We start from the raw sequence: 72,089 nt of genomic DNA on the forward strand, positions 1-72,089 counted from the left end.
ACACACCTAGAGGAACACTGACAGGGCTCTTGAATGGAACTCCAGTGCTTCTCTTTAAGTTTCAACATTCAGTTTTGGAATATTAATTTTGAGATATTTGGTATAAACCCTGCTAAGTGGGCAAGAAGCACTTTCTTCAAGTTTATATTTGGGGGAGAGGGGGTGAGTAAACTGTCCCTCTTCGCCTCAACTTTTCTAGTGGCTGTTTGCCGATGTTTCTTGTTCAACCTTTCAGATTGTGAGCCTTTTTGGGACAGGGAGCCATTTAATTATGTGGTTTTGTGAACTTTTTTGGTGTATAAATACTGTTAATAAACACACACAAACACGCACACCACCCTTGCCCAACGAAGATAACACATCATGCATTTGATGGAGTGGAGAGTAGGCCACAAAAACTTCTGATCAGATACATTCGTTCATCTTTAAGGAGCTACAAATTCCACTGATGCTCATGTCCCTTATATAAAGCCATTGGTTTGATGGTTAAAAAGCAGAATAAATTATAATCACATAGTCTCACTATTAAATGCAGTCAACCAGGCAGGGATGCGTGACCTCCCCAGTCTGGTCCCAACACACTGATAAAAGACGTTGTGATAAACAGTGCAACATCAAGAACAAAAGTCATGTTGTTCTGTGCTCTATACTATTCTCTGACTTTTGAAATATCTAGAACCAGCTATAGAACCAGCAACACTACCTCTGTGACAATCACTTCCTCTGCACCCATCTGATTCTACCATGGCCAAAAGGTGTTCTGAGGCCCAGGGAGACTGCTCATGGCCTCCCTGGGCCTCGGAACACCTTCCAGATGTGACCTGAGCACAGCTCCAGTTACATTTGGAAAGGTACAGGCCAGGGGGTCAGCCCAGATCAGGGGGGCAGCCTTGGAAGATGTGCCCCAAGGTGGCACTCCTTCCAGCTACAGAACTGAACATTCTTACACATAGGTCTAGCTTGCGATGCCTGAATCATCTCTGAATGGAAGGCAGAAGAAAAATATGAATGAAGTACGGTGTTACAGCTGTAACAAACGAAACCCCCAAGGAAGTCCAGCTGGAGGTAGATGATCGTTTTATCTGTAGAAATTTAGGAAGCCCAGAAAAATAACAGACCTGTAAAATGAGGGTTAATAGTCCTAGAACAACCTCCAATTTCTGTAGCACCTACAAGAAAGAAGAGACTTGAGTTATCTACACACTGTTCCTATGTCAAAGCATTCCCCACGGGCGGCTGCTAGAAAAGAAATAGAAAAAGTCGCACTTTATTTTCATTCTCTCCATGTCTGGGGGTTTGGGGGTTTTTTTCTTTCTCCCTTCCTCTAACCTGTCTGAATGTTTTACTGTTCCTTTTATATCAGTTGCTGACTTCCAGTCATCTCTCCTCCCCATCTCTTTTGTCTTTCTCCCCTGCTCTCAACCACAGAGAAGCTGTACTGGGCTTAAAAGGGGAGGGGGAAAAAACTCATCACCATCTTTTAGCACTCTCACCAGCTTCAAAGTGCTCTGGCAGTTTAAAAAGCTTGTAGGAGGTTAGGTTATGGCACAAGTGCAGTCATGTGCTTGAACCTCCACTATACATATAAAAAGAAAATACATACCTTGTTTCTTGGGGAATCTCAAGTTTGCTGGATGCTGTTGTTAGAAAGGGAATCACTGTTTGTCTGGGCCCAGTCCAATGAACACTCGAGACAACACACGTGGGAGAAAGGGCCACTTTATTAGCATTTTAACACAGAAAAGGAGGCTGAGACCTGCAGTTGCAGGGGTAGAGAAACCCCTGCATAGTGCGGAGGCAGGACCACTGGGCGGCCCCAGAACCAACTCTGACCCCCAGGCAGGATGTGCAGCAGACTCCAAGCTGCGCCCCGTTCTTGGGTGATGCAGCTCATCCAGGTCTGTCCCATAAGGGGAAGGCAGCCGGACTGCAGGCTGTGCCACCTGGAGCCGCTGAGCCTCTGAAGAGGACCCCGGCGATCCTGGCCAGGGCCCCAGTCAATGTCTTCGTGCCGCTGAGCCACTGAGGACTGCTATTGGGTTCTGCCCTGCCTATGCTGTCTGAAGGTACACTCCACAGTCCCAAGCACGCCTCAACTGCACCACCTGCCACAAGGAGGGGTCAGCCTAGCGCTTGAGCCCCCCACTCCCAAACAGGGGGAGAGGTGCCTTAAGGCCATCCTGCAGGTCTCTCAGAAAGATGTCCGCCCCCTGCTCAGATAAGTGCCCCCATCTCCTCTGTAGAGAGCAGGCATCAAGAAGGCAACAGCTGGATGCACAATGACCCGTCCACCAGTCTATGCCACAAACTGGCCAATCTCTTTGGCAACCTTCCTCATCCTCTCCACCTTAGCACAGCGGCTGGCACCACGCCACACCCACTGCTGTAGGAAATCCAACCAGACCGCCATGATTCTGGGCAGCCAACCCTGAAGGGTGGTGAGCTCCTTGCCTGCTCTGGGTCTGAGCAGCAGCCCGGACATCCAACACAGATCATTTTCATGCTGGTGGATCACCAATACGTCAGGCGACAAGTTTTCCTTCAATTACTCCGCCATTGCGGGCAGCAGCTGGCCCCACCGCATCCCCTGCTTGGCCAGCCAGCCAACTTTCATGGCAGGGCTGAGCTCGAGCTGCGTTCCAAATTGCCTCGCAGCTGCCCACTTGTGGGCCCAAACTACCATGGAATGGCCGCAGAAAGGTTCACGAACCAGCTTCTCACCGCATCCTGCAGAAGGGGAAAAGAGAAGTTATTGCCACAACCCCTGCCCTTTCTAAGCAGGTTGTCATCAGACTATCGCCCCTCCCTCACCAGAGCAGGAACTGCTCACATGTTAAGTGAGTTGGTGGCCTCCCCCCTCTCTACAATGAAATAGGGGCTGCGTACCTGTTAGCAGGTTGTTGACAGCACATCCCACCTCTCCCACTGGAGCAGGGACAGCACGCCCATTAAAGCGGTTGGTAACACTGCCTGTTAAGCAGGTTGGTAGCAACATTGCGGACATAACCTCACCCTTCCCCCGCTGGAGGAGGGGCCGCTCATCTCTTAAGCAGGTTGGTAACCTCACCCATCTCTCAAGGAACAGGGGTAGCATACCTGCCAGCGGGTTGTTAACAGAACGTCACCCCTTGCCCACTGGAGGAGGGGCCGCTCACCCATTAAGCGGGCTGTGTAACCTCACCTCTCTCTCAAGGAACTGGGGCAGCATACCTGCTGGCGGGGTGTTGACAGAATGTCACCCCTCTTCCACTGGGCAGGGGTAGCACACTCGTTAAGTGGGCTGGTAATAACATCGCCCCTAAAGCAGTGGGGGCCGAGCACCCATTAAGCATGCTGTTAACAGAAAAATCCTCCCTCTCAAGGAGAAGGGCCACAATCCTGTCAAGCGGGCTGGTAATTGAACATCACCCCTTTCCTAGGAGGAGGGGCAGAGCACCCATTAAATGGCTGCTAATAGAACACCCCCCCTCTTGAAGAAGAAGGGGCCACAAATCTGTAAGTGGGTTTCTAACCAAACATTGCCCCTCCCCCAGGAGCCGGGACAGCATACCCATTAAGTGGGCTGTTAACAAAACATCACCATTCCCAGGGTTCCATTCCCAGGGTTCCATTCCCAGAATTTACATGGAAGGCAAAAATTGCATTAAAGCAAATCATTTAAAAAACAATGTCCCTTTGCCTTTGCTATTTATAAACAGCCTTGCTCACCTTTGTGATGTAAGACAGAGTCATTAGGCAGACAATCCATCAATCAGTCTCTCTCCAGGTGCTTAGAAAGGTTTCACTCTGAACCAGCCACCCCTCCCTTCACCAATCCAAAGTGATTATCTTGCTTTCATGTGCTCAGGGGGAAGGGAGGGGGTCACTTGCCTTGTAGTGAAGCTGTTCTAAGTGCCTGGAGAGAGAATGATTGATGGATTGTCAGCCAGCTGCCCTCTCGCGCATTAACAAGGTTATTGTTAAACAACTTTTTCCCTGTAATTTAAAGGGCCCTTATTGTGTTGAGATAAAACCGCAGTTGAAAAATTCGTGAATAATTAGGTTATACATCTATAAATATTTTCTTACTTCTTTGCTGCATTTAAGCAGTGTTTCCCAAACTGTGGCTTGGGATCCACCAGTGGATCATGAGCCAATTTTTGGTGGGTTGCAAAATGTTTCTGAAATATTTAAAAAAAATTTAGCAAGCACTCTTGCCCAATTTGCAGAATAAAATTGCAATAGCGGCAGTCTGGATGGAGAGACCATTCTTGTGGTTGGAATACTAACCTGTGATATGAGGTAATCTTCATACTCCCAAATTAAAATGTCACATTTTCCTATTTTCTCTAGTAATTGGTGTGCTGTAGATCAAATGTGAACCCAGTTTCAGCCTTTTATCTGGCCTGGAAGTCCCCAATTGCATGTCTTGCTCTTCAGTTCAGTCTTCTGGGTACCCTGGAATGACTGTAAAGGTTTGGGAAAAGAGTCCTTCAACTCCATTTCTAGGAAGAGTGTAGCAAATGTCTATACATGCATGGTCAGGGGTCAGCAACCTTAAACACTCAAAGAGCCATTTGGACTCGTTTTCCGGAAAAAAGAAAACCTTGGAAGCCACAAAACCCTTTTGACATCTAAAATGAAGATAACACTGCATATATAGTTTGTGCTCCCCTTGTATAGGTTCCAGTTATATAATACACTCCCCTCTTAGAGGTCCCACTAAAAATCAGGTCCAGACCCACAGTTGGAGAACAACTGTTTTAGATTGTGCACAGGTGAACTGCTTGTGAAGGATACTGTCATTCTTTACAGTCATTTACTTCTGTACTTTTGTAAATGCCTTTACACACAATACTACCTCTGAACAAGACCACTTAGTACTACTTAACACTGTTCACAAAAGTGCTCCTGAACAAACAAGCTAAGAGTTCAAAACTGCATAAAATAAAAGGCATACTAACAGTGATTACTTCCCAACAATGAAATATGCTTTGGTGCTACATATACAGTATGTTACACATACAGTATACAAACATATACAGAATACCATCTGGTGCAGGGGTCTCCAAACCCCTTTCAAGTTTCCAAGTGAAGGAAATGGAGCAGTGAGAGTGTGAGTGAGTGACGGGGGAATGCTGAGTAGGGAGCTTGAAGGCTGTAATCCTGGGCACACTTTCCTGGGAGCAAGCACAATGGGACTTACTTCTGAGGAGACACACACAGGACTGTGCTCAGAGCTTGGGAGGAGGACTGAGCAGCTGCACTCAGGAAATGGGGCAGAGAGGGCGAGTAAGTGATGGGGGAATGCTGACTGGGGAGCTAATCCTGGGCACACTTTCCTGGGAGTAAGCACAATGGGACTTACTTCTGAGGAGACACACACAGGATTGTGCTCAGAGCTTGGGAGGAGGACTGAGCAGCTGCACTCAATTGCTTGCTTTTGCGACGGAGGGAACGTGCGGTGGCGGCGGGGGCTTGCCCTCAGTGGTGGTGCAGGCTCTTTGGGCAGGAGCTGCTCCGCCCGCCCGTTTGCACCCTCTCCTATGGGGCGCAGCCGCAGGACGCGTGGGAGCTGTGTGCTCAGGCTGGTGAGCGGCGGCTGCGTCGCAGGAGGGGCGAGCCCCTCCCCCCCAGACGGGTTGGCCCGGCACGGAGCCTCAGCAAAAGGCTGAAAGAGCCGCTTGCCGCTCCAGAATGGCAGGTTGCCGACCCCAGTGCATGGTAATATGTTAGGTCTCTAGCAGTCTTGGGAACACAGCACTCCAATTATTTTTAATTAATACTTTATCAATTATTGATAAAATATTATTTCTTTCTATATCTTTTTTTTTGTCTAATAGAGCTATGTGGGTCACGACAGGTTGTCATTTTAAAAAAGTGGATCCTGTGCTAAAAAGTTTGAGAAACACTGATTTAAGAGGTTTAAAGAAAAATCCAAAGGCAAATTCAGTGACAACATGCAGGTAAAAAGCGGAGATTCAGTATATCCTAGACCAATTTCCAGACAATTTTCACACTGCACAGCCTAATATTAACTCATTAGACCACCATGCTGTAGGTACGAAATGAGAAATTTTTAGGTCTGTTGAACATGGTCAGTGTTTCACAGTTGGTTAGGTTAAAGTGCTGACGTGCAGGTGTTTCTGTAAGCATGATATACTGAGAGAATCTAATGTTCAGTGGCCCTCAAACTTACACTTTCACCTGTGAGGCAGTCTGGTCTAGTGAATAATGTATAACATATAGGTGAGGTTATGACCTACTTATCTGTGTTTTCACATTCTGCGCAGCTATTTTTATTGGAACATCCAGTTGTTTCTAAAGTTTGGGATTTGATGATCCAGGGGCAAAACAGCACACTGGAGATGGGTATGTCAGTGTTCATACTATGGAGCAACCTCCTGGTAATTTAAAATGAAAATCTTTACCAACATTTTTTAATTTGTCCAGTTGAAGAACAGTTCACATTGTCCATGAAAACTGTAGTTGCTAATACAGACAATTCTCAGTATCCACTGGGATTAGAATCCTGGAAAATCCCACAGACACCAAATCCACAGATACAGAATCATTGACTTTTTGGCAGTAGTTCTCAAACTTTTAGCACAGGGATCCACTTTTTAAAATGAGAATCTGTCAGAACCCACCGGAAGTGATGTCATGACTGGAAGTAACATCATCAAGCAGGAAAATTTTTAACAATCCTAGCCTGCAATCCTACCCACACTTACCCAGGAGTAAGTCCCACTTACTATCATTGTTAAAAGTATTTACATAGTAGCCTCTTCAAAGTACAGGTCTGTAACATTTCCCCAAATGCAGTCACAGATCATGGGAGCATCAAGTTGACTATATTAAAAATAAAATATTGAAATGAATAAGAACCCACATGAAATTGGCTCATGACCCACCTAGTGGGTCCCGACCCACAATTTGAGAAACACTGCCTTATGGGATCAATGGGGCTTGTGAGAAAATTGGATTGACACAAATACTGACTGGAATGTAGATAGTTTAGAATGGCCACAGTTGACTCTAGAATGCCCTGGATGGCTCTAATGGCCATAGAAGGCTTCAGAATAGCTTGGATAGCTTTAAAATGGCCACAGTGAGACTCAAAATGGCCACTGCGAGATTCAAAATGGCAACCATGAGATTCCAAATGGCCTCCACAGAAGCTGGGATTGCTTTAGAATGGCCCAGATAGCATCAGAATGACCACGGTTAACAGACCACAAATGGTGCAAGGTAAGTCACGCTCTTCATTCCTGTGGATAAGCAAATCCATGGGAACAGAGTGCACAGATACAGAGAATTGACTGTACATTTACTGCCCAATTCTATGGGCCATTTACTGCGGCGGAACTCTTGATCTGCTGCTGAAAGTACTGATGTGGCATCATAAAAGACATGCTGTTGCCATGCACTTCAGGGTAAAAATGGCCGAAGTTCCCATACATGAAGCAGTGGCTACTAGTTCTGTGCTGATGCAGGTGTGGCAGTGGCGGCATTTTGAAGGCAGGAGGGAGACAATTGGATAGATGAGGATCAGGGTGGGCAGGGGGTGTTTCAAGGGTAGAAGGGGTGGATTCCGGTGGTGGCAGCGCATGCTGGAATGCTATCCCCCATTACCTGGCTTGATAACCCCCCTCCCCTTACACCAGCAAAATAGTAGGTGTGGGTCCTAGGAGATGCATTGGCTATCATGCAGCCTACCAAGAGGTAGGTAAAAAATATTTTTACTTGTCTCTTCCAGGCCGTCTGACCTCTCCCACCATCACAGCATGGGGAACATGATGTGCTGGTGGTACTGCATGCTATGGGCTGGTAGGGGTTAGAATTAGGTGGCCCATTTCTTTTGGTTGGGCCTAATCACCATCATAATTCAGGCAAGGCCATTCTAAATAGCTCCCAGGGAAGCTTGTTCATCTCTTCTTTACCAGTCCTATCCCCCCAGCATGTATCCCGCAGGAGACTTTTTTTTAATTGATTCTCAACTATTATGATTCATTCCTCCAAGAAACTGAGAGAGCAATGCATGGTTTCCAGGAAGTGTTCAATGCAGACAGTTTACAGGGCCAGAACGAATTGGCTTCAGGAATAAAATATACCTGCAATGCTATTCTGAGACAAAAGAGGAAAAAGCAACTAGGAAAATGCAATTAATTTGCATTTGTGACAGTGCAAGGGAGGATTGTTAAGAAGATGGGGCCATAGTTCAGTGGTAAAGCACATGCTTTGTATGGAGAAGTTCCCAGGTTCATTCTCTGGCATCCCTAGGGAGATCTTAGAGAGATTCCCTCTGAAATTCATGGAGAGCTGTCAGGTCAGACAGTGTTGAGCAAGACAGACCCATGGCATAAGACAGCTTCATAGTAACATATGAAGATCTAAATGTATGCTAAAAGGACAACAGAATAAGGAGATTCTCACCACTCCCTCAACAGAACCAAGTGCAGTTGGATGAGGCAGCATCCCACCCTGGAAACACTGCTCCCTTCCCTCGACTTGGATAATTGGATTGAACCCTAGTAATAATTACGCTAGGCCATCTTACCGTTCCAAAAATGCCTCTGCCCCAACCATTATCCATGAATACCCCTTGGTGAATGGGCTACCGTTTTGTTGCATTCATAACTGAGGAACCTTGAGAGTTATGGGAAGGAAGCTTTGGTTGAGGACGGTCAATAAAACTCGGCAGCATTTGCTGATCTCCCCATTCACAACTCTGGATTGGGACCATAGTATCGGACTCTGTATCACAACTCTGGATTGGGACCATAGAATTAGGACCACCCATTTCTGGCTTCTCTTTTATCACCCAAGTTACTGTTCCTGAACTACAGGCCACAGTTCAAGCAGTAATCAAGGAAAGGGATATTAAATCATATACTTTAATTTCCCAAATTACCCAAAACCTGTACGGTTTATAAATTACCTTCAACTTTTGCATTAACTTCAAACATTGCATTCAACATTCATTACTGTAGTAGGTTGATTTTATGCATTATCTGTACTGGAACATTTCTTCCATTTAAATTTCATTTTAACCAAGGAAGGAAGGAGCTGAAGATAGTCCCAGAGGTTTATGACTTCTACCCAGGAGCATACAGCTTGCAAATCTTGCCTTGCCTTGAGAAGTAAAAAAAATTGGATGCACTTCTTGATTCCATTACTTCACTTCCTTGAAAGAAACACAGTGATTCATCTGAACAGTGGCTTAAATTTTAAACCATATACCCTCTTGCTTTAACAGTAGTGAACATAATAGACTGAAAACAATTGTTATCAAACATAATTGTTTCAAAAGAGGATATTGCAAGCTAAAAGGAATGTACAAACCCTAGTCGTTCCTACAACTGCCCTTATCTAAAGTAGTGGCCAATCCTGAAATAAACTAGAACATAAAGTGATGTAGAACATGAAGATTTTCTCACCGCCCGATCCTATTCAGATGCTGTGCCAATGTCACATGGACACCAGTGTGATGTCCATCATACCTTACGCCTGTCCAGGCAACACCAATTCAGCACAGTCCTTCCCAGCAGTGCTGACAGTATTCATGGAAACACTGATACAGCCCGCCATCCACAGTGCAGTGTCCTGACAACAGTGTTGTCATCGGCACAATGCCCGTGTGTCTGTGTGTCATCACTGTGATGTCCAAGAACCAGTCACTTCATTTACCCAGTGCCAACACCAGCCAGCTGCCACTTTGGGCAGCCAAAGAAGCACTTCCAGGATGAGTGGATCAGGGGTAGGCACAGGTGCAGGACCAATGAATGGCCAAGGCTGGGGGAGAACCAGCCACTGGGAAGCAGCAGGACAGTAACAGGCTATCCACTATCTAAAGAGAGGTGCTCCAGGAACACTACACAAGTGCATTTGTGTGTGGGCTCTCTCACACAGACACACACACACACCCAGTCACTTTTGCATGACTGGCCTGAAACACTCGTGGCAGGGACCAAACAAGGGCAGAGGCAGGTCTAGAACTGACACCGACTACTCCACAAAGCTGCTCTCTAAGAACCCAGCCGTGACGGAAGGCAAGCAACACGCACATCATCCAGGATTTAACACTTTGCATCCATCTTGCTGGGAGACTATAGCACATGGACCTGTCAGAGGAAGCACAGCATGGACCAGTCATTGGGCTGGGATGTGACACAAAGTTCTGGCTGCAGCAATTTGCACATCTAGCCACAATCAGACACATCCCATGCAAGACCCAAGAATGCTGCACCCCAAAGCTTTCAATGCAGACCTATCCCCATGGGATAAGACCACCCGGGGGGGGGGGGGAACACACATCATAGAGGGATGAGAGGTAAACAATACAAAGTAATCCCTTTGTGTGTCGAGTGCTCTTCCACCATGGTTCCCATCACTGAATTCCCGCTTTGGGAGACCAGAGAGGTATGGTCCAGTGCTGTACATCTGAGCTGAGGTATCCCTGGCAGTGGCTTATATACCAGGGTTGGTGTGACGTGATTGGCTGCCAAATGTAGTCTGTTTTCTATGCTCCATCATGGGAGAGTGGCCAGGGGAAGGAGGTGACAGAATTTTCTGCCGTTTTTCTGTTCCCCATTTTCTCCCTTGGGTTTCCTCCTACCTATTGGCATAGCATTCTTCCAATGTTGGAGGCAAAAGAGGTGTTTCTAATCTGAAGGGGGTTATGAACTGGCATATGTTGACGCCTCATCAATTCTCTATGTGCCTCCCATGGCACACCCCATCTCCTCCCATTTTGACCTCTCTGCTGGTGGCATTGCACTTAGGAAGTGTGGGCCCAATTTCACAGGGGCCTTGTGGGGCCATGCACATTTATTTTGTGGGGGCTCCACTGCATGCCCCCCTTACTGAGTGGAAGTGGCCCAGGCCAGGCATGGCACTGGGTGCCAGCGTGGCAACCAGAAATAGATTGGCAGTGGCACACTGATGTCATCACATCACCACCAACTGCTTCCAGAGTGGCTTGATTTGGGACTGAATTAGAAGGAACTGTTTCTGGAGTGACCAAATTTCAGGCCAGTTGAAAGCAGGAGTGGGTGAATGGCTATGCAAGAGCTTAGGAAGAGGAAACCTACACCATGGCTTCCTCATGAGGAAGCTGCTTGAAATATTCACTAATGAGGCTATACTATATCTCCAAAACTAGACGTGATAGGGCAAAACGGATGCCATTTTTGGAATCAGCACCCCAAATTCATATCAAACGGCCATAAAGTTTGGGAAAAACTTTTCTGACCCTCAATTTTGTAGGCCTGTGTAATTTGTCCTAAATTATTTGTTGCATTGTTTATTAGTAAATAACTGTGAGCTTAAGCCACAAGTGCAGATTTAAGCACAATGGACAGCCCAATCTTAATGACACTCCCATGTGGTAGCGCAGTAGCACCAAGACACTTCACTGTATCCTGCAAGGGATTTTTGACCACTGAAGGGTAAGAGAAAATTAGTTCCATGGGTTGACTATGGGTCAACTTGGACCTCCACCAGCTTAATCACTTGTGCAAATCCAAGTTGATCCATGAAGTATACTAAGTCCATGGTCAGGATTCAGTATATGCTGCAGCCTCTGGCGAACTCACTCCCTTCCCGAGCCCAATCCATTCTCCCCCTGCTCAATTCACTACCCATTCCACCCTCCCCCTGCCCTGTTCAACCCCCTCCCTGCCTCCCTCCAACTCCCTGTGCCAACTTACCTGCACCAGCAGGTGTATGGCACCCTTCTTCATGCGCTGCTGGTCACTCATTGCTTGTGGGGTCCAGCCAGGCCCTGCACACTGGTGCTGTCACATTCACAACAGCTCTAAGGGCACAATCCTAACCCCTTATGTCAGTGCTTTCCAGCACTGACATAAGGGCAATGCAACTCTGAGGGAAGGGAACAAACATTCCCTTACTTTGAGGGGGACTCCGTGAGTGACACCCAACTGCAGGATGGAGCACGTCCCATTGGCACCGCTATGCTAGTGCTGGAAAGCACTGACATAAGTGGTTAGGATTGCACCCTAAAGTAGTTTATGACTGTGGAACATTTGTTCTGCTGCCATAAAGATAGGTTAGCATTGGGTGGCAAATCACTGAACTATTATTAAAGTAGTAACAGAGCTTCATTAAAAAAAATTGTTATAGAATGGCAGGGCTAAAAAAGTTTGCTACATTTGGGTACCACTTGCAAAACAGCCAAATAGATATGGGGGAACAAGCCTCAAGACCATAGATTCCAAATGTTGTATAGTAGTTGTCTTCTTAATAGGCAAAATACTCCCATGGTTTATTTTATTAAAAGAGTAAATCATCATGTTAAGAAAATGCTCACTCTCTTGATCTCTTTGAGGACGTTTACCATCTTTTCCATGAATCTGTGTGAGGAATAATTTAGAAGGATTCTATTCTCTTTCTTTTATTGAGATCATTTCTTTTATTGTGATCATTTATTTATTGGGCAGGCGGGAGGAAAATTGTTCTGAACCCTGAAGATTCATCCTTTGCACGGTATTATGAAAATGTATTGTTTAATAAGAAGGATTTATTATTCTCAAGCTAGATGTAAGATCCTAATGAAACAGTTAAAAAGCACACCGGCAAGATTGCTGGGTTTCGTTGATCCAGAGAACTGATGGCTGCATACCTACCACTGAACCCATGGAACACTTGTGACTAGGGCACAGAACCACCTCACAACCTGATAAAGTCTCAGTTAATATCTATACCACACAGTTAAACAGGTTTGATAGTCATTCTCTGTCCCCAGGAAATTACATTTTTTGAACGTTAAAACGAAACTACAATTTTCTGGATTTTTTTATTGCAAGCTATGACAGTTAAACTAGTATAAAACTAATATAAGGTTGTACATGGCCTTCTTCTCATATATGGTGGGAACAGATTGCTGCTTGGGAGATTTCTAAAGTAACTTCTTAATATTTCAGGCATGGTATGGAACTGAACACATGAAATTGCAGTATAATGAGTTCACCGCAGCTGAGTCTATGAGTCCATCTAGCTGAGTATCGGTTACATTGGGCCAGGTGAGACTGCTGGCCCCCCATATTTAAATTTGTATGTTCATGGTACCCAGCTGCCCTCATCTTCCCCTCACACATGTTTTTCAGCACATGGAACCAATCCAAACAAGTATCATCTGAACTGACCCACTGATCAGCAGTAACTCACCAGTCAGGAAAATCACTTCCTGCTTAAAGTCCCAGTCATGTGGCTGTAATTTTTCAGGTTACATCTGGAAGATGACAGAGACATGCATTTGGCCATACCCTATGGCTGTGTGCCTTTAAATCTTACAGCTATGCCATGGGATGAACCTACAGGAAAAGCACCTGAAGGGGGGTTGTAATGAGCAGAACAAAAGAGTCCATTGCATGCAAAAGTGTTTTGGGTTCCATCCTCCCTGGAAGGGTCAACTTTAAGGTGATTCAACTGAGTTGATGAAATTGGGTCCTATGCTCTGGGGCCTCTGCACTGGGGTCGTGAGCAGAGCATGCTCCTGAGGGCCCACCCTCCCTTGTGATTGGTTGGCAACCTTCAGTCTCAAAAGACTATGGTATAAGCCTACAGCACCAGGTATTCCCAGGCGGTCTCCCATCCAAGTACTAACCAGGCCAATAGGCCTCCCGGAAGCAGTTGCAGTAATGTCATCAAGTCCCTGCCAACCATTTCTGGGGGCTGCACTTCACACACAGCACCACCAGTTTGCCACTGCAGAGAGGGTGGGGGACCCTCCATGAGTGGTTTTCACTTTATTCTGAGTAAACATGCACAGGATTGTGCTATTGGTTGGCAACCTTCAGTCTCGAAAGACTATGGTATAAGCCTACAGCACCCAGTATTCCCAGGCAGTCTCCCATCCAAGTACTAACCAGGCCTGACTATGTTTAGCTTCCAAGATCAGACGAGATTGGGCATGTGCAAGGTAACAGTTGCTGTTAAGCAAACACTTTCCTAGTGAGAAATGGAGCCTCAGTGAATTACATCAAATTTAGGAAAGTGACCAAGAAAGAAACTGTAGAAGTCCGTAGCAGAGTGAAGATTGTTACCGGCCTGATTTCTGGTAGTACATCAAGGGTGTGTGTGTGAAGAATGGGCTGCTCTGGTTTGCCATTGCAGGTAGGGGGAGATGTAAGCTTTATGGGTCTGGTACTCAAACACATTTTCAGGGCTGTGCCATAGACGACGTTTTTGGAATCCCAGGACCAGAAGCAAGCTGTGCTGTTCAGAAACTGTCTAGGATCTCAGAAAGGATTGCAGCTGGGATATATAATCACTATGTGGGAGAAGATGAGCAGGGCAGAGGGTTTAATACCATGTTTCCACCAGCATCTTTCAGTTGCCCAGCCCCAAAGACAAACCAGGAGCTGCATCCCATCTGGGCTGGTATAAGGAGAGGTTTCAGCCATGAGTGACAGTTACATCTGTTTTTGCCTTGCAACAGGAGATGTTAAACCACCCAGGAAGGTTTTTGCCTTGCAACACACCCAGGTTTTTGCCTCGCTACACACCCACTCCTTCTCCTGCACTCACTACTGGCTCCTAACCACCACAGAAACCTAACAACAGCATTGTAGGGTGCAGAGAAGCTTTAATAACATGCTCCCTGGTAGCACAGCTTTTTTTCTTGTATTGTATATTGCGCTGTGAGCTGCACTAGGGATCTGTGAGACCAAAAGACTGGGTATAAATGTGCACTACACAAATAAATACGACACTTGAAAGCCTGTGAATTAAAATTCAGCAGCTGCATTTGTGCCCTTTAGCTGCAATCCTACTCAAGTACACGGGGTGAAGAGCAGGCAGGGATCCAGGATGATATTGGAGGCCAATAGTTGGTGCTGTCTCTCGGCAAAGAAATGCTTTGCTCCCCATTTTATCTTTTCGCATTTCATCTTTTCCCGTGCTCAGTGATGAAAAGAACTGGAGAGTTCCACAATGTAGTAATAACCTACTCTTGGCCCCACAGCTGGTTCTTCTAGGGTTACTTATTTTGAGGTGGGAGATGCTAGAATAAAGCCCTGGTGTCTCATTGCTTCAAGGAACATTCAGTTGCAGTTGAATCACTAGGGATGTGTGGGCCGCACCTGGTAATACCACTACTAGCCCAAATTTTTTAAATCTTGTTATTTTCAAATAACACCATAATGTTATATAACATTTGATGCGTTATCTCATGCAGAATGCAATGAAACAAACCATTTTGAAATATCTCTATTATATCAAAAGTTATAGCCAAAAACCAGCAGGGCAGGGCAATGGTACAGCACTACATGCACCACCTGGGGTGTTATCCCACCCCACTGCATCATGGGTGTGATATGCTAGCCTTCCATACCAGGTGACACAATCCCTAGCCACTGTTCAGTTGTTCCTGGTTTTTAAATGGTTCATGAAAAAAGTGGGTATATTTTGTTAGAAATTTTAGGGGTTAACCTAACTTCTCTCAGAGGAGGAACATTAGGAAAAAACATGACTCATGTTTTCTGTTAAAAACAAGGTAGAAAATGTCAAGATGACCTGCAGAGAAAAACATGTGTGTCATAGCTTTCCCAAAAGGAACATTCCAGGGTGTTGTGAAATCAAAGTTGCAGGCCAGAACTTCCATACATGGCTCCCAGTGAGGGCTAGAACCATGCACCAGTATGCCAAATAAGAAGAGGGAAGTGACATGTATATCACATGGGTCACTTGTTGTCCATAGAGTACAAGTACTGGAGTTTTGGGTGTGGTTTGGGAGAAGAAATCAAAGATCCACCATGGGGTAACTTAAAACCTGTATCCCTCCAAATCTATTCTTAATCTGTAAATAGCATGTAAATAAAATTTTCTATATGCTTATAAAGAAGTCTATGTCTGCTTAGCAATTTGACCCAGAGACCAAGTCCCAGGAATCTCTCTATCAATTTTGATGAATATTTTTGATATTCTAATACAGACAAATAACCAAGGACAATAAAGCGAGTTCATAAATTTAAGATGATTCTTATTTGCTGTGCTGTAGTGTTAATATTTTGACAAATTTCAGTGCTCTTGGCCCTATTAAATTACAACCAGTGTAAGCATTTCTTTTCGCCATTACTGATGGCCTTGTCATCTGATAAAGCTGTCACTGCCCCAATAGTCACAGGTCTTTTTTTTTTTTTAAATTCTTATTCCTTTTCATTCCAACTTGGCAGTGAATCTCACATTTCGCTTGTCACATTGAGTGTTGGGCGGGTTAGGACAGACAAAAGAAAATATTTCTTTACTCAGCGTGTGGTCGGTCTGTGGAACTCCTTGCCACAGGATGTGGTGATGGCGTCTAGCCTAGACACCTTTAAAAGGGGATTGGACAAGTTTCTGGAGGAAAAATCCATTATGGGGTACAAGCCATGATGTGTATGCGCAACCTCCTGATTTTAGAAATGGGTTATGTCAGAATGCCAGATGCAAGGGAGGGCACCAGGATGAGGTCTCTTGTTATCTGGTGTGCTCCCTGGGGCATTTGGTGGGCCGCTGTGAGATACAGGAAGCTGGACTAGATGGGCCTATGGCCTGATCCAGTGGGGCTGTTCTTATGTTCTTATGTTCCTTATCATGAGCTACCAGTTGGGGTGCACTCCAAAAGAGTAATGTCAAGGTGAGCAAACCTTTGCTTAATAAACTACTGGTCTTTAACTACATTTAAACTTAACGACATAAAAGCATAAGAAGAGCCCTGCTGGATCAGGCCCAGGGCTCATCTAGTCCAGCTTCCTGTATCTCACAGGAATGTCTCAAGGAGCACATAAGACCACAGGATACTTGCATCTCGCTGCCACTCCCCTGCATCTGGCATTCTATTTACCCTCCCAACTAAGACACCAGACTGCATTTGGGTTTAACTTGGGCCACTTATTAAACACAAGTGACCAATTTTTAATGCATGAAAGCTACTGAACACAACTTCCTTCCTTCCCTCCCTACCCAGTCTGGGGTAGGCTAAAAAAAAGGCCATCCATGGCCAACTTAAGACCTTTAAGTTAAAGGCTTGGTGCAATTATCTCAGCATGGGAGGTGAGAGTGTGAAATTCACAAACCTGGTAACATTTCAGCTCATGAAAGAGACTGTAACAGGGACTGAGGGTCAAACTAGACCTTGCTGCTGTTGTTGTTAAGAATTTTTATATACTGATTTCCAACAACGACAGCAACAACAAAAAGTTCATGAAGCGGTTTACAGAAAAAAAAATCTCAAATAACTAAATGGTTCCCTGTTCCAATGGTTGGCAACCTTCAGTCTCGAAAGACTATGGTAGAAGCCTACAGCACCCGGTATTCCCAAGCGGTCTCCCATCCAAGTACTAACCAGGCCTGACCCTGCTTAGCTTCCAAGATCTCACAATCTAAAAAAATGTTGTAGAACATTATCAAAGCTAGTGATGTTGCTAGGGGGTGTGGGGGGTGGCTGCACCAGGCGATGCACACAGGAGGAAGTGACACCACTAATGACCAAAAAATTTTAAAATCTTGATATTTTTAAAAATCTATCATGTTATATATCATTTGACATGTAATTTCATGCAGAATACGACAAAACAAACTGCGTTCAAATATCTCTGTTCTATCAAAAGTTATAGCCAAAAAACCCAGCAGGGGCAGGCATCACCATTGCCCCACCCACTGCATGGGAGGAGGTCCAACATGGGGATGACACTCTGGCCTCCTGCACAGGGTGACTCAAACCCTAGCGACTCCACTGATCAAAGCCACTAGAAAAGATGCTGAGGTGTTTTACTATGCTGTGCTTTAGAAGAGGAAGGTTTAGAAGAGGAGCAGCACGTGAAAAAGTGCCTCTTTGCCCCATTAGCAGGGATAGACATGAGGCAAGAGATTTCAGATTAGATCTCCCAGGTTATTTTGAAAGGTTCAATACATTTGCTATGGGAGGAGCAGTTTGGACAGAAATGATGGCAATGGAAGGGGGAGATCTGACCCTTTTTCTCAGTGCTGCTTTCCTTGAACAGCTTTCTCAGTTTGAATTGGAAGCTGCTGTTAGTTCCTCAGGCAAAACACACAGGGAGCAAATAGCAGGTGTAAAAGAGATTTTCACAGCACAAGCTTAACTTGTGCTGGAACAGGCAGGCCAGCGGGCCTGTGCTGAATTCAGTGCAAGTTTGAGGCCGACTATGGCTCAGCCAGGGGCAAGGGGAACTTTTCCCCTTACCCCAGAGCCGCAGTGGCCCCAATGGGTCTACTTGGATCTACGCCATCTCAGGAGGTGGTGCAGATCCAAGTAGAATGGAGCAGTCAGAGGTTGTTCCGTGCCACCTGGGAATGGGGATCAGGATCCGGCATAACTGCTGGGTCCTGGCCCCACCTCCCACTCCCCATCTGCCAGCCCCTGGGAACGCCCGCAGCCCACCTTCCCCCCTCTCCAGAATGCCTCCCTTCCATCTCCTCCTCACCCTTCCCACACACACCCCTGCATCGACCAAGCTTGGCAGATGCAACCTTACCTCTCGCTGCCGCCACGGAGGCCAAATCTGGCCTCTGTGGGTCAGTGCACCTCCATGCGCTGGCACAGCTTACACGTGAGGAGATGTTAAATTGTGGGGCTTGTGCCGACCCAAGGTGTAGTTTTGATTGCGCCTTCGCTGGAAAAATCAAAATGTCACAAGGAAAGGGTTATAGAAGAAAAGCTGCGTTGGTACCCCAGTCTTGATCCAAAATCAGTTATCTCCACAGCTACATTTAGACTTTTAAAATATGTGAGAGAGCATGCCATGGTTCTCTTGCTATCCCCAGAGAATCTAGTTGAAGGTGGAACTATGATGTCATCAAAATATATTATGGAGGAGAAGGGTGAAAAAAATTTTTGCTGAAAAAAATAAACTTTTATATTTTGTAATGCACAATTGCTACCCTGAAAATTTAAATTTTGTCTTCTCCCAGAGACAGAAGAAAAGTGACTCTGGTTAAAGCCGTAATTTTTTCCTACCTGTGATATAAGTGCTCTGGGTCGTTCCCCCCCATTTGTTATCGTTCATAATTTAAAAAAGAATTGTTTGAATTAAATATTAAGCTCTTTGGGTCACCTTTAAAGTTTTGAACCCTCAAATGAAAATTTTAAGTACACTTTCCTGGAGTCTGTACTTTTTTTTTTTTTTAAATCCCTAATACAATTAAACTTAAACAGGAGAATGATAAAAGGCTATTTTCTGCCCTCAGGCTCAAATCTAGTTTGATTAGAAAGGTCTGCACTAGAATTAAAACTAACGTATTTCACCTCCACAAGAGTCTTGTACACTATAAATCTAAGGAGTAAAATCGAGCATACTTCATTATTTTCCTTGTACAAATTAAACACATTTTATGCATAACACACCTTGAGGACAGCAACTGTTACCCTGCACATGCCCAATCGCGTCTGATCTTGGAAGCTAAGCAGGGTCAGGCCTGGTTAGTACTTGGATGGGAGACCGCCTGGGAATACTGGGTGCTGTAGGCTTATACCATAGTCTTTCGAGACTGAAGGTTGCCAACCATGCTGGGGGTGACACTGGCACCCTTTTCATTGGCTCCAACAAGAGGTGAAATGAATATTTGTAATTTGGTGATCCCCCCTCCCCTAGTTTCACCAGTGAAACATTTGAGTGTGACATTTTGATTCAAAATTCAGATTTGTAGTATGACTATAAACATTTTAGCTCTGATTGCCTGTGAATTTTAGCAGTTCAGATTTACCTGTTCCTGGGTGGGTAGTAGCATTTGCATTCCATATTTTTCTGATCTGGATTCCTGGAGTTTGTGAAAGACAACTGCACAGTGTCACTTTTCAGTTCACATGTCAATTTTGTAACATTTCAATCTCTATGCCAGGGCTTTCCAAACCCCAGCCTGGGGGCCGGACATGGGGTTTGGGGAGAGCCCTCCATTCTGTGAGTGTAGCTTACCATTCCGGCCCCATGCCATGTGTATCCGGCCCTGCTCTCTGCCGGGACTCTCTGGGCAGTCACAACCACCTGGATATCCTGTTGCACAGCCTTCTGGTATGCCAGGGAAGAGAAGCAACCACCCCAGAGCATCCTGGTGCCCAGATCCACTGAGAATACATGCAGCAATGTGGTGGGATGGTAAATTCCAGACCAAACAGGGACCGCTTTTTTGACGAACAGTGGTAGCAAGTTTGGCAACCACTGCTCTATGCTATACTTACTAACTGAACAGCCTTCCTCTACTTGTGACTGAGGTTCATAAAGCAGTTAAGAAATAGATAATGCTTCCCCACTTAAGTTCAGACAGTGCTTGTGGGACTGTGTGATCCCACTACATACAGTACCATCAGGTTCTTTGCCTTGCAATATGGATAACAGCTTAATTTTTTCTAAGAATCTCTAGGATTCAACTCCAAAATCTGTTTATAGTGTCAAGTTTTCACCAAGGGATGGGCAAATCCAACATGGTTTGACTCAAGTCGAGTCACAAGTCTTCACCCCCCACAACTCTTGATTCAAAAACGAGTCCTAATGGGAGCATTTTCTGAGTCACCCTGAGCATTTTTGCACTCAAAAAGACTCAAGTCTCAACTCATTCCCTTTAACAGGATCTTGGAGTTGCAGTGGATCACAGGATGTACATGAGTCAGCGGTGTGATGTGGCTGCCAAGAAGGCAAATGCAATTTTAGCCTGCATTAGTAGAACCACAGCTTTTGCGAAAAGTCATGGTTCTGCTTTACTTTTCACTGGTTAAACCTCACCTGGAGTACTGTGTCCAATTCTGGGCACCACACTTTAGGATAGATGCAACCAAACCAACAGGTCTAAGGAAGAGGATCATGGATTTTCAGATCATTTATCCAAACCTTCCATTGGCAGCCAATCCCTCTGGTTACCCAGTAAGCACACACATTCCAGCAGTTTACTCAAAAGGTTTATTAAAGTTATTCCATGTTAGTAAGTAAGAGGAAATCTCTCCACCCTACTTATGGGACTCTCAAAAGAGAGTTCCAAACAGTGAGTGAGATTATATACATTTTAAGGCAGCAGATCTACTTACTACGTGTCTTCAATCTTAGCATATTAATATATTACCAATCACTTTTATTTATTCTAAATTTTAGAAGCATACATTGAAGCAGGCGACTGGCAATTAGTTCATTTTAAATTGTGAAATAGTCCTAATACTTTAGACCACATTACTCTGCTATCATATACCTTTTCAAAAATCAAGGTGTGAAATGATAGGTAATTACGCAGAAGCAGTGGCGTAGCCAGAAGGGATGCAAAGCACTAAGTTTTGCAGGATACCTCACCACAGCAAGCATGTGGTCCCTCCTTTTTGGAGCCATGCCAGGCAGAGGGAGCAAAACGGAGGTGAATCCAGAATGGCACTAAAGCGGAGGAGGCTGCTTGCACACCACGGCGAAGCTCCCTGCAAAACTTACTGCTTTGCACCCCTTCTAACTACACCATTGCTGAGAAGTAAACAGTAATTTTGGAGCCTTAATAGGATGCCAGTTCTTTTCTGAAGAAGGCTTTGCCAATGGTTTCTAATCATCTTTGAAATTTGGTTTAATACGATGGTAATTTTGCAAGTTGTGGCTTTGGGGTTAGTCAACTGGGAATGGGTGTTAATTAAGCACACAGAAGAGAAGTATTAAGAAGATTTTATAGGTTTGAGGAAGCAGCAATTTTTTAAAAAAGTGCTAAATCAATTTGCATATTTTAATAAACCAAGATAATCTGATGCTGCATCTCAGCAAAGTTATGAAACACTTCTGTCATTTTCATGCAATATAGTTATTCCAGGAAACGGTCTGGGGCATGACAAATCCATGTCCAAAAACATGTAATAAGTATGTCAGTATATCTTCTGTGATTTCTGTGGAACCTTGTGCAGTATTGGCAGCAGAAATTATATTCTGAAAAGTTTTAAGTACAGGTGTGCACCACTTAATGACGGGGATATGTTCTCTAATCCTTGTTGTTATGTGGTTAGGTTGTTAAGTGAACATTCAGAAAAATGTTTCAGAAAAAAACAAAAAAGGCACCAGGGGAAAAATGGGAAAAAATGGTTTTGTTTTTTTTAAAATTTTTCTGGGTTTTTTTCCAGGCTTTCACATCTCTATGTTGAGTTCATTTTTTAAACTATGAAAAGTCATCGTAATAATATTCATATTTAACAATATTAATATTGTATTTAAAAGAAATTATCCCCACCCAGTCTTTCATAGACTGGTCTCACAAAAGAAACCTAAAAAAAATTATCTAGAAGAGAAATACAGCAGAGACAAAAAGGCTCCTTTTAAAAGGTAAGACAAGGTTGTCTCTTTCTGTTGATTAGACACCTTTAAAAGAAAGAGACCTAATTACTATGTTACAGATAACAAGTTGAGCTGTTAAATCTTTTCACAGAGTTCTTTATCCTTGATGTCCAAAGTGTGTTCTCTTGACAGGAGGAAATTGACAACTCCATTTACATTCAACATCTCCAAATTACCAGCATGCCACCTGAAAGGACCTTGTGTGCTCCCAAGTCCCCAAACCATTTATTTATATATCCATCTCTCAAGGCTTGTTATCTCACACTCATGTTTACCTCATTCCTTCTTTGTCAATCATTCTGAGATGTGTAGCACTGACTTTGCAATCAGCCTTTTTGTTTGTTTTAAATTTTGCTTCAATAGAGAGGCTATAGCTAAGGTCCGTCGTGTTATTGACCAGGAAAATATGCTCACATTTTTGGTGACCAAGCCACCTTACTAAGGTGCAACAGGTTCAGCAGTGTTTGACAGAGAAGAATACTGAACCAAAAAGCATGTTTGATGTCTAGGAATAAAATGCACACACTTTAACCTGTTACAGTCTGGAACTAATCCTTAGCATTGCTAAGAAGTAGAAAATTATACACTAAATACAACTTATTACCCAATCCAAACTGGCATTTGAGCAGGAGCAGCAGTCCCTGCACCTGCTCCCAGTGTCACAAATGTGCCTAAAGGCCTGTTAACATGGACTTGGCGCAGAGACAGAGCCCCGTACCAGCTCAACCAGGCAGGATCCGACCCCGCACGAACCAATTCAGATAGGTTTGTCTGGGGCTGGTAGCAAGAGGGTGGTTTGAAGGCAGGGAGGGGTGTTTTTGTGTGGGGGAGAGTGGAAAAGGAAAGGATCTGCCCCAGGGATGGGATTGTGTGTGATGACAGGGCCAGGCAAGGGATAACCCCACAAAGTGGTGGCAGTACAACAGTGTTCTGCAGGGCCTAGGAAAGGGGGGTAAAGGGGGTAATTTGTACCCAGGCCCAGGGTCAAAGGGGGGGCCCAGGAGCCAATGGAGGGGGCCCAGAAATTTCCTGGGATCTGACATTTTCCTATCAGACTTGTTGCCCATACGGGATGTTGGGGACACTACCATGACCGGGGATGCTAGGAACACTACTGATGCCACATAGGTGGGTGGACCTGGGCTCCAAAGACTTTTCCAGCTGTGTCTACCCTCCCCTCACCTGCTTCGCCCCTCCCTCCCATTCTGCTCACCCGTCACCACCCTCCCCCGCTCTGTTTCATCTCTCCCCCTTTGTAAAAGGGCCCAAAAGAAACTTTGTATCCCCTGATAAAATTCCTTTCAGAGGCCCTGGTGTTCTGTATATTGTGTGTTGTTGTTCAATAGTTACAAATTGCCTAGCCATTCAGTCACACCAGCAAAATTCGAAACAATCAAATTTTTCAGTATGGCATCCTTGATCTCAGTCTGTCTGAAGTTAATGGAAAGGCTGGTTTTGAGTGGAACTTGGAATGTGAACAAAGATTCCATTGTGTTTAAAATGAGGTAGATTAGTGAACTCTTACATATCTTTTGCTGTCCTTTTCTCTGACTCCATCCATTTCTGTTAACTCCCTTTGAGTGAAATCACCTCTTTTATCTTTCTTCATTAATCCTCTTTGACACTGAGTTGGCAACCTAAGCCATGAGAATCCTAGGTTTACCTCCTGGGAGACCAACTGACATGGTACCGTTGAATCTAGGATTTAATGCTGTAACGAAGATGGGTGTTTTTGATCTCTTAATATACTTTATGCAGTGACCTTTAAATAACATGCTGTCCATCCAGCGTACTGCAAAGTCATCCATGTAAGTCATTCAAGTCCATGTAAGTCATTCAAAAGAGGTTATTTAACTGGTAGCTCTTGTGCATGGGGGCCAAAAAGGGCTTTTTCAGAAAAGGTACTACTGCTAGCTAGTCATCTTGGGGCCCAATCCTATCCAGCTTTCCAGCACTGATGCAGTTGTGCCAGAGGGTGTATGCTGCATCCTGTAGTGGGGGGTGTAGTCATGGCGGCCTCCTCAAAGTAAGGGAACATTTGGTCCTTTACCTTCATTGCAGCTGCATTGGAGCTGGAAAGTTGGATAGGATTGGGTGCTTTGTTTTAAAATCTGCATGAGAAAAAACCACACATCTCACTAAATGCAGGCTTTTTTTTTTTAAAGAAAAAACATTGCCTTCCTTTTTAAGCTGTAGGAGAAGGAGGTTAATGCAACTTGCCCACAACTTACATAAGGGTTATGTTCCAAGCTTGATGTGCAAAGCCGAAATCATCCATAGTCAAAACTACCTAAAATCCAAAAAAAATACCTACTGTTTCTTTAAGAACAAAAATCACAGGACAAAATACTGAATAAGTGGAATGGTGGATTGAGGGCCCAGTTCTATCCAACTTTCTAGCACTGGCAAAACCACAATGCAGCCCTGAGGTAAGGGAACTAATGTTCCCATACCTTGAGGAGGCCTGTGTTACTGCCTCCCCACCACAGGATTGGCACGGCTGCACCAGCATGGGAAAATTGGATAGGGTTGGGCCCTGAGTCTCCTGCACTATTTAAGCCATTTCTGCCCAACGTTGCATATAAGCAACAGGGACCAAATATGTACACCTGTGGGAAAATCTTGTCTCTCCTGACAAAAGATCTTCAGATCCTCTCAGACCCACAGTTTTTGGTGGAAAACAGACTGTCTTCCAGGAGCCCCTGGAGACATGTCTGCTCAGTTGCTGTTGGCTCCTCCTCAAAAAAGGAGGAGGAAAAATTTTGTTCTTTGGGCAAAAATTTTTTCCCTCTGTCGTTTTTCTCTGCCTTTTTTGGGGGGAGGGGGGGAAAGCACATATACTTGAATTTGCACAAGTAAAATGTGCGTAAGATGCGGGCCAGTTGTACTTCATTGATTTATGTGCCTGTTGTGCCAATGCAGAAAATTCTTAGAGCAACTTCTGGTAGAATTATGATCCATCAACAATTCAAATAATTTTTTTTAAAATGTCATCAGCAGCATAAGCACATAAGCAGCATAGCAGTCTTGGTATTAAAATCAACAGAGCTAAATGACCTGGGAAAAGAAAGAGGTTTTTACCCATCATTGAAAAAGTATCAGGTTCAATGCCATATTGTCATGGGCATAGAGTTTAAACAGCTTGCCATGCAATCCTGTGCAAGTCTACTCAGAAGGAAGTTCCCCTGCATTCAGAGGCATACCGCCCATGTGGCAAAATGTAGCTTGTGCCATGGGCGCCAACTGGAGTGTGGGTACAAGAGCATGTGCTCCAATTGCTTCTCTACTTGCAAAGCAATTGGAGTGCATGCCCTCACACTCCAAGTGCAAATGTGCCCTAATGACGTCATGGCATCAAGATATTACACCATTGCCATGGGCGCCCAAAGCTCTCGGGATGCCTCTGCCTGTATTCAATGTGGCCTACTCCTAGGTGTGCTAGGACTGCAGCCTTTGATTATGATGAAATGAGTTTGATTCAGCTCTTGCTTTTGATTCGGCTGCGGCCCTTTTAGCTGTGATTACACAGGCCAAATGTTACACCAATTCCTGGGTATATTTGAGGTTCTCATTCCAAAAATGGCATCCGTTTTGCCCTATCATGTCTAGTTTTGGAGACGCGGCATAGCCCCTTTAGTGTATGGTTCAAGCAGCTTCCTCATAAGGAAGCCTACACCATGACTTCCTCATGAGGAAGCTGCTTGAACCATTCACTAATGAGGCTATACTGTATCTCCAAAACTAGTCATGATAGGGGAATATGGATGCCATTTTTGGAATCGGCACCCCAAATTCATGTCAAACCACCATAAAGTTTGGGAAAAACTTTTCTGATCCTCAGTTTTGTAGGCCTGTGTTATCCCTTGCACCTTAAAGTTTTTCTGCTCATGCGCAAAACAACACCAGAGGGCACTCACTTGCAAAACAGACTTACCTATTCTCTGTACTTTACCATATATCACTGGGATTAAACAATATTTGAGAGTCAAGATGCAGTCAAGATTAGGTATTGAAGATATTCTGGAGAACATGTATTATATAAAATAGAAAATGGTATTTAGTTAGTAAAACCTTTGTCTCTTCAGTTCTTGGTACAAATGAATTGTCATGCTGAACCTCATCCCGGAACCCAGAGGAACAGAGAGGAGCATATCTCTCATAGGAAGCCTCACACCACTTGGTTACCTGGGTAGGTATGGTTGACCTATAAATACCGGGGTTGTGAAAATCTGATCTGTAGATAATTCAGATTACAACAGTGTGAATCTCGCTGAGTGAGATTTCAAAAGCCAGGGCACCACTACTGTATATCAGTCACTTCCTGTCTGGTGTCCAATGGCACTGGAACCCAGAGACAGTCCTCCAGGGGTGTTTTTAACACAGAGACAGGCTTGTGTAGGGCAATAAATGTTTTCCAAATGAAAATGACTGGTTGCTACTCATTTTAAAACATTATTTCCATTGATCAGTGGAAGGCCATTCCATGAAAAGAGTCACTGGAGACAGTCTTTGAAGAAAGGGGTCCAATATCTTGAAACAGGGTAGCAGGCAGATTATTCAGCTCACTATATTAAGAAAATGATTACATGATATGAATAATCCAGGACTCATTCTTTCATAGGGAAGAGAAGAGATTGGCAGAGCATCCCCATAACTGCCAAGGAGTTGGATTGCGCCCTGAAAATTTGTCATTTTGCCCTGGCTTTCTCAAGCCATTGACATGGCCATGTGGTTGCCAGACCTTTTCCTGCCCTGAACTGTGGCAGCTCTAATGGTTTTATGTATGGTTCAATTCCAGGGATTTGCCATAGATGAAATAGATGTAACCCCAGCACCATCTAGTAATTGAATTAGTTATGACTGACAATTCCTAATTAAAGGCAGCCCAGCAAGGACCACTGAAATAATGTACTGGCATCGCTGTAGGTCATCATAAAATGAATTGCTAGAATAATGTGGGAAAGACATGCTGCCAGGCATAAAGTCCCCCCCCCCCCCAACTGCAATACTTGAAGCAGACATTGCTTTGCTCTGGAACCTTGACAGATTTTCATTAAAGAAAACTGGAGCTGGTTGAAATGTTTGGACCTAAGAAGACATTTTCACTTCTGTCAAAATACCACTGACTTGGGAAAACAGATTTTGTTCTCTGAGACAGAGAGAAACGCAGTTAAAGCAAATCAAAAGAACCACTGGTTGTTATACCTTCTTACTGATAGAGTTCAGGAGGCTTAGCTGCAAGTTATCTAATGAACTGCCCATTTACCTTGAGTACTTACTGAGTACTTACTCCTCTGATCTTTACCCTCTGCGTACTTACTCTCAGGTATGTGTGTACTCATTGTTCTCAGAGACAGCATCAGCAAATGCAATGACATTGCACAATGCATGCCAAGATTCAGGCACTTCTGCCTAGATCCTTGTGCTTCTTAGGTGGGATGCTTGTTCTGCCAGCTGTGCCTGGGCTGTTAACCTGTGGTCCTATCCACACTTACCTAGGAGTAAGCCCCATTGACTATAATGGGACTTCTGAGTAGACATGCATAAAATTGGGTTCTTAGGTAATTGGGAAAACTCCAACATGTCCTGGAGTTGCACAAAGCTACACAACATTTTGGTGAGTTCTCACTGGACATCTTACTGGGGGGACTTTTGCCCCAGGGCACAGGGCCGGGAAGGTCCACCACTGGCACCTCCAACATTTCTCTGGCATATTCCCATTGATTTCTTAAATCCCTAATGGTTGTGTACATGTATTCACTCTCCATCTTTAGGCAAAGATCCTTCTATAGCCCAGATGATCCTGTTTGCAATCAATGGTTACGAGAAGATAAAAGCTTAATTCCTATGACTGTAAATGCAACAAAAATGCAGTAGAAATTCCAACACTTTCAGACAGAATTGTTGCTGAGAATAAAAACAAAAACAAAAACATTTGTCCAATATACCTGGCTGATCTCAAAAGGGGCAGATGTTGACAGGCATTTGTCAAAACTACGACTCTAAAATGGAGCAGTTTTTTTGTCTCAGAAACTTAGATTTATTACAGCAATACATCAGTTTACTGAAAAGAATCAAATCAAACCATGCCCTCAAAGGAGAGATATAGCAGATTGTGTGAGCGGAGGATGCTTTGCTTGGGCTGCTATGTATAATTTTTGGTGGCACAATCATGGCCGGAACATGTGCATCTGGGAAAACAATGTAGGCTTTGGCAAGCTGTCATCATCATGGCCGGTAGAAATCAGCACATGAAAATAACAGGCATTGCTTTTCCATTTCCACAAAATATATAGACGGCATATGAGGAGAAAAGGGAGTATTATAATTTGCAGGTAAAAGTGGAAATGGCTTGGAAAGAAGCACCTCTAGAGCTATACCTCCATTTTTATCAAGGCTACCTGCTTTTCCTCTCTATACTCTTGCAATCTACACTTGAAAAGATTCAAATGCCACCAAGTACAATTTTGCAGAGGCCAGTGACCTTCCGTTTTGTCATTTGATGCATTACTTGGTACAGTAAATTTGCTTGGAAAACTGTCAGATGCCTGTCAAATTACTATAATGCTGTTAATAATTTGTTAGGGCCTGATCTAACCGAATCCATGCACACTGGATCATCTCCAGTCTACATGCAGTAATCAGCATGCAACTTTCCCTGGGGCTTTCCCTGGGGCTGATCCTTCTTTAGCGACCACTCCCACATGTAAGTCCCAACCTCATTTAGCAACAGTACGAACAAAGCTTGCATTTGCTTATTGAACAGAGGTGGCTTGACTTTTCTGTTACAAGCTCTGAGTTAAAGCAACCAAATTCATGCAGGAGAACAATGTCTGAAGAACAGTTTATTCTCTTGCATAGATTTCAGACCCCAAAGCTTAATTTCTTTTCTTTTTTCCTTTTCAGAAGGGTTTCAATTTCTACCATTCCTACCTGTCACCTTTAATACTTTTCTTAGAGTCGGCCTCTGGTATGTTCATTGTAAGTTAGGCAAACTGCTGCTTTGTTTTGTTTTTAAAAATACATTCAAAGGGAATATTAAGTCTACAGTTCAGACGCTCACCTATAACCCCGTAAAACTAGGTTAGATTCTTTGAACAAGGTGACCAATGGTGTGTGCTAGAGCCAGTGCCGATGAACCAACCAAACTTGGATATAGTGACGATTACCTTAACCCAGCTTGCAATGCCCCAATGACCATTCCCTTTGCAATCACACAGAATGCAGGTCAGTTGGTTATGGGAAATAATGGCCTGTTGACATGTCAAGCTGGCTGGTTATTGCAATCTTACACTTATTTCTTAAAAGTAGAAAGAAGGAACTTTTTCACTCTCCTCCCCCCCCCCCAGCAACATTCAAATTGGAGTTCAAGAAACTGTGGCACAACACGGGCAGCCTAATCCTAACCCACTCTGGAACAGGGAGGCCAACTAGCCTGCCCAGTATCCAGTGCAGGGTTGGGGCTGCCTGCAGCTCAGCCTGGGGCAAGATTCATTCCCCTTACTCTGGGTAATGCAGCAGCAGCCCCAATGGGTTTACTCGGATCCGCGCCACCCAAAACGTTTCAGGCCGCCCATTGCCCGCCCTCCCCCTCCCCTGGAATGTTCCCGTTCCACTCTCCTCCCACCCGTCACAAACCACTTCACCTACCTAACTTGGCTGGCATGGACTAACTTGGCTAACTTACCGGCTCTGCAGAGTAAGTGCTTTAAGAAACTTTTGTGACACCTTCAGGCCAGCACAGGGGATTTGTGCCAGACCAAGGGCCAGTTAGGATTGAGCCCTAAATCTAATAGGGGACATTGAAAAAACAGAATATACAGTATATTTGAATCCTAGTGTAGGTATATGTTTAGTGTCGTAAAGGTATATGTTTCTTTCATGTACAGATCTAGTGCAGGTATTCATTCAGTGTAGATGTAGGTACACATTAGTGTAGTGTATATGTGTAGGTACAGGTAGGTAGTGTATATGTGTAGGTGCACTACAGTTCTAGGTATATTTTTTTCTTTTCAATGAGCGTAGATTAGTAGGGCATGAAGACTAATGGCTTCAGACAAAGGCGTGTTTGAAGAAAGATTGTACGGTATGATTGTACTGTAGTATCATATAATTTTTCCCCCCCACTCAACACAAAATTGAACTAGTCTTCTTCCCCTGCCCCCCCCCCCCGGCATCATGGAGGAAGGTGTTCCATATTGAGGCGTAAAAAATGAAAACATCTACCCCATTTTCAACTTTTTCATTTTGCCTGAAGAGAGAAACCATCAGAAAAAGCAGTGACACTTTCTGCTTGCCTGGAAGGCCCTGATGAGTGACACAGTCAAGAACTAAACACTGATTTTTAAATATGCTTTAACGAGCACAGTGACCGTAAAGGCTAGGCTGTAATTAGATGCCTCCCTTAGGTGCAACCCAAGATGATGATATGCCATTCAGGTGAAACTGTGTGCTAGGATGTTGACTTGCACTTGAACAGCTATATCACAAGGATTATTACAGAGAATGAGATTTTTTTTAAAAATGAATTTTAACAGAAATAATGTTATAGTCCTATAAGTCCATATATGGGAGCTTGTGGTGAAGGGGAAAAGGGGGAAAATTTACAAGGTATAAAAGCTCACCCCGAGTGGCTTGAGGGCTCTTGTGCACGAGCTGGATAAAGTGATGAGATAACTGCATTGCTGGTGTCGTCTATGTACCCCGATGAACAATAAACCTGGGGTGACCCCCTTGATGTCAGCCTAGGGGGAGAGCTTCACATAATTGTTTTAAGCCCTCCAGACAAGACTCCCCTTGCCAACCAACTGCTTGATCCATGATCAGATAGCAATACTCTTCCATAAACCCTTGTCCACAGCTAAAATTAGACCTAAAGAGCGCCTGGCCCCCATTTGTTGCTTACCTTTTAATCCTCCCCTTGCCATCTCCCTCCCCATTGTTTTGATGTTCTTGCCATTATCTTGGTCTGTTGTTTCATTTTGCCGACACAAGATGTTGGATCTTGACCCAAAGGTCTCATTTTTGCTTGTGCTGCTCTGTGATGTGCCATGTGTTGGAAGAGTGATAGCATATGAGTGCACCTAGTGCATAAAGGCAGCTAGTGCGTTAATGTTGACCTCCACCAATACTGAGTTTGTTGTGTGTTTAAAGGCTTCTTCTACTGTTATTAGTCATCTTATTTGACATCTTTTCCTGTTTTGTTGTCTCTGCCTATGGGCAGCGATGGGTGCAATTCTTTATTTGTCCCAGTAAAGCTCTTTACAAAAGCAAAGTTTGCTGTGGGCAGGACTGCTAACAGTGAACAGCTCTCTGTTAACGGGTTATGGGCCAGGCCCAGGCCCGGTACAAGGTGCAAAGCAAAGGGCAAAGGACAAGGAAAACTGTGAGAAACTGTGGCCAAGCAGAAATGAAAGGATATGCCCAAGAATCCACAGAAGGTAAATGGCTGCCAGCATTTCAGAGACCAAGTTTGCAATAGCAACAGTGAATGTTTTCAGCTATGGATGTTTGAAGTGGAAATGTGCTTTTCCAAAGAAGATCTCCAGGATGTGTTAAACAGAGACAGACGGGCTGATAACCTTGCAGAATGGAACAGAAAGAACAGTCAGGCAGAAGCAACCATAACCTTGCTACTGGAAGATCAACAGCTCGCTCATGTGAGAAAGGAAGCAGCAGAGAAAGGGATGTGGAATGCTTTCCGGAAAGTGCCTGAAGTGTCAGGCCTTACCAGCAAACTGCTCTTGCTACGAAAGCCGTCAGGGTGAGACTTTGAAAAAGGGCAGGAGGTGCAGAAGCATGTAAAAGTATGTTTCATTACACAACTTTCAAGAATGTTCCCACAGATGTGGCACTGGGCAGTTCAGGACTAGGCAAACCAGTACTTCTCTCTGTCCCTAACAAGCTTTGTCTGCAGTGGTGTAGCTGGACGGGGGTGCAAAACTTACAGGGAGCCTCACCGCAGCATGCAAGCAGCCCCTCCCCTTCCGAGTCAGGCGTACACCTCCATTTTGCTCCCCACACCCAGAATGGCTCCAAAAGGGAGGGGCCACTTGCACACTGCAGTGAGGCTCCCTGCAAAACTTAGTGCTTTGACCCCCTCTAGCTATGCCACTGTTTGTATGTACAACGTTTTCACTGTATATGTACAAAAAGATCAGGCCTGTTCAAATGACTGTAGATGCAATCTGATATACTTCCTTTCAGTTACCAAATTCTGCTGTTCCGTGTGAAATAAGATATGCTACTCCCCCACCCCACCCTGTATGATAAACATGTCTGGGCAAAAAGGGATTTTTCTTTCTCCACCTGGGGAAAAAAATCTTATGAAAAACAAGATAACAGTCCCTGTTATTTGCATTTATTTTCTTATTGCTGAAGTAATCTGAATGTTTAATAGGAAATAGTTAATGTTATCTTTTTATCTGTCTGCTGCACTGCTCATAATATAGGCAAAACCAAACAGAAAAATAAGTTCCAAATGTATACCTGTGAAATTCAAAATTCCACAGGAGCCCATGATGATTCCCCCACCATATCATTCATTGAAATTTAGAAACTAACACCCCAATCTTAATATAAGCTTTGACAATTACAAGCTTTGTCAATTCCTTATTTATGATGGTGCTGATTGCCATAAATCAGTCAGTGCCTGTCTCAAAAGGTGCTCTGAGAACACGTGACTTAGCACACTGTCGGGAATGTCCTACCTCTCGTGTAAGATCTTACACCTAGTGTCCACATTGAGCACCTTCCCACCTGCGTCATCGTGTCTCCCGCTGATCACCAGAGCAGGTAAGTCATCAAGAGAGGTGGGAAGAGTGGAAGGAGAGCAGAACAGAGGTGGGGAGGGGCGAAATGGGGCAGGGATCAGGGGCAAAATGGAGCAGATCAGGTCTTGGGAGGGGGTAGGATCAGTGAAGTTAGCCCTCCCAATACCCTAAGCTCCTTCCAGAGTCTGATCCTGCAGTCCGGATCAGAGTCCGGTCAATATGAACCTACACCAGTAAAATAGCTGTTATAGGTCTGAATATACCCCACACCAAGAGGCTTACTTCTTACTTAATTATGATTGTTAATGTATGATTGTTCTCTTACCTTGAGGAGGACTCCTGGACTGCCCCACCACTACAGAATGCAGACAACACCATTTTGGCACTGCTGCATGACAGATGGCAGAGGGGATAGGATTGGGCCATAAGCACAGGAGAAACTCTGAGTAAATTCAATCATTGGGGTTTTACATCAAGGGACTAGTTGAGAGCATCATTCAGCAGTTTTAAGCTTTTTCTCTTTGCTAGAGATGCCTTTACTTGACTGTCTCGAGTCATTCTGTCCAGGAATCTTTCAGAGATATTTTTTTCCTTGATGGGTATAATTGATCTTCTGAAACTTTTAGACTGCACTAACCTTCCTCTTCATTTTGGAACTGATAATCAATAACTCATTTCAGTCCTATTCAAACTGGCTTTTAATGAATAGACAATTTTCTGCAGAAAAAAAATTCTACTAAAATAATATGAAGTTATTTTCATTTTCTTTTACACTGACATCTGAGATCCATGAATCCATGTATCCATGATACAGAGCTCTCCATGTATCCATAATTTAACTATATTATCTTGTTCCTACATTATATCAGATAATTTAGATTTCTCATTGACACATCTGTGAAACCGCTTAATCGCTAGACAAAGCACATATAATTTCTACAATCTCTCTGGGTTGTTTAAATTTAAAAACATGGTTTCTGCTTACTTGTGATTGACCTGCCTTTGAGGGTTTAAATTCTAAAGTGATTGGGAGCAACTGACATTTAAATGGCATGGTATCCCCTCAGTCCTACAGGAGACCTGAGTGAAGGCTGAAAGTGCATTTTGCTTCTTCTTATTCTGAAACAAAGAGGGAATGAGGGACAGTGCTAGGGTTGGCAACCTTCAGTCTCGAAAGACTATGGTATAAGCCTACAGCACCCGGTATTCCCAGGCGGTCTCCCATCCAAGTACTAACCAGGCCTGACCCTGCTTAGCTTCCAAGATCAGATGAAATTGGGCACATGCAGGGTAACAGTTGCTGCATACAGTGATTTTTGTGGAAAGAGTATGTTGTGTACTACTTCTTTAAAATGCAATGCCAGAAGGCGTCAGGTTGAGACAGGCTATGTGAGGAAGTGAAGGACACCATTTTACTTTTCCATCAAAGGTCTGTGTGAGTGGTTGGGGCCCCAATCTACGCTTCTCCTCCCTCACTGATGCAGCTGAGCCAAGAAGGCTAGTGCTGTATCCAGTAGGGAGCCACGTCATGATGGGATAGGGAAGTAAGGCAAAATTTTATTTACCCTACTCTGCTATGCCATGGCCTCCTATGAGTCTACTTGGACCTGCACCTGTAAGACCACATGGGAAGAATGGGATATTGGTGGTGACGTTGCTGATTATACCTGCTCCCTGTCCACTCCCAACACACCTCCTGGAGCCCTCCATCCCCACAGAGTTCCACCTATCCCCTGCCCCATTCCCAAGATGTGGGGACATTCAAAATGATGATTACGACCCACTTCTGGTTTCTGATCATTATTTTGAGTCATGAAAAGAATATACTCCCCAAATTTCATGTTTCTAGGTCCAGGTTTGGGCTGGCTGGTTGATGAGTCAGTCAGGACATTTGTTTTGTGTGTGTGTGTATATATATATATATATATATATATATATATATATATATATATATATATATACACACACACACACACACAAACACACACACACACATTTGTATTCCAGCTTTTCCTCTCGTGTAAGGGAGATGTTCAAGGTGGCTCACAACATTGTTTTACGTATTTCTTTCTTAGAAGAAGTCTAGTATGTGTGGCTGTTCTCACATAACTAATAGGATCAGTCAGGAATTCAATCTCAAGAATATAAGAAGAGCTCCCAAATGAAAGCATTATCTTGCTTCTGATCTCACTTTTCAGACACCACAAGCTGTCCTGTTCTAAATGAGACTGCTATGAGTATTCAATGAATGGCAACAATTCATGAAACAAGACAGCATTGCAGGGCCTGCATGCCTACCAATTACATACTCTTCTGCTAACTGTTGCCCTGCACATGCCCAATCTCGTCTGATCTCAGCAGCCAAGCAGGGTCAGGCCTGGTTAGTACTTGGATGGGAGACCGCCTGGGAATACTGGGTGCTGTAGGCTTATACCATAGTCTTTCGAGACTGAAGGTTGCCAACCATTGCACACTCAGATCATGTAATCAATGAAAAAAAATACTGTTAACTCCAGATAGCAACCTGGCAGAATTCAGCACCTACTCGTGTTTGGAAATTATTCACCCTCTATTCCTAGAGAGCCAAGTAGCAGCTGTGGCCAGGGGAGCCTTTGCTCAGCATTGGCTGGGGAGCTGGATTCAGCCATATTTGAATCGATTGACCATGGCAGTCCATGCCTTAGTGACTTCAAGACTGAATTACTGTAGCATGTTCTACATGGGGCTGCCCTGCAAGATGGTTCAGAAACTACAATTACTGAAGAATGCTGTGGCCTGGGTGGTCACTAGACGTAGGTGATTTGATTCAGTTGGACTACCGCTTCAGAGACTATATTGGTTGTCTATTCATTTCAGGTCCCAATTCAGGTGATGATACTGACCTTTAAATTCCTTCACAGATTGGGTGCAGGTTATTGGAGGGAATGCCCTCTCCCATACATTCTGGCCCACCTTCTTAGGTCATCTGTGGGGCTCTCCTACAAGTGCCACCATTGTCCCAAGTTAGAAGCATGGCAGTGTGAAGGTGAGCCTTCTGTTTAGTGCCGCCACAATTATGGAACTCCCTCCCAGGGGAATTAAGAACTATCTTCTCCCTTATGGCTTTTTGGCAAGGGCTCAAAACATTTCTGTTTCATCTGGTGTTTGAGTGACGGCTTGATGCCTGACCTCCACACTTCTATAAAAGTCTTTTTGATTCTGCTGCCTCTTTCTGGACCAAAGAGTTGCCACCCCTCCCATTGTTTTATCATTTTTATTAATGATTTTACTTATTGTTTTTATACATTGTACATTTTATTACAGAACTTTGTCAGCTGCCTTGGGCATTTGCTTCAGCGTGAGAAAGGTGGGATATAATTTTTTTAAAAAATAAAGAAATAAATAAAATCTGCTTTGCAGGTAGTTTGCAGTTCCCTTCTCTTCTCCTCTGTCTTTTGCAACCTGATAGAAAAATCCCTATAAGGGCATTGTTATTAAATCCATAAGGGTTTCATTTCTGAGCCACAGAGGTTCAGGCAAAGTCTCTGTTCTCATTACAGTAAAAGAAGACCATGTGCTTTGAGTTTCATTTTAATTTTCTTTGGCATATCCACCAATGCAGTTGTGCACGGGCAAGTCTTGTGTGTGAATAGCACAACCAGAGAGAAATTGCCTTTCTATAATTGCCAGAGAAACTCTTGCAAGAATCTTTGAAAACCAAGCTCCTCCGCCAAAACAAGTCAGATCTGGTCCTATAAATAGAAAGCTACATCCAGTGCAAATATTCAGAGTTCCCAGCTTTGAACTGACTTTCTTTGGGCACCCATGCAAGCAAAACTCAATTACTTGAAGGTTCATGGAAAGGGAGCACAAAAGTAGCATGCGCAACACATTTTTTCAGCTCTAGCAATTTTTTTCTCCCAGCCTTTGTCCCTGCCTGGCAGCAAGACCTCAGAAGTTCATAAAAGTTAATTAATACAGTTCTTGGATGGATAGTTTCTTGGATGAACCAGGAAAATCTAACATCATTAATCCTCTGTTAGTTTTCAGCACACAGAGGAACCTGTTGTGTGTAAAACCCCAGCCTGCCCCGTGTGATCTAAATCAACAGTGTGCCAACCAACTCCAGTGCCTCCCTGTCCATGACTTCACAGGTCTCCTTGTCCACCCTTTCCTACTCAGATGAGGCAAATCAGTTTCAGATGGGCCTGACTCACATTTGAGAGCTCCTGAAGAACTGGCTGCCTATTAATGACCCCTGTTCTGGTTACTTTGAAATGCATGGTGAAAGAGGGAGTGCTGAAAGGCAGACACTGAGGTTTGTTTACTGCACCGATGTGCATTCATAACAACACCAAATGCAGCAAACTGGGTTGTCCAGAAATTTTCTGCTGTGGCCAAGAATTAGAACTCTTGGTATAATTGCAATGGTGGTGTAATTGCAATGGTGAATACAAAGACCTAATACAATACTGCCAAAGTTGATACCCCTTGGTATCAAATAAGTGATTATTTGGATCTTGGATTAATTCCACCAGCTCTACCTATGTGGAAACCAAAAGAGGGTTTCACCCCCACCTTAGAATGTTCTAGATCAGTGGTTCTCAAACTTTTAGCACTGGGACCCACTTTTTAGAAGGAGAATTTGTCGGGACCCACTGGAAGTGATGTCATGACTGGAAGTAACATCATCAAGCAAGAAGATTTTTTTAACAATCCTAGACTGCAATCCTACCCACACGTACCCAGGAGAAAGTCCCATTTGCTATCATTATTTAAAAAAAAAAAAATACAGAGTGGCCTGTTAAAAGTACAGATCTGTAACATTTCCCCAAATGCAGTCACATACAATGGTAGCATCAATCTAATATAGTAAAAATAAAATATTGAAATGAATAGGGACCCACCTGAAATTGGTTTGCAACCCACCTGGTAGGTCCTGACCCACAGTTTGAGAAAAACTGTTCTAGATGGACGAACATATTAACCCCTTTCTCACCTTTTATTTATTTATTTTTTCACATTTTTATACCACCCTTCCTCCAAAGAGCTCAGGGTGGTGTAAACAGCTGCTCCCCTTCTTTTGTCCTCACAACAACCCTGTGAGGTAGGTGAGACTGAGAGAAAGTGACTGGCCCAAGGTCACCCAGGGAGCTTTGTGGCTGAGGGGGGATTCAAACCCGGATCTTCAGGTCTAGGTTCACCTCCCAAACCACTACACCACCCTGGCTTTCTTGAAACAAAAAAAAAATTCCTTTCAACATGCAAGCAACAACCTCCATGAGCTCTTCCAGCCTCATGGAGTCCACCAAGCTTTGAACTCACACTCACTTATTTGATGTAAAGGGAGAGTCGGGCCCGGGAAGGGGTGGAGGTAGACTCAGTCATCGTATATTGTGCTCCCTATCTGGCCAGGAAACCCTACATGGTTCTCCATGGTTCTGTGCCAGAGGAGACCCATTGGGGATGCAGCACAGTTACCTGGGGTAAGGGAGCAAATGCTCCCTTCCCCCAAGGAGTCTCCAGTAGTTACCCCTGCCCCATAGGATACAGCAGTAGCCATTTCGGATTGGGCTGCTTGACTCCTTCGTGGAGGCTGTTTTTGGACTACTAATTGCTTTTTAGATGAATTCAAGTTTTAATCAGTGTTCATCTTTACATAACCCAGCCTTCCTCCCCCTACTCCTGGCAGTCCCTTATTTTATAGAATTTCCATATGCTTCTGGTTGGAAGTTAAAACTGAATGCAAGTAGCTTTTATTGATTTGCTTGAAAATAATTTCCATGGAATCCTTAGTGCCTCTTGAGTGGCATGAACACTGAAGCTGCCAGAAGAAGGTGGATTCATGTTGGTAATCCTAATGAGCACGGCTGCCGAGGACCTGTGGCAAACCAGGCTTTCAGAACAGTGCGCCTTGCACAGCTGTCATACTTCAGCATTAGATTGCTCCTATCTTTTCCTTACTGTTTACATTATTGTTTTTTTTGTTTGTTTTTTTCCTAAGAAGTGATGCTGTGTTCACATTCATAAAAAGACTTATTGAAATGCCTTTCTGGCACAGCATTTGTGTATAGGTAGGAGAGCTGAAGCAAAATACCTGTTACAAATACCATTGGGATGATTCTGTGACGTCCTGGGCCATTAGCACATTTATGGAACTGGGTTTGGTTTTTTTTATGAGATGGGCCTCAATTTGGTTGGACCGTTTTAGTTGACCCCTGGGCAGATTGATTTGGGAGTTGCCCTGAAGAAAAATCCTTTGAAAGTGATTTTCAGAGCTGTGCTCCAAACTCCCATGGCACACCTATGGATCTTTAGTGGCACAACAATGTACCATGGACAGCAGTTGAAAATAACATAGGCGTACTCTTAAAAGTGCAATCCTGTTTGGACACTTTGCAGGTATAAGTCCCTTATACCAGCCCAGGAGTGTTGCAAAAGTGCTGGAAAGTATTTTTGCGCCTCTTTGCGAGCAGGATAGGCCGGGGCAAGGACACAGGTCAACTTCCCTGTGTTGGATCCCCACAGGACAGGGGTACGTTTGTACCACTCAAGGGTGGCCAGTACGGGAGATGGGCAGGGGGAGGATGGACTGAGCCCAGGAGGAGTGGGATTGACCTGGGTAACCGAGGATATATCCTAACCCTCCTCTCATCCAGCCCACATTAAACCAGGTTACTTGGATCTACACTAGGGGTCTCTAAACTGTTCAGCCAAATGGCCACATCAAATATCTGCCACAGTGTCGAGGGCCAGGAAAAAAAAATTAAATATAAAATTTAAATAAAATTTAGAGATGGAACTTAGATAAAGGAATAAATGGGCTCAAATGTCCAGAATGTCTCCAAGCACCAACACAGCCCAAGAAATAAAGCACATACTTAAATGGACCCCCATTCCCCCACCCCACAAGCACAACTCCAGTTGTGTTTGGTCAACTGGGCCAGAGCTCTCAGGGGATCAGAGGCTGGCTGCGGGCCGGATAGAGATTCACTGTGGCCCACATCTGGCCCCTGGGCCGGGATTTGAAGACCCCTGATCTACACCAATGATTTCGCTGGCACAGATCCAAGTTGCCCCATGGGGTTGCTGCAGCACTACACAGAGTAAGGGGAAATGAGTCCCCTTACTCTGAGTTGCGTAGCAGCCGCCTCCTACACTGCACTGAATGGGGTACAGACCAGTTGGCCTGATTGTTCCAGCGCAGGATAGAATTGAACTGCCCAAGATTCTAGGAGTGCACAACTAAAAAAAACTCCTAGAATGTGGGCGTGAGCCCTCGGCCCTCAGAGAAAGGGCTACATTTTTGGATCATCCTAAAAATGTATAGTGCAGACACACCACTGTCTAATCTCCCTCCTGGCATTCCCAAAAGTGCTGAAAGCAACAAGCATCACCTTGAACTTCCAATATCTTGCTTCAGAATAGCTACCAACTCACTTCTTTAGTCATTTATTTGATTGAAAAGTCCACCTTGGTCGAAAGGGTGCATTTGAATAACTCATATCAGACAACACATTTAAATAAGTGGATATTTGGGCAGGCTTCTGTATCACTAAGCTCCATGTCCTGTTGACCCAGTTTCAGTTCTACATGGGGCTTATAAATTACTTTGATTAAAATCCTATTTGGGAAATGCTTTTTCCCATTCCTGCAAGTTTTAATTGAGTTGCTGGTGACATAGCTGTTGATGGGTCATTTCCCCAGGCTCATATCTCAAGTGAAAGTATTTTTTTCTAGATTCTTTTATTTGATAACTTTTTCTCTAGCACTGGAATTGTTGAGGAAATAAAACCTGATGCGGAATCTCCAAAAATAGGACATATACCTACCGTAATGATTTAATGGGCACAACCACTGCCAGCAGAATGCATCCCAACCCACCTCCTGATGGTACTACCCCTGGCACTATTACTGAAGATTCAGAGACCTCTGATGTGCACCAGCCCTCCATTAGTGCCCAACATGGCCAAACTCTGACCACCTTCTCCATACTTGTACTGGTGCAGGTTGTCCACACAGCTAGGGAGGGTGTCAAAGGTACCCCTTTCTTGCCTGATCCTCCTTGTGACCCCTTTTCTAATCCACCCAAGCTTAAGGCAGGCTGAGATGGAGTGCTTTGCCCACGCAAAAGCTATACATGTGGGTACACACACACTTTGCTTTTGTGCACTTCTTGGTAGAATTGAATCATAGCAGGTACACAGGATTGAACCTACTGTGCACCAGAGGGTACGCCTGCCTGTTCTGCTTCATTACAGTCTATGATGTGGTTGCTATCTGACCTATCACCCCAAAGAGGCTTAGAAGGTGACAATTTGGACCCACAGCTCCCACAGAACCCACAATTTGGACAGAGCTGGACAATTTGGACCCACAGCTCCCACTGGAGCACCTGCCGGTCTAGGGCAGGATCATGGCAGCCCTAAGTCTGAAGTGGTCATCATAAGCCATTCAAGTGGGGTTGGAATACACACAGAATGTCCTGTGAATGCACTTAACTAGAGCGTTCGCTTTGGCCAGTTGCATTTGCAACACAGCTGTCATAAATGGAGACCCCACAGAGCCAGCTGGTGCAGTTCTTGTCTATTTTTCATTTGTGTACCAGCTCTTTGTCTCTAACTGGCTCACTCAGACAGGGAATGGGCTGTGGCTCAGTATGGAGGAGGCTACAGATGTCTGCAAACTCACCTCGCCAAATCTTCTCCTTAACTGATAGGGCCAAGTGGCTACCCAGGAAACCCATCCTCATAGGTTGTCTGGGGCCGTTCACTCAAGTTGTCCACAGCGGGATGGGGAGTACTCCCACGCAGAGGGTCAGGGCTGCCATATGCCAGGAGCCCATAAGTGGTACTCGTAACTGGCAAAATACCCATGAACGGTCATGCTTAGGAGCCAGCTGCAGGTAAAACGGACACTCTAGCAGTGGGGCTGTCAGTGTGGCCTGCCATTCACCCTGCCACAAAGTTGGAAGGTGAAGTGCAGTGGCGGTAATCCCATTCACTTGATGGAGCAAATGTCCTGGGCGTGGAGCCTCGCATACCTTTAGGACCCCACGGAAGCCTTTCTGAGGCTCCCAACAGGGTCAGAAACTGTGCTTCCTGTTTGCCAGAAGCAAAGTTTAAAGCATCGGGGAACCTTCAGGAGGCTTCCCCAATGCGTCCTGGACTAGTGCAAGGCACTGTGCACTCCAGGTAAGTGGGGGGGGGGCTGTAAATTTGCATGTGGGAGACAGCGGCATCCTGCGGGGGGCCACCACTGCAGACCAGTGCTCTGGGGTGCAGGGCTGAGGAGGTACACCACTGGTGAGGTGCAGGCACCAGGGCACTGCTCCCAACTTCGCCAATCCTGTAGTTAATCAGGGAAGTCAGAGCTGAAGCAGATATGATAACACCCTCCCTTTTGTCCCACACCAGAACCCAGGGTTCTTAATGCCAGCTGAGACAAAAGTCTTCATCCTACCTACTAAACATAGTATCAAAACTCAGTGGTGCCACTGGTAAAATTAATGTCATGGCATTTCCTATGGGTCTGGTGGAAGGAAGAGTGTTTCTGTTTAACTAATGCCCTCACTATGGATGTTTTCCCTTGTGATTTTTCCAGCTGGGGTCAATGCTTGGCATTAAAGATTTATTTAAAATGACACATCTCAGCGACTGTATTGATGCAGGCTCTCTGCAAGCTCATCTGATAATTCTTCATAAGCTCCTTTTTCTGAAGTGATCATAGATAGCAACTGTTACCCTGCACATGCCTGATCTCATCTGATCTCGGAAGCTAAGCAGGGTCAGGCCTGGTTAGAACTTGGAAGGGAGACCGCCTGGGAATAGTGGGTGATGTAGGCTTATACCATAGTCTTTCGAGACTGAAGGTTGCCAACCAACCATAGCAACGCTATCCTGGAGACTGACTTTTGTAAGGGAAAGCTGAGACTGGTCACAATCCCTTTCAAGAGCTGGTAGTAACTGGTTGTTAACCGATCCTGTTGATTGCATATTGTAGGAAGAATACAATTGGGCATGGCCGAAAGACCTTACATAACCACTCAACCTGATCTGGAATGGATAGCTGGCAGATCCTTGTTTCCAAAGGGCTTCAGGCTGCATCTGCCATAAATATGGGGATCCCTGCTCCTTTAAAACAGGAGTGATTCGGATTCTGAAAATGTAATTCATTGCAAATGACTTCCAGCTCTTCTTAATTTAGAAAGCAGAGTTACTGGAAGATTATTTGCAGACTTTCTCCGTTTTCCTTTTAATAACTAGGGTAGCATATCACCGTAAACCTGTTGTTCAGAACAATGAGCAGTTAGTCTGAGTATCCTCAGTCTGCCTTCCTAGGCACCTTACAACATATGGGCCCAGTCTTAAAGTGCCAGGTTTGCAGATGTGCCTCGGGAGTGGTTCATTTAACTACCAGGATATTGACGTGAATTACACAGGCTATCATGTCTAGGATGGGAAGCAGCTGGTAATTCTTTCGCTGTGATTGCCCTAATTAGAGTGCAGTAAATGACAGCTCTTTATCTTTTCTTCACACAGAATCCTCATCCCCGTGCAAACACTAGGCTCTAGTTTTCAGTGATGTGGTAAACTGTCTGTGCTGTACTATTTCATAGTATAGGTAGAGGACCACATTATTGCATACATTGTTGCGATACAAGGACATCTGCAAGAGGGATCTGAAGGCCTTAGGAATGGACCTCAACAGGTGGGAAACCCTGGCCTCTGAGCGGCCCGCTTGGAGGCAGGCTGTGCAGCATGGCCTTTCCCAGTTTGAAGAGACACTTGGCCAACAGTCTGAGTCAAAGAGGCAAAGAAGGAAGGTCCATAGCCAGGGAGACTGACCAGGACAGACTGCACTTGCTCCCGGTGTGGAAGGGATTATCACTCCCGGATTGGCCTTTTCAGCCACACTAGACGCTGTGCCAGAACCACCTTTCAGAGCGCGATACCATAGTCTTTCGAGACTGAAGGTTGCCAATACTATACATTGTTGCATGTTCCTCCATATGAAAACAAAGAAAACCTTCCATGCAGAGAACTAGATGTAAGGTTAAGGCTTCTAGCCTATTCTTCTCTCTGACATCATACTTTTGTATATGTAGGGATTTTTTAGTATTACAAGTATATGAGTCTCCACGTGTGACACAGCCCAGATACAGATTGCCTGAGTTCTAAGTGAGAACAAGTTTTGGGCACCTTTCCTGTCTCTGAATGCCACAGGCTTTGGATCATCTACATCAGGGGTGTCCAAAGTTTGGGGCAGGATGGCCACATCACTGTGTCGGGGGCCAGGGGGGGAAAAAGAATTAATTTACATTTCAAATTTGAATACATTTACATAAGTATACATAAATGAATAAATTAAAGATGAACTTTTATGAATGAATGAAGGTCTAGCAATAGCTCAAGGCCTATAAAAGGTCTTGCACAAAGCAAGCCTGGCCTTTTCTTTGCTGCCGCTACTGCATCACAGACGTGAAACAGCAAGCAGTGGAGGGAGTCCTCGTCCCACAGCTCACGCAAGAGGTCAAACAGTTGCCCCCAGGCTGAGAGCAGTTGCGTCAGGCCATTGTGGGCTCCAACAAATCTCCAGAGGGCCAGAGGCCCATTGGAGCCTGGGGACTCCCTGAGGGCCGCATTGAGAGGCCTTGAGGGCCACAAGTGGCCCCAAGGCCGGGGTTTGGACACCCCTGATCTACATCCTTTGCTAGCATGACTGGTAGTAAATATGGTAATTGACACAGCAAGAAGGTGGGGGCAATTTTCTTGAAGTTATATTTCAGCAATACACAGCAAAAACCAGGACTTCTGAACACTCACTGTACACTGGGAAAGGGAAGAACAAGATGATAATGAATCTGACTTCTTCCAGATCCCCTCCCCAGTCCCCTTCCTCTCCTCCATCTTCTCCCCTTCTCCTCCTGTTTGGCTTCCTTTTCTCTTAGCACCTTTTCCCCCCCTCCCCATCACTTCTTTTGAGCAAAACATGTGCACTTGGAGCTGTTTCAAGGTTAAAAATATTCTCCATACCAAGCCAAAATGATGCACGTATCCACTAAAAAAACATGGGGATCTTAAATATCGAATGAATCAAATATTCATTGCGTGGACACAATTCAGCCAGCTGAGATCATTTACATAGTGCTAGGCATTGACAGCACAATCGCGAGCTCTTTGGCACCAGCAGTACAAGCATACCACCAGTGCTGGGTATCGCAAACATGCCGTACGACATTCCTGTGACATGCACCACCACAGGCATAAGAACATAAGAACAGCCCCACTGGATCAGGCCATAGGCCCATCTAGTCCAGCTTCCTGTATCTCACAGCGGCCCACCAAATGCCCCAGGGAGCACACCAGATAACAAGAGACCTCATTCTGGTGCCCTTCCTTGCATCTGGCATTCTGACATAATCTGGCATGTCTGAGTCAGCACCGCCACCAGCCCAGCATCAGCTAGGCAACACCCAGAGCTACGTAAGAGCTCCAGGCAGTGGTGAGAGCCTCAGGGGTGGGGGAGGCATTCCAGAGTGGGGAAAGGCAAGGGGAAGAAACAGGGTGGGAGGGGGCAGGATTAGCAGAACTCTGAACACTGTGTTGGGCCTTCTGGCCAGACATGGAGTCTCTCAAGTCTGCGCCAGCAAAAAGCTTTGGGCTTTCCCGGGGGGAGGGGGACAAAAGTCCCCTACAGGATGCAGTAGTTGCCACTTTGGCACCACTGCACCAGGCAGTGGCGCCACCTTTAGGATTTGTCAGTGATTCTCCTAAAACTTGGCCCTACCCTGCAATGTAAAAGATGTTACCACGGACCTGAGTGTCTCAGGCCCATGGTGTGATCCTGATGCCGCTCTCCCACCTGGTTAAGAACATACCACCTCCTATCTTTTTAACCTGTGCTGCAGGATTAGGAAGTGCTACCATTTGCTTTAGGGAATCTTTTTAAGCTGCATGTTGCAAATGTTGCATTAGACCACATGAGCAGAAGATCTAGCTGGTACTGATAAAACATGTCTATTTGGAATTCTAACCAAGACATGGCGAAAGTATTATCCAAAAGAAATTTAATCATGAGACATCCGTTTCGGCTATAATGAACACCTGAGACCTCTAAATCCTGCAGAAGGAAACCAGTTATTGGTCTCCTCCTGTAACAGTGTGAAAAACAGGACTCTTTTTGCACGCGCTCTTCTCACTCTAATTTGATTATTCCTAAAGAATACTAATCCATGGAATGACAGCGCTGTGCGTCCCTCACCTTGGCCTTTTTATCCCGAGGAATATCCATCACTGATTATTAAAAGATTAATTTCTTTTGTGATGGCAAGCATCACATCTCTTCACACAGGTTGCTATTAAATTGAGCTGTAACCCTAGGGGTTGGAATTCAAGTACTTATTTTCTCTGCAGCCCAAACAGTCATATTTCTCTGCTGGTACAGTAAGATTATTCCTTTGTTCGCTGTCAAGGCATTGAATAACACAAGCCAGCAACTTCCTCCCACTTACCTGTTTTGCCCTAGTTCTGTCACTGACCCTAAAAGGCACTAAAAAGAAATCTGGACTTGTTTTTGTTAAATGTGCAGTACAGTGAAAGATTTTTTTTTTTTTTTGCTCAATTAAGGACGAGCTTTGAAATATTTAAAAACCGAATATATATTCTCATTTCACTTTCTGTTACGCTGTCACTCCCAATAGATTCTGGGAGGAGATTAACAGCTCTGATTCAGTATTAGATGACAAGTGGAACCTGGAACAAAATGTTGTAGTACATCTCCAGGCCCTAAGTGAAAAGGCTCCAGCTATCTGGGATGGGGGCTTTGTGCAGTTCGAAGACCCCGTCCTTATGTAGGAAAGCCAGTCCCAGAGCGGGGAAGGGGGAAGGGCACCTTATCTTTCCCAGGCCCTTACAGCCTTCCCCTGCTGTGTTATATCTTTAGAGCAGCAATTTTAAACTGGTGTACTAAGGCACATTGACGGTGTGTCCCCAAAGGTTTGCAGGTATGCCATGGAGTTTGGAGCACAGCATTATTATTATTATTATTAACAGTATTTATATACCGCTTTTCAACTAAAAGTTCACAAAGCGGTTTACAAAGAAAAATCAAATAACTAAATGGCTCCCTGTCCCAAAAGGGCTCACAATCTAAAAAGATGCCAAGGGATACCAGCAGACAGCCACCAGAACAGACAGTGCTGGGGTGAGGTGGGCCAGTTACTCTCCCCCTGCTAAAAAAAGGAGCACCCACTTGAAAAAGTGCCTCTTACCCAATTAGCAGGGGTTGAAAATAGCTAATTGGGTTGAATAGCAGGGGTTGAAAATCAGCATTGAAAATAGCTGAAAAACTCTTCTGGATTCCGTGGCTTTCTAGGACAATTTTCTGTAATAATAGACAAACTGACAATTTGTTACTCCCAGATTCTATGGTTCATGGTGCCCCAAAAAGAACCTTCTTCAGCATGGCTCAATGGTGGCGAAGCCTTACCATTCCACCCTGCCACCTCCCATTGTCATGCCCAATCGTCGTAGAGACTTGCACTGGAGCAGTCACTTTGCAGCCGACTGCCCCAGAAGGTTCTGTGCCCTAATTTCCAGGGGGAGGCAGCTGCCTGGCACAAATTTCTACAAAGACTGGGTGTGACAATGGAAAGCAGTGGGGCAGAAGTTAGGCTTTGCCACCACTCTGCCCAAGAGGCATTTCTTGGTGCACCACACCTGGCCTGCAAGTCATCGTTTTGGAGACCCCTGCTCTAGAGGGTCAGTTTTGAGGCTGACCAAGAGGTGTCCCCACAAGTATGTAGTGCTTCTTCCAAACCTAAAGGCATGGACAGCCCAGTCCTAACTCCCCCCCCCCGAACAGCGGCGTGATCCTAGGGATCGCATAGCCCCATTCCTCCCTTCCCCACAAGAACTTACCTCAGGAGTTTTACTCCTCAGAAGTTTGAGAACCCCTGGGGTAAGGGGATATATTTTCTCTTACTCTGAGCACTGCCCCAGCCACCACAATGGAGCTACTCAGTTCTGCACCAGTTCTGCACCACTAAATTGCTGGTGCAGATCCAAGCAGCCTGGTGTAAGACTGGGCTGCTCGGGAGGGCGGTTAGGATCCAAGCCTAAGTGCTAGAGGCTGGTCCCACCCTCTTCTGGGCATGGCCGCTTGCCACCTACCCTCCTCCCACCCCAGAACACCCCCTAAACACCCTTCCCCACCTTTCCCAAAAAACCCCACCATCACTGGTGTGAACTTACCTTTGCCGGGGTTTGATCTAACCCTGGGAGTCTGGCACTCGTGCTTTCACTGCCCTCCTGGACTCCCGTGGTGGTACAAACATGCTTTATAGCATGTTCGTGACACCCAGAAGGGACTTGCGCCAGCTTTAGCACCATTTAGGATTGCATCCTCAGCCACTTGGGTTCAGTACAAGAAGGAATTACACACTTTTCTTTCTTGCGGAAAAAAAAAATATTTCATTTTCATGTTTTAAAATATCCTGATTTAACATTTAAAATTAAATAGCACTACAAACCCATTATGTAGCAATTTTTAGTATTATATACTTGTGTGCATCTACTTACAGGAAAATCAGATAATGCTATTTCATGCTATTATTATTTCATTGTGAAAATTCACCTTTTAAACTCTTGACTAAACTCTTCTATAACAACACTGTCCAGGAAGCTCTTTTAAACCTCCACTTTCCAAGTATCAAGCCAAGGATCACTTGTGTAATGGAAAACATAGAAGTGGACAAAATAATTGTCCAAAAACAGCCCCTAGATGCGCATCGTTATGTCAAAAAGATTACACAGAAGTATGAAATATGTGATCTATGAGGATGTGGGTCTTGTATTAGCATCTGACATTTTCTGCATAACACAGTCAAATCTTTTAGTTATTTCCAGCTCTCTCTCCTGTTCTCGTTTTTATTACATTGGTAAGGAAATGTGGCATTTGCAGCATCCCGAAGGATCATTTCACTCATTCCTTTTCCCTCTATACAAAGAACCAGCAACTGTTACCCTGCACATGCCCAATCTCGTCTGATCTCAGAAGCTAAGCAGCATCAGGCCTGGTTAGTACTTAGATGGGAGACCGCCTGGGAATACCGGGTGCTGTAGGCTTATACCATAGTCTTTCGAGACTGAAGGTTGCCAGCCTGTCGATTCCTGCTGTACAAGAACTGGCATAGCCCTTCCTGGGCCATGCTCAGACCCCTGATTACATTGGAAATCACTGGAACCAGACCTCAATGGATATATCTAAAATGATTCTGTAATTACAGAGGCTTCTGAACACCAGTTGCAGGAGAGCACATGCAAAACATTGGTATACCTCAGTTCCTTGCTTGTGGGCTTCCTTGTGAGAAATGGTCCTTGGACCCTATCCAGCAAGTATCTCTGCATGTTCTTAGAGTCTGGCCCATGATTGCAGAAACTACTACTCGCTAGCATACTCCATTTCCTACAGCATTTCCCCATGGAATTAAAATGAGACCAGGATGGTGTCATGGTTTGGGAGTTAGACTTAGACCAGGACTTAGATCAACTTGATCTAGAACTTAGATCAAGTTCAACTTCCTGCTCAGCCATAAACCTTCCTGCATGACCTTTGGGCCAGGCACCATCTCTCAGCCTCACCTACGTCACAGGGTTGTTGCGAGGAAAAAAGGAGGGGAGGAAACCTGTACACCACCTTGAGCTCCTTGGAGGAAGGGTGAACGTGAAAGCATGAACAATAATAATAGGCCTGACAATATTCTCCCTACATTCATAAGAGGGGAGATGAGAATCACACCTTCTGCCTCTGTCCCCTGAGGCTTACATGCCCACCCCCCAGCATATTTGAGTTTCATGAGAAAGGGGCTATAGCAGCAAACTCCTACCTGGCAGAAATCCTGGCCATCCAGAATTGGCAGCAAAAAACAAAATGTTGTCATCCCCTCTCCTGCCCTGCAAAGGCCAAACACACACAATGAAAATAATGGGAGTGATGAAAACCAAAGACACTTTACCCTGACATGACAAGATGCTCAAATTCCCCATATGTGGGAATATATGTGCGTGAGACACATATACGTCTCTGAGCCATATAACCCTTGCTAACTGGGCAAAGAGGCACTTTTCAAAGCGGTGTCCTCTTTTATTAGCAGAGGACAAGTAACTCTTCACTCCTTGCCCCAGTATGGCATCTTTTCTAGTGGCTGTTGCTGGTGTCGCTTTTGGGTTTGTTAAAGATTGGCAGCCCTTTGGGGGACAGGGAACCAGTCCTTGATTTATTTTACTATGTAACCCGCTTTGTCAACTTCTCCTGTTAGAAAGCAATATACAAATATTCTTAACAATTATAAAACACAGAACCCTCTGCAGCAAAATCTTTCTCTTGATATTTCTCTTTTTTTCCAGGTTTGCCTCAGTAAGAAAGTGGATCTTGCAAAATGCAAAAAGAGAAAAAAAAAATCAATGCTTTTATTTAGGAACAAATTAAATTCCCACCTACAGTAATGATTTTTACCTTAAAGCTGTGATAACAATCTTGTTGTAGTGTCAGGTTCCTCACCCTCTTATCTCACAACAGTTAACCTTAATAATCCCCTCACTTTCAAGCTATTCTGGACTTCTGGCTCTTTAAGCATTTCAGTTAAACTTGATCGTTTACTTACACTCTGCCTCTAATAGACTCTGTGTCACTTTGAAGATTGTAAATGGATTTCGCTGAAGAATCAGTTCTTCAGACATGCTAGAAGGAACAGTTCCCCCTTCTTTGTAATTGATATCCGTGATTAAAAAATGTTCAGGAGTTTGGAGCTCCTGATCAGAAAGTAACAGACAACATGGCATTTTGATGAAAGATAAATAGCAGTTGGTATTCTTTTAATTTCTTCCCATTTACATCCAAACTGACACTATAGGGCAGCCATTTTCAACCACTGTGCTGTGTGGTTGAAAATGCCACACTAGTGTGTCGCAAAAGGTCCCCAGGTGTGCCACGGGAATTTGGGAGAGGGTCATTTACCAATAGGACCATTGGGGGATGTGAGTCCCCATTGACAGCACAGTGTGCTTTGTCAATTGTCAAAAAATTGATGGTGTGCCTTGACCATTTTAGTGCCTTGCCAGTATGCCACGAGATGAGAAAGGTTGAAAATCACTGCTATAGGGTGACAAGAAGGCACCATCAAGCCAGGTCTCCCCCTGCATCCCCCGGTAACATGTAGTTAAAAAAATGGTGTATATTTCCCTGCCTTCCCCTACAAAATAAAAAGTCCAGAAAGTTCTATATGCAAATTAGGATATTGTATGCGTGCTATTAACAGCCCCATCCTAAGCTGGCTACCACCAGTGGGTCGGACATGCTCACTGTCACAAACATGCCATAAGGCACACTGTAGCAGTGCAGAGGATTCCGGCATCAGCAGAAAGGTCTGAGCTGGCCTGCCCAGTACCAGTCAGAGGCCAGCACCCACCCAAACAGGTAGGTGTGTCACAGACCAGTAGAGGAGTGGAGGAAGGGCAGAATGCAGGCAGGGAGGGGGTTTACGGTGTAGGGAGGGGCAGATCAGGCCCAGGGGTGGGACTAGTGGCAGGGGGCTCCATTGTATCCTCTCCCCCCCCCCACCCCTGGGCCTGATTTCCCAACACAGCTCAGATTTGCACCAGCTATTTTGCTGGCGCAAGCCCAAATAACCCCATAGAGGCTCCTGGTGCCCCAGGGAGACACCTCCATGTTGCACCTGCAAGCTACAGTGTGGCGGGGGCCTAGAATTTTATTTTCTACCTTAGCTGTTGCAAGCCTGCCTGTTTGCCTCCGTTGTTCAGTCACCCTTTGGAACAATCCAGACTTCAGCCTGCTTCTTCTGCCTAAAACAAGCAGTCAATTTTAATTAACTCTGTGTGCAAGAGTTGTTGGCATTTGTGGAAACCAGGCACAAAGCCAATACCCACAGCATCTTTGATCAATTTGCCCAGAAAGAAGTAAAGAACGGGACAGTGTTTGCTCAGACAACCTTACAATGACAATGCCTAAAATCACAAGAACCAGAAATAAAATTAAGTGCCTGTAATGTGGCGCTGGCTCAAGTAAAGTAGCCCATAACCTTTTTCCTCTCAGGAGATCACATGAGTTGGAGCTGAATGACTGGGTCTTGTTTTATTTTTATGTACATATTTATTTATATCCTCCTTTTCTTCCCAGGAGCTCACAGACCATACATACAGTAAAGCATTTTATCATCTCAAGGACCTGAGTGCTTTACAAGCCATTCATTTATCCCCCCAAACCTAGGCCAAAGGGGTAGTGGGTCCAAAAAAACTTAGTTGCAATTCCCTGCGATCTTCATGGTTTTCAGCCAGATCTCATCACAATTCAATGCTGCATCATGCTCCGACAGTGACTGACCTAACAGTGCAATCCTAGGCATGTCTATGGAGTAATAAGCTCCATTGGATTCCATGGGACTTACTCCAGGCTAAGGGTGTATCAGCTTGCAGCCCCCCCCATCAACTTCACAGTATATCACTGGAAGCAATGATGTTCACTTCCCTTTGATCAAGCCCAATCCTATTGAAATTCCCACACACCAATGCAGCAGGGCCAGTGCAGTTTGTGTTCTCTGCCGCAGGTGAATTTTGCAATCTAGAGGTCTAATTTAGGAATGCCCCACCATCCATGGTGCAAGTCCGAGTGACTTCATGTTGGGGAATCTGGCCTGGAAAGGGGGATAGGATAAGGTGTGCAATCCTGCCCAAAATCCAATCTGCCACCCCCACCCTCTCCGGCTCCTCAGCATGGGATTTACCTGCTCTGGCATGCACTGAGTTCTGCAGTGGTGCCAGTGAGATGGCGCAGGCCTTCCTACTGGTGCTGCCAACTCCTATGCTGTGGCAGCATGCTTTATGGCACATTTGCAACAGTCTGCAGTGGCAGGGCACTCATTCTACCATCACAGAGGCACAAAGGAATTGTGCCCATCAGTACTTAAGTATTTAGAACCCAATTCAGTTGGCCCCTTCGGTGGCCCCTTAGAAGCACACAGCTATCCTGCAGGTTGCCAAAGAAAACTCCTGCGTGTGGAAAAATGTGTGCGGGCAAGATGCTAAGGGGGGGAGGGTCAAAACATCATATTAGCATTTATTCTTTGTATGGCGCACCAATGTCCTTGGTGTTTTGCACCGCATGAGAGGACAAAGACCCTCTCCCAAAGGGGCTTGCAATCTCGAAAGACACAAGAAATAATAAAACTGGATCAAAAAATGAGACTTCCTGACATGTTGGCCTGTTATGGATTAAAAATGAAAGGTGGGGAAGCACAATCATTTTGGGTTTTTTTGCTTTATTTGATTTTTCAGGTCCTCTTTTGGAGCCTTCATTAAGATTGTGGTGGATTCGACATAACAGTTCTATCGCTGTTCTTGTGGTTGATACGCACCTTCATTTTTGTAATGAATCAGAAATACCAGCTTCTCAGCAGTAATACTATTTCACCACTTGCATTAGGAAGCAGTCTATGCATGAATAAGAAATCAGCATGGGTCTGAATACAGGCAATTTATTTCCCAATTGTCAAGAAAAGAAGATGGGGGGGGGGAATCCTAGGAAGGAAAAGGAGACTTTTCTATGGGAGGCTCCTCTGAAACTGGTGTATTTATCTAAATGTTCAAAACACAACCCATTATACTTGGTTGAGTTTGAAAAATGAAAAGAAAAATGTTTTGTTTGCCTCGGAAAGAGACTAGAAGCTGGTCGGCTGAAAACGTCTCACATATTGCAGGGTTTGTTAAGTATGTTGAATCTTTTTTTGAGAGCCCAATCTTATCCTCCACCCCTCCGCTTACGCAACCATGCCGAAAATGGGTGTGCTGCATCCGGCACACGAGTGAGGGGGGGCAGGAAGCTTCAGCAGGGAAAAGGGATTTAGGGGCCGCCTTGAGGATCATTAAGAGGGGGTAGAAAGGCAGGGTATAAATCTCTTAAATTAATCAATCAATCAATCCTCTTACCCCTGCAGCAGCTTCCTGACCTGCAATGGGTCTCCTTGAACCTGTACTAGTGATTTCACTAGCACAAGTCCAAGGAAAGAAAGGGGGGCAGGGAAGCTGCTGCTAGAGGGGATAGAATCCAGTGTATGCCTTTGGCACCAGATTCACCCCTCCTGCAGCCTCCCCAACCCCATCATGTCCCCTCCCCCGCCGTGTTCCATCCCCTCCCTTGCCACTATTCTATTAGGTGTAGGCAACTCTCCCCTCCCTTACCTATTCTAGTAGGTGTAGGCAACTCTGGTGATGGGCCTGGAGCGCTGCCACTCTGTCAGAAGCCAAGTGCCTTCCACTGTTGCAAAGCACTCAGCGCACCAGCCCAAACTTCAGTAGGATTGGGCCATAGGTCTGAGTATTTCAAATCAATGCAGTAAACATTCACTAGTCATAATTTATTTCAATACTGTTGTGTTAACCAAAAAGCATGGTGATGAATGTTATTATTTAATATGATAGCTGGCATGGTGGATGAAGCTGTGGAATGGATAACACAAGTGAACAGGACACAGAGGCAGGACTGGTAATGAAGGAAAGGAGAGGCATGTGTCATATTAGGCTAGGGGTGCCCAAACCCAAGTCCTGGGGCCACATGTGGCCCTTGAGGTCTCTCAATGTGGCCCTCAGGGAGCCCCTAGTCTCCAATGAGCCTGTGGCCCTCCAGAGATTTGTTGGAGCCTGCACTGGCCCAACACAACTGCTCTCAGCGTGAGGGTGACTGTTTGACCTCTTGCGTGAGCTGTGGGATGAGAGCTTCCTACACTGCTTGCTGTTTCACATCTGTGATGCAGTAGCGGCAGCAAAGGAAAGGCCAGCCTTGCTTTGTGCAAGGCCTTTTATAGGCCTTGAGCTATTGCAAGACCTTCATTCATTTATATAAGTTCATCTTTAATATATTCATTTATGTAAACTTATGTAAATTTATTCAAATTTTAAATGTAAATTAATTCTTTTTCTCCCTGGCCCCCGACACAGTGTCAGAGAGATGATGTGGCCCTCCTGCCAAAAACTTTGGGCACCCCTGTATTAGGCAAATGAACATGCAAGAACAATGTAACAAACTCATTCTGCATCTTTGTTTTGACTTCATCAACAGCTGTGACTTATCAGGTCATGTCAATTCTCTTTTACGGGTTGGGAGTGAGATAAGAAATAATGGCCCCAGTCCTGAGAAAAGTTAGCTGTGGATACATTCTACTGAAATCAAAGAGACAAATTGGTTGTTGCCAACTTGAGTCCTGCTGATTGCACAAGGTCTCCATTTTCTGAATGGTGATCAGTGCTTATACAGCTACCAACTGAGCCAATGACTAACAACCCGATCTTACCCAGGGCTGACTCAGAGCATGCAGTGGTGCTGAAACACTCCACTGCATGCTATGGGCTGGTCAGGGACTAAGCAACAACAGTGCAGTAAATAAAACACTTTTCTACTTAACTTACTTCTCTGCTGCCTACTCCCCAATTGGCTCACTTGGATCTTTGCTTGCTGCTTGGTGGGCATAAATCCTAATGAGTCCAAGGGGGCATGCTGCGGCCAGACCGGGGGCACAGGATATTGGTGCCACCGCTGCCAAAGATCACCACCCCAGCCTGCCTTCTACATGCCCCTGGCCTGTCCCAATTGCCACCCTGATCATCCCTCAGAGCTCCCCCCTCTACTGACCTACCAGCCCTGGCGGGGGATTGGCATTCCATTAAGTTAGCATGTGGGGCTACCAGCCATTTGTGCTAGTGGCCATAGCTTGAGCACGGTCACAGCAGTTGCTGCACCAGGAACCCAGGCCTTGCACTGAAGACGTGTGAGTTCCATTAGTGTAAGGCCCAGTTAAGCTTGGGCCATGTGTTGCAATTTGAACCCTGATCTCCCTGACCCAGGTAAACTCCTGCCATTTTAAAGCCACATTCTGGCTTTATCAGATTCCCAATCTGAATATTATTTATTTGATTTTCTCTATAAAGTGCTTTGGGAACTGCTGTGCCCTTGTGTACACTTTATTGTGTACGTGTGTGTGTGTGTGTGTGTGTGTGTGTGTGTGTGTGTGTAAAGGGTTTCTAAAGGGCAACATTAAAATTGAATAAAGTAATACTATCAAGTCTTAGACAACACTTCATTTCATAACGCTCTCATACTGTACCTAAGGGGAAAAAATCCAAACGTTTACAAAATTCAGAAGTTTATTTTGTACACTTCAGATAGAAGTTAGTAGATAATTATAGCCTTGGGGTTCAATCCAGTGAAAGTTAGGTATCTCTCAGTCTCATAGAAATCAATGGGACTTAAGGCTTCAGTTAAATGCTTAAGTCCCATTGATTTCCACACCTAACCTTTTCTGCATTGTGTCCTCAGCTTAGACCTCTACTGAACAGCTAAAACCAAGAATCAAGGAAATATATCATTCTCTGTCAAAATGTACAGGTTTTTAGTCTGCATTTTTCTACTGCCATATTAAATATTCATCAGATCCTACTGGTTTGATCAGCATTAAATTCTATATAACTCTCCAATAAATCTCTGCTGTCCTTTTCTCTTTGGCACTCTTCCTTCCACTGTGAAACCATACTTCATAAACTTCTGCAGAATTCTTTACACACCTAATATACTTTCCTTGGAAGAAATGGAGGAACTACTATATTTCACAAAAAATTGGGATATCTTGAATGTAAAAAAAACGATGCAGAACAAAAGGAAATACTTTAGGAATCATAAAAGGGGCCAGTTAGTCCAGGCTCAATCCTATCAGGGCCTTGTGGTGGTGGATTGCAAGATATGCGACCTCAAGTCCTGGAATGAGGGTGCAAAAATTACTCTGTCATTCTGTGAGAGTTCAATCCTAAGCTTGCATCCCTGGTTACCTGTTTAAGCAGAAACTGATGAGACATGCAGAAACCCATGAAGCTTTGAGAGAGGCATATGCTGACACATGCGCTATACAGAAAACTATGATGTCATAAATTTGTCTTTATGTTCCAACTGTGGTTGGAACTTATAATTCTATCGGTTCTCTAAGAATTGCCCTTAGGGCCCAATTCTATCAAATTTTCCAGTGCTGGTGCCCCAGTGGGGTGTGCGCTGCATCCTGTGGTGGAGAGAAAGTCACTGGGACCTTCTCAAGCTACTATCTCAAGGTATGGGAACATGGGAACCCCCTTACCATGGGACTGCATTGTGGCTACATCAGAGTTGGAAAGTTGGATAGAATTGAGCCTTATGGACTATGAATTTATGCTTGCAGCTCCTTTATATGTATCACTGTTTTTTCACGAATGTTTCACCCAAATTGATTTGAGACAAGAGAGCCTCTACTCCATTGAAGGTCCATCCACAGACATAAACCTTTCTAACAGATTCTAACACTGATAGCATCTTTAGAGCTCATGGCAAAATATCAGGACAAACATCACCTAATTGGAAGGTAGTCTACCTGAATCATGTCTATAAACAGCAGGAGGTGATCTGAAAGAGAAAAAGCATGAGTTTGTTTACTACATGAATTGTTGCACATACTGCAACTGCCTGAAACCTGAAAATTCACATATAAAATCATGAAGCATCCTTTGTTCTATGCCTCGCCATATTTTGCATCCTCGTTCAATATACAAAACTCCATTTATTCTGAACAGGCCTAATAGCTATGGGAAAATATCATCATAGTTATGTGATCAAGGTTGGTTTGTGGTTTCTGTGAACACACACAAATACATGGTGGATTATTTCTATATTCATTACAGCTATGTTCTCATGGGTAGTTAATGGCCCAGTTCTAACTCACTCCCCCACTAGCGGCAGAGGCTGTTTTATGACTGCCATAAAGCAGTCTCCGCCGATGAGCTCAGTGGCGGGGAGTCTACAACAGCTTCCCATGCATCAGCAGGCCACAGATACCCACTGGAGCAGGTGAAACCTCACAGGGGGTTGGAAAGAGAGGGAGGGGTGAACAGGGTGGGGTGGGTGGAACATGGAAGGAAGTGCGCGGAATGGAACCAAAATAGGGGCGGGGATGAGGGAGATACTTTGTTGTTAGTGAGGACAAAACCTACTCCCCCAGCACTGCTTCTGTTTGAAGAAACACTTAGAGGTGATGGCAAGCTTGCATTGCCTTGAAGTGTTTCTTTGCCTTCTTTACTCGGACCTGCAGATTGTTCACTGTGCACTGTTAGCACAGCAAAAAGGCAGCTGAGTTAGCAGCTGCTTACCTGGAAGTAATTGTTGGTAATATGGTGACATCATCACGTCACCACCAATTACATCTGCACCTGCGCCAGGAGACAACAGGTGACACCAGGAGTCACTGACTAGGGTGGCAGGGGAGGCAGCTATGCTCCTGCGACCACACAGGAGACAGGACAGGGCTTAGCAGGAGGTATGCCTGAGCAGAAGGCTGCTGGAAGAATGCTAAGCAGGAGCGGTGGTCGTTGACTTCTGCATGGGAGACTGCAAGCTGATAAAGCTGTCGTGAGACAACAGAGCCAGGAAGAGTTGCTGTTTGCAGCTGTGGCATAAGATTGGGCTGTTAATTTATGGCATATTACTGACGCTAGCAACCACACACCTCTCCTCAGCAAGAGAGAGAATGCCTCAGTAGAAAGGCTCACTTTGTACCCTGATTCTAAATTCTCCTTGGGCTTAACCATATCTTCCTTTATGTCACTTACGGCCCAATCCTAACAAGGCCTGCGCCAGCAAAGCACATATTCCAGCAGTGCATATAAAGAACTTTGCAACAGGGCAAGGTCCAGGGGTGCAGGTGGAAAGGACAAAGCCTTCCCATATACACCAGCGGAGTATCAGAAACCCTCCAGATCAGGTAAGTCCAGCACAGGAACTTGGGAGGCGGGGATGACAGGTAGGGCAGGGAGGGGATTGAATAGGGTGGGAGAGGACAGAACAAGGTAGTGACAAGATCGGGGTGGATCAGGACCAGGAAGAGGCAGGTTCAGTGACACCAGTAGGCACTGTATCCAAACCCCTTTCTCAGACCTGATCCTCCTGCAGACATCAATGGGGACTTTGCTGGCACAGGTCCAAGTTGACCCATTGCAGTTACCAGGAGCAAGAGGGACAAATGTCCCCTAACCTCCAGTAGCCAAAGAGACCTCCAGTAGTCAAAAATCCCCTGCAGTATGCAGCATAGCCCGTATTGGCACTACTGTGTCGTTGCATGAGAATTCACATAGGATTGGGCTATTAGTTATTAATCAAGCACACTTTTAGCCTTTTATCTGGTGTGCTCCCTGGGGCATTTGGTGGGCCGCTGTGAGATACAGGAAGCAGAAGTAGATGGGCCTATGGCCTGATCCAGTGGGGCTGTTCTTATGTTAGCCCAATTCTAAGATGTCCCAGAACCGTGTGAAATAGTGGTGCTGAAATGTCCACCGCTGTATCCTGTGGGGCCAGGGTAGCTGCCAGAATCTTCTAGGGGTAAGGCAAAAGCTTTTCCCTTACCCCATGTGGAGCTCCGCAGTCAGCAATGGGTCTCCCCAGAGCTGTACCATTCCCTCCCCCTCCCAGGTCCAATCTGCCCCTTGGTCTCCCCTCCCTCCACCCTGTTCCACCCTCCTTCACTCTCCTCCACCTCAAAATGCCACTCGGTAAGTGGGAACACTTACCGACCAGAGCTCCAGGAGCATGTCTTCCTGGTGCTGAGGCACAGCGCCGACTGGTGTAGCCTCTGCACAAGTGCTGTGGCCTTACCACCAGCAGCAATGTACTGCTGGCAGCAACATGCATGACAACAGTTGCCAGTGCAGTGTGCCGGCCACTGACATTTCCCTGGCTTAGGATTGGGTTCCTAAAGTCCTTATGCTGTATACTAAGGGATGAGACTTTCTGGTAAGGCATATGGTTATGGTATGGTAGCTATCCACAGTTTCACTGAACTACAAGGTGCTTCCAAAGTGCAGCAAACTTGAAGAATGGAAAAAGATCAGCTTAATATTCAGGCCCAATAAGCACTGAATTAATGATGAATAACTGAGCAGGCATGTTCCAAGCTGAAATGCGTTCAGTTCACAAAAGTTTTACGACTAATTTTATGACTTCTGATACAGTGTGTAAATAAGAGTGACAGTAAATTGGCCAAGGAAAATGATGTCAGAAGCTCCAAAAAAAAAAAAAAAAAAAAAAAAATCTGGAAAAACTTATTAGCAATCAAAAGAGGAATGAGAACAGGACTCCAATTAATCATATTAGAATTATAAAAATGAGTTGTAACATGAGCTATAAAGAGTCAGTGAAGAAAGGATTTCAGTCTCTTAGGCAGAGCTTCAAAATTTTCATTAAGCACTGAAATCTATTTCAGCGGACTGATGATAGCTTCAATTGATTCAGCGCTGAAAGATTTAACAGGGAATCAGGCCACTATGATTAATACAGAAGGCTCAAAAAGAATCTCTGAGCAGACACAATAAAATCCGAGAAGATATCTGAAGTTATAAAGAATCATTACTAGATAGACTTTAAAATCAGAATGATAATTAAGTTGCAGGTCTATAATCAAATATACCTCATACTACTTTTATTAAAGAAAGATTTTCAGTTATTGTAAAAGCAGTGGTGGGCTTTCAGTGAAGAAGCCCATCCATATTAAGTACATAAGGAAAAAAAAGTATAGGACTAAAAATTGGAATGAACTTTGCAACTAAAGCAGCACTTAGAATGCCTCATCTAACAGTAATCCTCCCCCCCCCCCCCCCGCAGGGAACCATGGACCACATCCAAAGATGTAATTGATTAAAAGTGCTGACTCAATAAGCATAGGTGCATTGCATCAGCAGGGTTTAAAATGTGTTGAACTCCTAAAGGATTTATTGAAGTCAGTGCAGATCTTTCCATCGACTTGAAAGGGCCTTGGTTCATGCCTACGCGCAGGAAAACACTGCCTCTCCAGTTTTATTAAACTAAGTAATACTTTCACCATGGATCCACTGGGAACTCTTTGAGGGATTTCCATGCTGAAATTGAATGATTAATTATTTTGAGTTCTGCCTAGTCAGAGATGCCCTGAATGTGGGTCAGAAAAATGGGGGAAGGGGGAGTGAAGAGTCTTCTTAAACTCCTTTGTGATTATGCTTGTAATTGTTCTATGCTGGAATACATTCTCCAACACACATATACATATACACACACACTGTTACCCAGTGGTTAACCTGCCCCCGTGGCACCCTGGGGCAAAGGTCTGCGATGGCACCCCCGCATGAAGCCGCCCCCCCCCCTCACCTACCTGGGTTGCTATGGAGCCTTGCATGGCTCCAGGACCAACTGGGGAAGTGTTCAGAGGTTTCCCCATGGTCTGAAACTGTGCCTCCGGAAAACCGGAAGCACGTTGGGAACCTCGGGAGGCTTCTTGTGTGATCCTAGAGGTGCACGAGACTCGGTGCCAGGGCATTTGCCCCTTTGGTTCAGTGGCAGGTTTGCTGCTGCTGTCACCAACTATGCCAATGTGTTTTTGGGTGGCCTTTCATGCACTTAGTGCATGCCACATAGTACTCATGTTCAATCATGAAGGACCATGAGCAGCAAAAGAATCCATGCAGGCCGAAGGAGGGCTTTTGTGCAAAAAATTTTCAGGCCCCAAGCTACTTAAAATTAGTTGAGGCAAAGTTCCACTGAAAGTGGGATTCAAGTTATTTGTAAGATCAGTTCTCACTAATTGTGAACATTCTGAAATGTTGTTGGTTCTTGAAAGAGAGAACCTTTATGATTGTAAAAATCTCCTTGAGGGATTTAGAAGTGCCTGCCTATGTAAACCACCTTGAATAAAGTCAGAGGAGTAATCCAATGATTAGAAAGGTGGTATATAAATACCCAGTTATTAATTATTATTATTATTGCTACCCACAGATTCACTTATGATTCAAGCATATCATGATTTCCACCTCCCATACTTTTCACTTTGATCATACCCTCTTCAATGTTCTTCAACTGGGAAAGAAAATAGAAGTAGCAGATAACAGTAGGAGAATCAGCTGTTGACTTTTAATACTTCTATGAAAATGAACTGAGCCCAGTTCTAATGGAACTTGCATTCTAATAGTGCGGTGGCCTTTCTGGCATTGTAAACTGTGGCACACTACCATGCGCAACCAGGCCACTGCAGGAAACAGGAAATGGCAGCAGCTGTGTGATAGCAGCCTTCCAGGATGCCCCAGCACCAGTAAGTTGGCATGGGGAGGCAGTGAGTAGAATAAGAGTGGAATGGAGCAAGAATCGGAGTGGAGTGGTGATGTGTTGAGGGCAGGAAGGGGGTGATTATCAGTAGCAGTGGCACTGCTAATATTCTATCCCCCTTTTTGGCCTTGATCCACCTCCGCAGGTCCATTCAGAGCTGTACCAGCCAAAGAGCTGGCACAGGTACAACTAGACCTATCAGGAAAACGAAGGGTTACCCCAGTGTAAAGTAACAAACATTCCCTTTCCTCAAGGACGCCCCCGGGATGCCCCCCTGTGCAGGATACAGCATGTACTCCATTGGCACAACTGCATTGGCACAGGGGGATTTAGTTAAGATTGGGCTGTCAGTCACCTTTTAACGTCCAGGTTCCTTTCTGCGTCATGCAAATGATCAGCCTTTAGGCTTAGGATTTTTCCCTTAGATCTAATTACTGCCTCTTTATACTTGGTGGTTCTTGGGGTACTTTATACTTTGTTATGCTACTACTAGTATACTTTATACTACTCATGCTTTTCTAATCAGGTAACTTTTAAAGAGATGCTATAAAAGACATGTAGTATTTCTATGCTGCTAAGTGTAGAAATACTACATGCCTTTTATAGCATCTCTTTAAAAGTAGATAGATTACTGATAGAAAGTAATGACCAACACTGGAATTTTGCCAGGACAATGGGGTCAGAACTCACATTTGTAGAAATGCTGTAGCAGATTTTTGAGGAAAGCTGTGGGTCACACTTTTGGCGCTCCATTCATAATGCAGAGCAAAATTGCACACTCTTGTTTGCCACTGGGATAAAGAATCTCTAAGAGCCCAATCCTGGGCTCAGCCTGCTGGCTCACCACCAGCGTGCAGTGTTGCAAACGTGCATTAAGGCATGTTTACAGACCCTACCACCCAGCGAGCGCCGGTGGTAGCCCAGGGCTGGCTGGCGCTGGGCTACCACTAGGCAGGCACCCAACCTTCACCGCTCAGTGGTCATGTGGACTGCCGAGCAACAAAGTAAGCGGGGTCATGGGAGGGGGTGGGGAGGATGTGTTCTGGGGAAGGGGGAGGCAAGCAGAGGGTGGGTGGAGGGTGGGGAAGAGGCATGTCGGGGAGGAGGGAGGTGGGCAGAGGGCGTGGGAAGGCATGCTGGGGGGAGGGAGGGGGAAGCTCCACCAGATCCAAAGCCTCCATGTTGGGCTCACTGCCCAACACGAAGGCACTTGATTCACTGCCGACTCTTTTGTTGGCAGTGAATCAAGTAGCCCCATTGCAGGGCTACTGCACTTACCCGGGGGAAGGAGACAAAAGTCCCCTTCTCCCAAGGTGCTGCCGGCAGCTCCCTTGGGTGCACAGGATGTGGCAGCAGTCACTTTTGGTGCTGCCGCAACTGCTCACTCCAGACAGCTCAGAATTGGGCTGTAATTAAACAAAGTTGACAACTACCTAAAATCATAAAACATTTTCTGTAGATCAAAAGAAGCCCAAAAACTGTAACAAATTCTCTTCCAGCATCTGAGTTTTAACTTATCATAGAATAAGGCTAGGACAGGTTTAATGATGTTCCTTTCACTTCTCTATTGCATTTCAGAGATGGGGTCACTCAGGAAGCATTTACTGATTGCTGAAAAAGGGCAGTGGCAAGAAGTTTCAGAATACTTAAAAGCCCAGGATAAAAATGGTTAAAAACTGAGTTAGATCTAATAGCTTATTGTCACTGAATATCTGCTAAACAAGCTAGGCATAAAATTAATTACTTTTTAATTAAATTCCTAAACTTAATCACCATGCAGTGCTTACTCTGATAACATAGCACATGTGGGGCAAAAGATAACAGGTTAACAATACTAAGCCACAAAAACAAGGCTTAAAAATAATTTCACTTGCTGTTACTATTCTAGAAAAAAAAGTATAATTATCTCAATAAAGTTGTGTTATTGAATATTAGTATTTTTATTATCATAACCAAGGCCAAGCTACCATATTATATATCTCTGGTATTCATCAGCATTTTATGAAATTAAGGGCCCAATCCTATGCCAGGGCAGCACTGGCAGCTAGCATACTGCCCAGGCAACTGCTGCCATGTGAGTGCCGTAATGCACATCGCCACCAGCGGTAAGCCTGCAGCACCAGTTCAGAGGCCATTACTAGTCTGCACTGGGCCTCAGCACCAGGAAGATGTGACACTGGAGCTCTGGCTAGTAAGTATTCCTGCCAGCCAGTGGTGAGTTTTTGGGGGCGAAGGGAGGGCGGACAAAAGGGAGGATTTGGCCCAGGAGGGGGAGAGAACAGCAGCAGAGTCTGCTGCCAAATCCATGCCCCCTCCCAAGCCTGAAAGGCAGATATGGGCCTCTTTGGTTCTGTGCCTGTTAAATAGCGAGCATAAGAACACCCATTGCCAACAACAGAGCTTGAACAATAGTTCCCTTACCCCAAGGAAACTCTGGCCCAGCCCCATAGGATACAGTGGTGGCTACTTCAGTGCCACTGTACAGCTGGGCGCTGCCGTGGCATAGGATTGGACTGTAAATAACTTTGTTGAAACATCAATACTATCCATGACTGGGTCACTGAGACCCTGATTGCAGAGATCAGCAGATCAGCTTTCTGAGGCTGACGGGGTGGTGGAGAGGCTATTGAGTCTGGCATCCTCTACATCCCAGGACTTGTTGGGTTGTAGATAATAATCCTTGGTGTTGTGAGGTGGTGGCAGTAACACTACTGTTTTTAGAGCTACCACCACTCCCTTACAACACCAAGGATCCTCTCCAAAGTGGGATGGAGAGCCTTTCTCACCCAGCAGACTTAATGGAGAGGGGTGGATGTCAAGCACACACAGTACCCCACCACTCTCCTGCTGCACCTTCCCAATTTGATACTATAGCCCAGAGTCCCAGGAGTGGTTTAGGTGGACACTAATTACTGACCCCCATACTTCCGCAGCTCACCTGTGGACCATTTGCGGCATACCAGTGTGCTATGGCTCAGTGGTCGAAAATCGCTGGTCTAAGTTCTGAACATGGAGGGATGTGGAGTCAGTTCACAGGATAGATGAATAGCATGGCCTCCTGCACAGCCAAGAATTGGCAAGCTATAGTTCGGAAAGATGCATTTTTATACTACAGAGGTCCAGTCCACAAGCTCCTCCTTTCTGCTGAATCCACTTGGAACATTCTTGCAGTCACATAGCCCTGGTCAGATGCCTATACTTTTAACTTCCTGTTAAAATTACCAAGTGCCCCCCTTCCATCACCACAGGTGACCAGTGCTGATAACTGGAGACCAGTTGCGGGTGGTTCTCTGTCCAGTTAGGAGACAAAAGGAGGACTCCCTAATAAATAGAGGTGTTTGTTTCCTGTCAGTAAGATAGGTTTATACCCTAAGTCTTACTGAACACAATGGGCTTACTTCTGAGTAAGGTAAATAACACCGTTTTCAAACACTTGTACTGATAAGGTGGTTTCAGCCGGTGATTTATACTCATAAATTATACCAACTTCAGACAAAACCTGCTAAAATAGAGGTACAAAGAGCTAGCTACTCCGTAGGTGTTATGAAACATCTTATTTCCGTACCTTCCCAACATTTCAAAGGACGATTCAAAGGGGCCATAGCCTGCTTGGCCACTAGATGTTAATAAGAAAACCACCTCCAAAAAAAATACATGCTGGAAACCAAATTATATCAGGAAGATACAAGACTATATTAGAAAAATATGTCTTATTCACACAAGCCCTGAATCTCACCTGAGACAGAGTCGGAAATGTCTACACAGAACAGGAGGTTCTGGGGATATTCATCAGATGTAATCCTCTTTGTTCCATGTGCAATGCTGTTTAGACAAGGATGAAACTTCACTTTTCAATTTTTTTAAACCCTTCTTGTTCACCACACTATCCATTTGTTTCTGTGGCCCACTGATTGCTGAAAACTCACTGAAGTCAATGGAATGGATGATGGCCTACTCATACACAAAACTGCAACCACATTTTGGATTTTAATTTTTTTAAATGGTTTTGTTTTTAATATAAGAGCAATTCAAAAATGCCAGCAATTGGGTTTTTTTTTAAACTTTATTTTTGAGGCACATTCAGCACAAACAAAATGCTTCTTCAAGGTGTGAGATGAAATCTCAATTACAGCTATCACAGCCTGTTGTGCTCTTCCTTGTTGTTAGATCACACAGTCAGAACACAAGAATACAAGAAGAGCCTTGCTGGATCAGTACATCTTCCTGTATCTCACAGATGGACTAGTCCATCTAGTCCAGCTTCCTTTGTCTTGCAGTGGCAGGAACACTCAACAAGATACCCATATCCTGTTGCTACTCCCTTGAAGCTGGCATTCAGAGAGAGGTTACCTCCAAAACCCAGAGGTTGCATACAGTCACCATGACTTGCATAGCACTTGGTAGTTTAGTTTGCAACCATAAAACAAAATTGCCAGTCACAAAGTAATGGGGAATTGTTTCTGACATAACAAAAAATAGAAAATTTCATAAACAAACAACAGAACTTTATTCATTACTTATCTCACAAGGAAATGCTCAGTTTTTACATCAGTGCCGTTATGCTGGAAAAGGTGATTCCCCAGGTAATTTTTTCCACAACACTTATCCTTTCTCCACCTTCCCAGTTTATCAGATCATATAACCCTGCTGTTAAAAAGAGATCCCGTAAACAACCCAGATTTAAAACTAAAAATATAGCTTGACCTTTGGTGATTTCAGGAAGAAATCTATCTGGTTCCCTCATTTGCTGTCTCTGGAAGATTCCATTTTCAAAGGGCTTTACAGTACATTTTGTTAGAAGAGGGAGGCTGTCAGTTTGTGAGCGTGTCTGGAGAGGTGCAAACACTGAGAGTCATTAATCAATGGCATGATCACAAAGCACCTAGAGAAATATGGACTGAGGAAATGTACTCACTAAGCTCTATAAATCTGCTGTAATGCTATAAACTGGAAAGCAATGACATAATCTACTTTCATTTCCAAAAGGTGTGCTACTTGATGCAATCATAGTTGCAGTTTCCCCAAGTACAGCCTAGAAAGAACTATTTATGCTTGTGAAAAAGAGGGTTAAAAAAGGGGGGGGGGTAAGAATTGCAGACTGACAGAGAGCAAAGGAAAGAATTTGATATAGACACGCATTCCAGCTCAGAACTAAATTTCACTTTTAATCAAGCCAAGAAGACCAACAATGAAGAGGCATAATTAATGGCAACCCCAAACAAAGTAATTACAAATGATAGAAAGTTGGGGCAGTGAGTGGAGCTCCCCAGGAGCCTACGCTGGGACCAACATTATTTAATCTATTCATTAGCAACTTAGGAAATGAATATTGGAGTTTATGGCTGATGTAATTTAGGGATGATAAAGGATGGGGAGGAACGACAAATACTATAGAGAAAACAAGGCTTAATGTATGTAATCTTGAAAGATTAGAGAAAGGAGCTCAGCAGCAATACACTGAGATTCAAAGTGGTTCACATGAAGAAAAGTCATTAAGCCCAAGAAAAGAATGGGAACCTGCTTGCTAGATTCTGTCACAGTTCTGCAGAGGGAATTATGCAGACAGATTTCATGAGTTGGCCTCTCCCACTCAAACCCATGATTCTAAGGAATGTTGTCAGGGCAGGTGCCATCTTTTGAGGAGTGTTGAGGGGACCTCCCTTGCAACATTTCCCTCCCACAGTCAGCGACTGCTCCTTGTCATCAAACTTGCCATCTTTATTTCTCCAGTGAGGAGGGAGATGGATGAGCAAGTGGCAAAGAGAAGCCTGCTACGGCCTTACAGGACCCGCCTCTTTCTGAGAACGTCAGCTTTTGATGCTAGCCTCTTCTTATGTGATATTTTATAATGAGGAAGGATATCCAAGTACAAAATACAGGTGTCCCTCTGTATCCACATCATTCCATTCTGCCTGCCCCATGGACACAGAAACCACAGATATAGGGGAGCCCTATATAAAGTACAATACTCCGCATCCCCCCCCACACACACATTACCTTTGTGTTTTTTTTTAATTATTAGCAGTGGAAGCATGCATTTTCTTGCTTAACAGAAGAACAATTTCTTGCTTTACTGAGAAACATGAAATGCAGGCAGGCAGCAGGCAGCATGATGTTCTGGACACAGCCAGAATGTTAACAGGAAGCAGCTTCCTCTAGCATCTAGGACACCTGCCTGCATGTCACGCTCCTCACTGTTCCTCTGTTAAGAAAGAAAATGTGTGTTTCCATGGCTAATAAAGAAAAGAAGGTAATGGGTGAGGAGGAGTGGCATGGAGAACCATGGATAAATGAATCCTGGATCTGTGGATATGGGGGGATGCCTGTACACTAAAAACAGTACATCAGTTAAAAAGGCCATATATGAGTTTCAAGCAAGGTCTTTTATTTTAAAATCAATTACCTAAAAGCAAGGGCCAATATCCATTCTCTCAAAACGCTTCTATATCAAGGAAAAATCACATTAGCAAGTGTTTTTTCTTAACTGATGTGAATTTTTTACTCAGAAGTGAGAAATTATCAAAAGCATGAAATCAGTGCCCAGAACTAGAGACATTTGTGCTATAACCACCCAGATGACGCAATATTTATAAAGCAAGCTAATGGAACCTCAGAAGACCTGAGAGTTTTAAACAGTTAGCCATATTATCTTGTGGGATTATTATGGAACTAGGACTGAGATCCCCCCTTTGGTAGAACTTATTTATATGTTCAATCCCGTCAGACAATTTTTTTTTTCCAAAGATGTTCATACTTTAATCTACAGATCAGCTGGCAATTTCCCAAGGCTGCAATACTCAGTGTACTTTCTCAGAAATAAATCCCTTTAAAATAAATAGGGCTTCCATCTGAGAAAACATGGTTAGGATCAGGCTGCCAGGCGGTATCTTAATTACAGAACATCCTCTGATTTTGCCATCCACAAACTTTTTCTTTTAAGGAAACTGTTGGTGACAAGGTGACCTGTCATGCTAGTCAGAAAAAGTGATTAGAAATGCACTAGTGTTCAAAAGTATCTGATGCCTGATGAGAAACAGTGATCTAGATACAATCTAGTTACTTTTAAGTGTTCTTATATTTTGAGCATTCAAGACAGCTATGCCTTTGACTCCAAGTTAAGGGGAGCCAGCTAAGGGGAGATTTTCATTCTTTTCCTTGTAATATAAGAAAATGGAATCTTTTGCAACTCAACACACTATAACTTATAGCCAGAAGTAGTGCAATTATTCTTACAATGGGTATTCAGACCATTAATCGATTGCCTGCCAAAATCATCTTCAGGAAGACAAGTTCAAAAGTAGAAACGTTTATATATGAAAATAAGCCCCTCAAATAAAACAAGCAATTCAGTACAAAAACTCCCCAAAGATTATAAAGCTGTCTTGATAAATCTTACAAATAAACCCATGAAAGATGTATCTGAAAATCCCGGGGATATTTGGGATGCTTCGATATTTATACTGTCACGCAGTAAGAGATTATGGGAGAAGGAGATTCCAATAGCATCACACAGGGGTCAGGCAAGCAGAAGAGTTTCTGGCTGCCATTGGCTGATCAGAAAGAATGGGGGTCTGTCAGGGAATATACTTGGAGAAGGTAGATTGACCAAGGGGAGTAGTGCCCAGTAGTTAGTGCTCACTAACTCCTTCTTCACTTTCTCTTTTTACTTGCTCAGCAGATGGGGAGAACAACTGGTCATTCTGTCCACTGTCACCATCCCAGGCTACAAGGAGTTGGCAGAAGAGAATCATCTAAAAAAAATTCCTCTCCCAGGAGAGCACTGAACTCCGTTCTTATTTAAAATCAAAACTGCAGTAGCACCTGTGAGCAATCAGACACAAATTACTGAATTACTTGTGAGCGTGGACTAGGCAAGCAAGGAATCAAAACATAACTACTTCTTTAAAAATCCAAAAGAAAATGAAATTAAACAATGGGGGAGGGGTAGAGAAATGTACAATCAAACCTGAACTCAGCTGGATGGACACAAAGAAAAAGCTTGATCACATTGGATACAGTAACCAGTAACAACTAGCTGAGGGAGCCAGGAAGCTAATTGAGAGCAAACGCCCCCAAACCCCAGTGCATTGCTAAGCCAATAAGGCTTCCAGGCTACCTTGGAGTGAAAGAAGCAACACCAAATTCCCTAAAACAACCCTGGTTCCCAAACTGGGGTGTTGCAATGCCGCAGCTAGTGCAAAATGGTTTCTACCCCCTTAAGGGGTGCGGTGACGTCGCAATGGCGGTGACGGCACTTCCATGATAGCACCATAGCAGCAAAGAAAAGAGGGTTTTGGACATACCTGGGGGTCATTATGGCCCTCCAGAGGGTACAGGAGTCCACAGCCTCTTCTGTGCCTCAGAACGGCTCGCTCAAGCAATTGAAACCGACTTCCAATTTTGTGACAGACACTGGAAGTGACTCATGATGGCTTCAGGGAGCCCTTTGGAGGCAGAGGGAGCCGTGGAAATCCCACACCCTCCGGAAGGCCATAGCAACCACCAGCTATGTCCAAAACCCCTTTTCTTTGCCGACGTGGCACAACCGCCAACCACCATCGCCGCTGTTCGCAACTGCTTAGAGAGGTCCCAATTCCTGTGAAAAATTTGGGAATTGCTGCCCTGAATGCACCTAACTGAGGAGGACACTGTATTTCTAGGTGCTTACATTCGACCAGGAATCCTGATCCCTACAGTTACTGGAGAGTAAGGCCCAGACCAAATGCAGTTGTTCCATGCAAAAACACATCCATGAGTTTCAACTCAAATAGGATTTGCAACCACACATTCACTGCCACCCAGGACTTGCTTTGGTACAAAAGCTGTGCTAGTCCCTCCTCAGGCCCTACTACTTGTCCTTTGATAGTCTTCCTGTGTCTGCATGCAGCCCCACAGCCTTTGCCACCTAAAAGGGATGGGAGCTTCCCAACGACAGCAGTATTCATGTGCGATTGGTTTTCTGCTCTTACATCTGAGAACACATACATAGGATTGTGCCAGAAAGTTCATTCCTCTACCTGTGGAGGAAAAAAAGGGTCCTGCCTCTCTGATGCTCTGTGCATTGGCAAGAATCTCAAGTAGGGCAGATGAGTGGAGAATCCTTTGGAACAGAATGAGTGAGAACAGGTCCATACACACATGCACATAGACACAGGGGAGAAAAGATGCTGTCACCTCCTCCTCACTCTTTCTGCCTGGGCTGCTATCTGATACATCCTTCCGTGGGAGTAAATCCCATTGAATGCAATGGGACTTACTTCAGAGTAAACATGCATAGGCTTGTGCTGTTAAGGCTTTGACTGCAAGTCATTAGTTGAGTATGGGCCCAATCCTATCCAGTTTTCCAGAGCTGGTGCAGCTGTGCCAATGAGGTGTATGCTGAATCCTGTGGTGGAGAGGCAATCACTGAGGACCCAATCCTATCCAATTTTCAGCACCGGTGCTACTGCAATGCAACCCTGAGGGAGGGGAACAAATGTTCCCATACCTTGAGGAGGCCTCTGTGACTGCCTCCCCACCAGAGGATACAGTACACGCCCCATTGACACAGCTGCATTGGCACTGGAACATTGGATAGGATTGGGCCCTGAGATCTCCTCAAGGTATGGGAACATGTGTTCCTGACCTATGGGCGCAATCCTATCCAATTATCCAGCACTGACATACTGTGCACTGCTCTGTGGTGTGCACATGTGGTGTGCACTGCATCCTGTAGTGGGGAGGCAGTCAAAGGGGCCTTCTCAAGGTAAGGGCATGTTTGTTGCCTTACGGTGGGTCTGCATTGCAGCTAGGTCAGTGCTGGAAAATTGCGCCCTATGATAGTTATAGTTTGAAGAAGTGTTATTCAGTG

General features: G+C 44.7%; 2 pseudogenes; one reads left to right on the forward strand and one right to left on the reverse strand.

The window, feature by feature from the left end:
* Positions 1-19,351: 19,351 nt before the first annotated feature.
* On the forward strand, positions 19,352-19,468 carry LOC136658026 (5S ribosomal RNA; annotated as a pseudogene).
* A 14,775-nt stretch (positions 19,469-34,243) lies between these two features.
* LOC136658069 (5S ribosomal RNA) lies at positions 34,244-34,363 on the reverse strand (annotated as a pseudogene).
* Between the last annotated feature and the right edge of the window lie 37,726 nt (positions 34,364-72,089).

This window comes from Tiliqua scincoides, chromosome 7 (assembly GCF_035046505.1).
Source record: "Tiliqua scincoides isolate rTilSci1 chromosome 7, rTilSci1.hap2, whole genome shotgun sequence".
NCBI lineage: Eukaryota > Metazoa > Chordata > Lepidosauria > Squamata > Scincidae > Tiliqua > Tiliqua scincoides.